Below are 70,430 nucleotides of genomic sequence, written 5' to 3' on the forward strand. Positions count from 1 at the left end.
AGAATGTAGCTGTATATCTATCCTAACCATTTTGAATACACAGATACCCTTCTCTGACAAAACTAAACAAAAAAAGGGATACAAATGAATGACCATTCTGCACATACATATTCATACAGATACACCCAGACACACACCTGTACAAACATACTCACATAAACGCCCCCACACGCAACCTGACCAAGCTCCTGGTCCCCTTCCTGGCTACCACCTCTCGGGCTTTTTCAGACCAATGTGGGGCCTGCTGCCTGAGCCTGGACCCTGCTGTCTGAGCTGGGAGGCTCCTGGGTGGCAGGGAGAGGCTGCTCTTTAAGCCCCCAGCAGGGTGGAACCACACTGCTCCAGCCCCAGGATGAAGAGGACCTTCCCTGCCTTTATGCTACCAAGGTGGCTTCCCTGGGTCTGCCCAGAGCGGCTCAGGGCCACTTACCCTAGCCCTGCTCAGCCCCACAGAGCCTGCAGGCAGCCTGGCCCCGCGGCTGCTGGTGAGGGATCCATTGATCCTCCACCTCTTCTGCACAGTGAGGAGACAGTCGGATCGGATGGCTCCCTTGAAATGGAGGAGGTAAAGAGACACATTTTCTAACTTTGAAAAGGAACTGTTTGGGCTAATTAAAAAACACATCACCAACACGAAGGGATTGTTTTATATCTGAAGACATATAATTAAGGAACGGATAGCAGGTTTGTTGTGTGTTTCTAAAGAACGCTAATTGTGCTTACCACCCTGACACATCCAAAGGTGCTCCCCAATATTTAGAAATCAAGCCAAAGTTGGCTCCAGGGTATGAGGCCTGTCCAGAGAGCAGGGAGGGTCACAGAAGCAGAAGGAGCCTCACTGGGCTTTGAACTTACTTTCTCCTGGAATGCTACACCTGCGAGCAAATGCGCTAGCAATGGCTAGACTGCGTTCACTTTTGCTTAATTACACCTTCGGATCAGCACCTAATTTGCTAAGGGTGCAACTGAGCTGCCCTGGGTGTAATTACCTGCCGGGACACTGCTTAACAATGCAGCCACAGCCACAGGAAACAGGCAGCCGGCTTTGGCTTTGCTGGGAGAGGCTGCATCCCTGTGGCTGTGTTCCAAGGCCACAGACCCCAGCATCCCCGAGCCGAGGGCAGAGCCAGCCAGCTGTTCCCAGGAAGCCACCAGTGTGTGCCAGGAACCTTCCTGAGGGGTTCAGAGAACCAGAGAAGGCTGCAGGGCTCGCCCACACTGGCCTTCGCATGGCCCCACCCCCTCTTATTCTCTCCTAACAAGGCAGCTCTTGGGCACCAGCAGCTCTGCCCCAGACACCCAGTGCTGGAGGTCCCTGGATTCCAAGCTGGGCACAGTAGGGGGCTGCAGCTAAGGCTGCCCCTGCTCAAGGGGGACAGGGGCAAAGCTTTCCTCCTGAGACCCTGAGAGCCCCCTCTGCAGGACCGGCACATCGCAAATGAGGGAAGAGGCACCTAGGCTTCCCCCAAAATATACATATATGCTACAGTGCACTGCACGTACACACACACACACACACACACACTTTTTTAGGAAGGAAATTCTTGCTGTCTCCAGAGGGCACCACATCCAAATATCCCTCTTCCCCCATGGAGCAGGAGGGCGCCAACCTGAGCCAATAGCTCCATCTGTGTGCAGGCCACCTCCTGGTCACACTTCAGGGAGCTAGTCTGGGGTGTAAAAAACTGTAGGCTCAGAATTGTCACTGTCTCCTGTGTCATCAGAAAGTCCCCTGAGCTACCATAGATATAGTTTAGGTATGCAGAGTTAGAGATGAAGAATTATGGATTGCACACACAGATGCCAGAGTTAGGAGCCATGGGTTCGAGTCCTATCCTGCCACTCTCACCTGGAGCTCCTCGAGAGCATCACGGTACCTCACGAGTCTTGGTGCCCTCATGTGTAGAATGAATTTGCTCCCAGAACCTAGGTGATGGAAAGGCCGCGAAGATTAAGGAAACAACACAGGTAAAGCCCTCGGCCCAGAGCCTGCGCTACAGGGGCACTCAAAGCATAGTTTATTTTGTTATTGTTGTTGTTTATTACTTCAAAGCATAGTTTAGGTCACACTCACCTCACATCCAGCCTGGTCCCAGCCACTTCTGCTCTGACACCTTAGGCAAAAAAAATCCTTAGTGCTCTGTTTCTGTTTGCAAAATGGGAGTAATCTCACGGCCTTTGCTTCACAGAATTGACGTCAGAATTCGCTACTGTGAATGCAAAGTAAGGGGCTCCAGGAGTCATTTAGTAGATGCAGCTCTTAAGATGTTTATTACTTGTTCTTCTTATTCATTCGATTCAGTTCTTTCCGTTATTGCATGTGTAACAGATCTTCTGTCTGCTAGCTTCTGACTAGGTCTGTTGGGCCTTTTCATGCCTTCACCTCTCCCAGCTTGCAAAAGGATTAAGCATATATTTTTAGTTCATGTATTTTGTGTTGCTTTGGGGAATGTCTCTGGAAATTTCTGAGAATACCTTATGAAATGTGACTCATGGATCCTTTGGGTGTTCTTGCTGTTCAAGTGCACTGATATGAGCTGACCAGAGGGCTCTGAGCAGAGCCAAAAAACTAGCAGACATTGGTGAATCACCAGACTTCACCGACATGAGAGGGCACAGAACTGGAGGGCTGGCTTACCTGGCCACACAAGGTCTGGTGTCCAAGGGAAGTGAAGCCACACCCTGAGAAGAGTCCAGCACCCAGCCTGGCTGGGCTGAGTCACCACGGAGCTGTCTCCCCACAATTAAGGGCATCCACCCCTGGACAATACAATTATTAAGCAATTATGGTATTGCATTAAATTTTTAAAAGAAACTGGTTACAGGTGCATAGTAAAACTTTTACTAGGGAAAAGATAAAATTCTAGAATTTGCCTCATAGCCTGGAACAGGAAAGACCAGAGAAAAATACAACACATTGGATGTTGAGTTGGTTACTTGTATTAGCTTGCTAGAGCCACTATAACAAAGCAGTACAACAGACAGGGTGATTGAAACAGCAGAAATTTATTCTCTCGCCATTTTCAAGGTCAGAAATCCAAAATCGAGATGTTGGCAGCTTGGGCCTTCTGAAGGAAGGATCTGTCCCTATCCTTGGTGTGTAAATATCAGTCCTTGCCCGTGTCTTCAGATCATCTTTTTTTCAGATCTTCTGTGCTCACTTGGGTCCAAATTTCTTATTCTTACAAAATCATTAGTTAAAATGAATTAGGGATCATACAGCCATATTTTAATTTAGTTACCTTTATAAAGATCCTATCTCCAAATGAGGTCACATTCTGCATTATTGGAAGTTAGAACTTAATACAATGTTGGAGGGAAGACACAACACTCAAACCAGAAAATATTAGAGATGAATGTGGACATATTACACTAATTGCACCACTGGTACGTACATTTGAATGCTTTTCATACTAATAGGCAGAAGCAGGCAGAAAGAAAATGCCTCAGACATGGCTGGCGAGATGGCTCAGTGGACTAAGCATCTGCTTAGGCAAGCACAGAGACCAGGGTTCGATCCCCAGCACCATGTGCCACACTGACTCCACCCCTGGGGTGCCCTGAGGTAGCCACTGAGACTGTGCATGGTGGCACACACCTGTAATCTCAGCGCTGGGGAGGCTGAAAACAAGAGGATCACTACAAGTCTGAGCTGTGTAGTGAGACCCTGTACCAAATATATTTTTTAAAGAAAGAAAGAAAAAGAAAATGCCTCAAACAACCGACATGTCATCAATGAAGCTTTATGGAAATCGTAACATTGTAAGCTTTTTCAGGAGAGGTGAGGCAACGTTGAGGGTCAGAGCTTCTCAGCACTGGAACCCTCTAAGCTCAGGCTGTGTGACCAGCAGGGGGCTCCTCCATAGGCTTCCCCCCTGGAGGGCAAGTGGAGCTGGCCACCCTCTGTGACTAAGCACAGGCCATCTTGGGCTGTATTCACCGATGTGTGCTGGCTGGCATAAGGGAGGGGAGAGACCTGATCCTCTTAGCTCTGGAAGGAACCTCCAGGATCGTGGGGCTTCATTCTGGGGATACTACAGTGAAGGGGCCATTAGCATTCAAGAGAGACAGGCTGCCTCTGAAGGGGAGCAGCCAGGTGCTGAGAAAGCTGGAAACCATGCCTTTGCACTCAGAACAGACTGCAGACACCACTTCTACCAGCTCCATTTGTATCCTCCTAAAATGATTAAAAACAAGTTCCGATACACACATGTACTTTGTATGCATTTCTATCACATGGATGATATTCCATGCATATGCTTTCGTTTTTATCAATTAACATTTACATATCTGAAAGATCCTCCCATTTTATTTTTTTTATTTTTTATTTTTTGGCGGAACCGGGGACTGAACTCAGGCCCTTGTGCTTCCCAGGGAAGCGCTTATTCCACTGAGCCATCTCCCGGGCCCCTGATCCTCCCATTTTAGAACACTAAATATATCTCATTCTTTTTCACTGGAAGAGAAGCCCTGTCTCTCTTGAATGCTGAATGCCATCCCACCGTAAGTTAAGTTATTTCACCAATTCTCTACCCATGGCCATTTAGAGTGCTTCAAAATTTTTCCCTATAGTAAGCTATACTTAACAATCTCATATATATGTCAGTTCACATATGAATAAATACATCTGTGAACTAAATTCCAGAGAGAGAGAGAGAGAGAGAGAGAGAGAGAGAGAGAGAGAGAGAGAGAAGATAATAGACATTAAGGAAGCAAAGAAGGAAGGAAGGAAGGAAAGGAAGGAGCGAGCCCTAAAGAAGGGGCACAAAGTTTGAGAGAGAAACCTTCCTGGCCTAAGCAAGCAGAGCACAGAGTTGCAGATCTGAGTGAAAACCACAATCCAATGGGCAACAGAAAGCCCCAGGATCGTAAGCTTACATTGGCTCCTTCCTGTTTGGTTTCTTTCAGCAGTAGTAGAAAGCAGGTCAGGTAACTGGGCAGGAGAACAGACCAGACCAGACCCTCTTCCTCCCCAGCCACACCCCATCACCTCTCTGGTCTGCAGCACAGAGAGCCATGGGGGCTGTGGTAGGAAGGGAGACACCTTGGCCAGTGGGGAGGAGTGGGTGAGAAGCACCACTGTTGGTAAAGTGCCAGCTTGTAGCCGGTCTTGCAGAAGTGGTGCCTATTCATAGCCCTGGGGCCAGAAGAGGAGAGTTTCTGAGCTAAGCACTAGGCTGGTGCTGGCCTCCCAGAGACTCTCAGCCTACGTGCTCCCTTCAAGGGAGCCAGAAGTTCTGGATCCTTCCAAACTGTTCTCCCACAGTGTGCACAGACTGCTGATGCACCTAGGGCATGGGCCAAGGCACGTCCGTCACACACGGCAGCACATGTCCTCTTCTTCCTCTCTCCTGAGACTGACAGGCAGAGCTAATCCACAACACTTTCTCAAAAGAATTTCCTTTGCAGTCATGAAACTCAAGATTTAGGGGAAGCAAGTTGTGGGAGGGCAGGGGCTGTAGGCAGAGAAGACAAGTTTTTGGTTTTGATTTTGGTTTTGCAGTATGGGGATTGAACCCAAAGTCTTTGCACTAAAAAATATCCCCAGCCCTTTTTTATTTCTTACACTGAGATAGGGGTCCCCCTACACTGTTAAAATGCCCAGGCTTTTGCTTGCAATCCTCCTGTCTCAGCTGCCTAGAACACTGGGATTGCAGACATACACCACTATGCCCAGCTGAGGCTTCTTAGAGGGCTCTGGCTTTCCATGAATCTCAGCACTGGACACCCTCTTCCCCCAGGTAGTACTAAGCCCCTCTCTGCTGCTCCTATACAATAATTAAGAGATGTCATCTGAATTACATGGCGTCGTTGACTTAACAAAGCAGCCGCTATCCACTTGAAAGGATCCACAGTACTAGACACCACTTCTGGCTTTTGTGGAAGGGCATAATTGCAGACATTTGAATGCAGGAAGAGGAAGCTGGGAAGGGAGGGGTAGGCCTCCCAGGGGCAGCCAGCCTTAGCTGAAGGGGCACCATGCAGCACGAGGAGGGATGAGTTGCCAGGGAAGCCAATTGTAACACCCTGCCATGCCCCTGCCCGGGATCCCACAAGCTTGTTCCATCATGCCCTACCCCATCATCATACCTGTGTACGCATGCACACACAGTCACATTCACATATGTACTTGCAGGCTCTCTCGCACACACACATGGTCATAAACACACACTCCCAAGCACTCCTATATTCATGAGTACTCCAGTGACTCGGCCCACCCACAAATGCACACACACCTGTGGTGATGACCAGCCTCTGCGTGACATTCAGAAACCCTGAGGGCCACAGGGGGCAGTGGCAGCTGCCACTCAGAGCCTCTCCACTGCTAAAGGAGCAAAGGACAGTCCTTAGCTAGGTGTGCTCCAGTCAAGGGGGACTTAGAAAAAAGCTGACTCTCAGTAAGGAAAGCACTTTCAAGACTGTCACACTTGGGCCGGGGAGATGGCTCAGTGGAATAAGCGCTTCCCTGGCAAGCACAAGGGCCTGAGTTCAATCCCTGGATCCACATGCTCAGCTACACACTGCACAACATTTGGGTACAGTCATTCATGAATACGTGGCCTCCAGTATGTAAGGTGCATGGCCAGACTCGGGCACGGAACTGCCTGCATCCCCGTGCTCATGACTGAGGGCCCAAGCCAGATTCTCCACTGGTCCTTGGCCTACACTGATGATAATCCATCTAACGACCCACAAGTTCCATGCCCACAGACAGGGAGGGCCTCGGAAGTGTCCAGGCCTTCAGATTCCTCTCAAAACAGGACTGAAGTGGCAGGCTCCCAACCACAGCAGCTGACACAGGATGAGGCTGTCACAAGGGACCTCCATGAGTGCTGGGCTGAGTACTCCAGGGCCAGCCGGGCGAGCAAGAGCACGGCCCGCCCACCTCCTGGAAAGGAGATTTTCCAGGCTTTCCTGGCTGCTGCCTCCCAGGACCTCACAGCCTCGTACAGTTGAGTGGAGGGACTGTAACACATCTGCGGCCTCCGTCCTCCTGCAGAGGCCAGCCACATGGCCCTGGTGTGGAAGGCTGTGGCAGCCCCAGAGGACACTGCATTTTAATATCTCATCACTGACTTCTGACACTATCTTATCTTCCACGAACCCTCTACAAAGAAGAGGCTTCCTGGACCTCCACTGGGTCCAGGAGTCCCTTACCTGGCCCAAGCAGGTGGTGAAGGAAGCTGCCCAGCCAGGCAGCCCCCTACCTTCCCCCCCCCCACACACACACACACAGCAGCCTTCAACCTGGGCAGGTGAGGGTCCTTTGCAGCTCCTGCTGTCCTGAGAAGGTGGCAGTCCCAGCACTAACTGCCCCTACAGCTTCTCTGTTTTAGGGGAGAGGGGGGAGGGGCATCTACATTCCCCGAGGATCAGAGCCCCGAGAAGTGACCCCGTTTCAGAATGAAATTGAGCTGCCATTTTCATCTTCTTCCCAAATGTCAGCCGTGTTAGATCAGATTAGGAACTAATCTCTTGCCAAAATTCATTTCCGAACACTAGAGGTGGTTGTGATCCGGGTGGAGGTTTGTTGTTCCGTTTCTTATCCCCACCACCATCAGCCTTTCCCTCCCTTTACTGGGGTGGGAATGGGAGTAAAAGACTGCAAGGATCGCAGTGATGTCCCTGGGGCGCCTTAGGGTCCTCGGTGGGGCAGGTGCTGCTGCCGAAGGAGACGCCCAGTCCGTGCTCCAATCGCTCCTGCGGCGGCATTGAGCCCCCTCAAGCTGAGGCTTCCATGCTGGGCTGGAGAGAAACGGGACAAGGGCCCAAGTGACCATGTGGACAGGGCCTGCGTGTCTGCACCTCCATCTTCCCTGCAAGACTGAGGTTCCTCCCCAAACGTGACCCAGCCGTGGTTCTCCAGCCCGTTAGTATCTGACCCCACGGGTCAGCGTGGTGAAAGGGCAAGGGGAAGGCAACCGACCTAAAAAGAAAAGGAAAAGGGAAAACAGAAGCCCAGATAAACTGGTCAGTACATTGCAGGAGGCCTCTTTTGACAAGTGACCAGAACAGGCTGCTGGCCTGAATGCATAATTATCCGCAGGTGAAAATTCCCCATCTAATTTGATATTTGGTTCTTTGCAGAAGCTATAGCCTTCGTAAATAATATACAAAGTAAGAAACCTAATCCCGCCTGCTAGAATGTTTAATTCATCATTATGCGAGCTAATTGGAAGGTGATTATATGGTAATTGCTCATTAGTGGTGTATATTTATCGCTGTACCTTATGTCAAGGCCATGGGAATTGTGTAGAGTCTGTTCTCTCATTTCAAGGATCAGTTTCAGAAGCAGGAGTGAAGCAGGCCAGATCAAGTTCTTCCTGACGTCAGGGTCCAGCCAGGGCTATAGAGACAGGGGCTATATATAGGGCCTAGAGCTGGCGAGGGCAGGAGCCCCCGGCCGCCGATGCTCCCAGGTCAGGAGACTGTGGGTAGGCAGCCACTAAAGCAGGTCTCCTCGCTCATTTTTCAAAAGCGACCCCATCCCATGGGAGCACCTCAGGGCTCCTCAGGTGCTTCTCGGCCTTCAGATCTACCTTAGGTCTCCTCTCTTTTTCGAGGCTCGCCCAGAGGATGTGCAGTGGGGCAGTGACAGTGCAGCTGAGAGGCAGCAAAGTGTGGCTTCGAAACCGGACACAGGATGGGAGGCAGAAAGGGAAGGGCAGATTTGACTTGAGAGGGGGGCAGCGTGGGGCGAGGTAGGAACCTGGTCTTCCCCCCTCTACCCTCCCTGCTGAGCCCCAAAGTGTTTAGGCCCCCACTCGGCGAAGCGAAGCGCCGGCTGCAGGACGCTGCATTGGGTGAGCTTAGAGGGAAGGGAGCCCAGAGGCTCTCAGGAGGAAGAAGGAAGCCTCGGCAAATGAACCGGAAGCACGAAGAAGCAGAAGATCTGCGTGCAGCCGGGCCTGCGGGGCCCGCGCCAGGCCCGGGAACTTGGGAGACACAGGCAGGCGGGTCCGGAAACTCGAGGGCGCGCAGCCGAGGAGAGGGCTGCTTTGCAGGTGGAGGTGGGGTGGGGAGGAAGGCCCGGGACAAGGCCGCGGCTGGCGGCTGCCGCGAGCGCATTTCCGCACGTGGTCGTGATCTGTAGCGCGCTCTGGCGCCCCCTCGCAGGAGTGCGACGGGCTTTTCCCCTCCAAGACTTCAGCCCCGGACTTCGGTCCCGGCAACCCCGAACACCCCGACTTACAGCCCTGCAGCCCTCCCGAGCTCCCCTGCTGTGCAACAGGCACTAATGAACAAAAGGCCAATTAGAAGCTAGCAGCGGCTGATGAATGGACCTTTCGCTTTCAAGCGTAGAGCCGCCTCGGGTTTCCCGGCGGCGCTCAGCGTCGAGCGGAGAGGCGCTGCCTCCCTGAGCGGGGTCACGGCTAGAGTCAGAGGGTTCTCAAAACTCCCACTTCCCCCTCGCTGTGGAGCTGGTTGGGGGAAATAAATCAGGGGGCTGAGCTGCCGAGGCAGCCCGCAGCTCCGCATCCGGGCTAGGGGGCGGGGAGGCCAGGGCTGAAGGCCCGCATCCCCTGCCCCGCCCGCCGCTGCTGCGAGGAGGCACCTAAATAAATCAAGCGCTTGATTGTCGGAATAATGAAGGCAGGTCTAGAAAAACGCACGGTTACAAAAAATGGCTGTTGTTTGCCGAACTCCGGAGTTGTTGATGCGCTTTGGGACCAGCCCAACCCAAGCCTCTTCACCAGATTCCGACACACACACACACACACACACACACAATCTCTCTAGATCCCCAGACATACAAATGTCGCCGTAGTGAGGGGCACGGGTGCTCATCCCAGGGGCCCTTCACCCAAACACGGAAACTCACAGAGGTCCCATCCTGAGACGCACAACTTGAGTAGAATGCAGACCTGGTGCCTTGCAGATCCGCCCCTTTATAGGAACCCCGCAGCCCCGCAGCTGTAAGTTCTTGTCCTAACTCAAAGCGCTTCGTATAGAAGGGAAGACCGACGTCTTGTCACAGCCGCACGATCTGCACAAGTAGCACTGATCTCAGGGGCTCTATCTCAATCAACACCACACGAACTGATCGAAGTCCTGGGGGAGACGCGCAATTGCCTGGCCACACAAACAGCTGTATCACAGACGAGAACGCCCATTCTGTGCAAACACAATCACAGACCTTCACCCTAACTCACCCTCGCACAAACTTGCAACTGCCCACATGTGGGAAGCCGGGCTCGCATGCTCCAGCCTGGAGCCGGCCCCGGCCAGGCCTCCGACCCGCCAGAGTCCCTCCCTAACCAGCCCTCGCGTCCAGGACTTTGTTTTCTGCGACTCAAGGCGGGGACTGGGAGGAGCCGAGATTTCCAAAGCTGCGCGCAGGCCCGAGCCCCCTTTCTGCCTGGCCCGCTTGGCGCGCCACCCGGCTGCCACAATCCGCCCCTCGCACAAAAGTGGCCCGGCAGGTTCCCGGCTGTGGCCAACGCACCCGCTCCAGCTGGGCTTGGTTGCCAAGAGCAGAGTCCGAAGAAGCTGGGAGGACCAAAAACCCCCGAGCGAGAGCTAGCAAAGGGAACTGTCGGAGGTCCTAGCCTCCTGTCACCTCAGAAGTTTCTGGCTCCTTCGCTGAGGAACAGGTTTCGAAGCGAGGAACGCTCACGGAGCCCACGTGTAAGTCGCGGGGAGCCTGGCGCGGCTCGCTCACTCGCTCGCTTTGTATATTCAGTCTGGCCCGCTGGGGCAACACAGACTCAAACCCGCGTCTCCTGAACAGCCATTTGGCACGGGGAACGCACAGACAGCCGTCAAGAAAGCGGGACGTGGATCAAATTCGTAACCTACATTCCCTTTCGAGGTCACAGGCAGGACACATGGCAACGTGCCTATAGTTGGCCGGGTACAGAGAGGGACGCAGAGCCTGGCCCGCAACGCCCACAGAACCCTGACCAGGGACACCGAAACCTGGCACCTATGTAACACGAGGGGGCACGCGACTCCCATACATCCGTGCCCAGAGGGCTCCAGCTCTGCGTGCGCTAAGGGGCCGAAACCCGAGCACGCGCGCCCCGCGAACCCTGCCCGGCGCCCCACACCCAGATAGGCATCGTGGGATGGCATCTCGCAAATATTTATATTCCTCAGCGCCACGGCAGCCGCGTCCGCATTAGACGCTCTAATCCTGCCACTTTAAATAGATGAATTAATAAAGCAAACGAGCGGCTAATAAGCTGCTGTCCTGCCTTTTCGAGGCGGGGGAAGGACTCGAAAGTGCGCCAAATTTGTTTGCAGTGGATCAAGGCTAGCCGCCTCTGCTTCACTTTCTTTATCTTAATTCCGACTTGAAAAGATATAATTATCTAGTTTGAACAGAGCTGCTATCAAATCCTTCTTTGGGCCGGGAAGGGGGGCGTTGGAGTGGATTGAGGCTCTCTGAGCCGCTCCGTGCAGCCGGAGATAGCGCGTAATGAAGATGTGGAGGCCTGAGATACAAAGGGCATTAACCTCATTAGCATGAAACCTTTTCTTCTTACCATTGTGGGACCCTTTCAGCCGCCTAATCCCCCCTATTTTCAAAGCTTGGTTTGTAATAAAGCTTTTAGTTTTTTTTCCCTCAAAGCTAATAGTATTCTCTGATGATTTTATTGCTGTTACACTTCATAGGGCATTTCCCAAAAAATCTCCACTATCACCCCCCTTTTCTTATACTTAAAAAATTAAGTATATGGTTTCTGCAGAAAATAGCCTTTTAGCAAGATGGGACTTTTCTCCTGGAAAAGCCAGTCTCAATTTTAGCAGGACTATGCTCTATGTTTTAGGTATTCACTGTTTTAGAGGACAGATGGAAAGAAAAGGTAACTTGGACTTGTTTAAGCGGATAGGATTCAGTTTGGGGACAGTAACCATCAAGTCACTGAGAGGTCTGGACAGCTAACAGTAAGAGTCCTGCGGCCCAAGCAGCTGAGAGCCCCATCCACATTTCAGGGATACCCCAGCCTGGTGGCACCTGTCCCCATATGAGGCACCCAGCAGTTCCCTCTTATGCGTACCCACAACACACACATTTTCTAAGAAGGGCCTGTGTACCAATGCACTATGAGCATCCAGATCTGTAGAGGGACAGAGGAGAAAGGAAATCAGAGACAGAGACAGAGACACAGAGAGAAGGCACAGAGAGAGACAGGCAAGGGAGATAGAAGAAGAACAATTTCTGCTTTAGAGAAGGGGAAGAAAAACAGAAAGGAAAAATTTCCATAGTGCCCTATGGTCCCCACACATGCACAGAATGTCTAATCTTAACTTTTCAAGGCAGGATGTTAACAAAGCTTGTATTTTTGCCCTGCATTGTAACTTGGCCTTATCACAGTGTAAAGGGTGGGGAGATTGTCCTAAATTATGTCCAGGCAGCCCCCCTGGATCCATGGATTAAGAGATTAAAGGAGACCACTGGGCAAGGCCTCCTCTTTCCCCTTCATATTCCTGGTATGATAATTGCTTAAACTGATTTGCACTTTCACAAAAGCTCACAGGACGCTTTGTAGCTCGAACAGAACAGACGAGGTTTCTCTATCAATGGAAATAAAACTGATTAATGCAGCCTATCAGGATAAGAAGCAAATGAAGCATGCAAAAACAACCTCATACCCCCAGAAAGGGGAAGGAAGGGGGGGGACTAAGTTTCCTCTAAGAATGGTTACAACTTTTTCTTTAATGTTAAAATTAAGAGTTGAAGCTTTCTTAGAATGCTTCCCTTATAAGGTTCCTAAGGCCTTGGGGTTCATCCCATCACCTTTGGCACATTGGGGCCAAAAAGAAAGGAAAGAAAGAAATAAGAAAGGAAGAAAGGAAGAAAGGAAGGGGGGCAGGGAGACGTGTACCTAAGGGATTTGAGGTCATAAATAAAGTTTAAAAGTCCCAGAATTCTGATAAGTGATTTCCCCTATTCTAGAAGAACATTCAATTCAAAACTATAGATCTAAATTTTTAAAAGCAGAAATAAAGAGAAGTATTTCAAACCTAAAGTTCAAACTAAACTCAAGTACAGCGTACAACCAACAGGCAAAGGTCTGCTTGGAAAATTTTTAGCCCACCCCTTCCCTTAAGGACTTTAGATCTTAATCTCACTTCCCCACTATCATCTCTCTTTAAAACACTCCCCCCAAAAAACATTATTCTGGCCCCTTTATGGTTGAGGAGCTAGGGTTTCTTGAATCTAGTTGAGGTCAAATCATAGAGATACTTTTTATCAAGACCCACTTCAATTTCCCAAGACAACTACTCTGAGGGCATATTGATAAATCTTTATTGACAAAATATTGACATTGACATACTTCTTGGAAGTATATAGGGTGTTAGAATTCTAACAAATTAACACAAAACACAAAAATATTTACATTCTGGTATAGAAGACATTAAGGAAGCATTTGTCACTCTCTTTAGTAAGTCTATGGTCTTGGAAGAGAAACTCAGTGCTTGAAAACTTGCCGCATGTTCTTGGTCACACTAACTTCGTCCCCACTAACTACAATCCTTCAGTTTTTGCAAAGGATAGATTTAAAATTTTGAATGGTCATTTCCGGGAATGGTTGAACCCAGCCAATTTCTCCAACCACTGAACACAGTTCACTTCATAGTGTTAAGCCTCAGAATGTTAGGCAAGGGAATGTTCAAGAATATGATCAATTAATTTTTTTCTAGTACAAGTCCTGATTCTTTTGGGGGGCACCCTCCCTCACCACCCTCATTCCCATCCTGCTCCCCGTTTCTCTGCAAGAGGACCACTACCGCTGAGCCTACTTCATTTCGCTTACACAATCACTTTGACATCAGAAGGTAGCAAAAAGTGTTTACAGACTGCACATTTCTCGGAAAAAAAATAAAGGAAAAAGCACACAGAACCTGTCTTGAAAAGGAAGATAAACTTACAATTCATTTTTTTGTCTTTAGACACCATTTGCCCAACAACTGCTACATGCAATTCAAGTTTTGGAAACAGGTGTGGGACAGGGCTAGTTGTGGAATTTTGTTTCGTATTACTAATTATTTTTAAAGACTGGGGGGAAACACTATGCAGTGCAAAATTAAAAGTCCTGTGCCTGGTTGAGATTTTTTTTAAAAAAAAATCAGTATTTTCACCATTTTTAAAAGTGGACTACGATAAACGCAATCTCTGCCAATCATCTCGTCTCCCTAATTTGGCTATTGACTGATAGCTCCCCTTGTCAGAGTGTGTTCAGCTTTGTCACATTCTCTCTCTCTCTCTCTCTCTCTCTCTCTCTCTCTCTCTCTCTCTCCCTCCCTCCCTCCCTCCCTCCCTCCCTCTCCTCTCATCTTTTCTCACTCTCTTCACTCATTTTCTTTCTCCTTTTCTCACCCTCCCTCTCTTCTCTTCTCTCTCTCTCTCTCTCTCTCTCTCTCTCTCTCTCTCTCTCTCTCCCCCCCCCGTCTCTCTCTCTCACTCACTCACTCACTCAGCTGCCTCTTTAGATGAGGGCTGCGAGTTGATGAAGAAGCCTCCATCCTCTGCCATCCCGGTGCCTTCTTGGATCGGGACCCAGCGCCCTTGCTGTACAAAGTCTGCGACGCGCTTTGCTCTCTCTGTCTCTGATCCCCTCTCTTTCTCGGTGAATGTGTGTGCAGTTTGTTTTTTATTTGTAGGGTTTTTCCTTCTTCCCCTCCTCTCCCTGTCTGTTTTGTTCCATGTTGTCTGCTTCTGTGGGGGTAAGTCTGTCTTTTTAATCGTCTGAGGTCACATCTATTTCCTCTGGACTCGCCTGCTTGGTGGCGATTCTCCACCGGTTGATATGGTGTGTCCCTTTTTTCTTTTGTTGTGAGTCTGAGCCTTCTTCCTCCAGCTTCTGTCTTTTGAACTTAGTCCTCCGGTTCTGAAACCATACTTTTACCTGGAGGGAGAAGTAGGTGGGGCCCTGTTAGGTCTTTCACAGCACCATCCTATGAAGTTGATCCCTTCCACCACCCAGGCCCCAGTCCGAGACCTGCAAAAACCCATGCATATCCTAAGGGTCACCACCTCTGGCCCCATCCAGGAGCAGAGTTCCTAGTCCTGAAGGTAGGAAGTCCAGATCTGGCCTTTCTAAGCCCTTGCAGAGAGACTTCCCCCAAGCTCCAGGTCCCATGGTGCTCTGAGCCCCTTCACTGCTGTCCCAGTCTAGAACACTCACATCCCAATGAGGGCATAAGCCTTGTAAAGCTTGGCAACTCTTATAAAATAATAAATAAGGAGAAATAAAGAGACCTGTCCTGAGCTCCCCTCCAGGAAACCAGCAAAAGAAAGACCTCAGTTTGGGCTGCCACAGCTCCTGCAAGACCCAATACGTTTTCTATTTTCTGCCAGTCTGGCAGTGCCTAAATATAGAGCCGCCTCTACAAGGAAGCAAGGCCTTCCGTAGACCATCCAGGTATGCTGAGCTGCTGCCTCACTACAGGGGAATGCAGGCAGGTGAGCAGAGGTGGAGCTGGAGGAAACCAGGGGACGATGGGGCACAAGCCTCAGGTGTAACCCAGCTGGACCATTCCAAGTAGGAAAGGGTGTTCAAAAGTGAAAGCTTCCAGAAGACCATGCATGGACTAGAGAGACAGACAGATAGACAGACAGACAGACAGACAGACCCATCCCTTCCCCCTACTGTCCAGCCTCAGAATAGGACAGGGTCATTCTCAGACTGAACCACATCCCTTCCCACCAAGGCAAAGCTGACAGCCTGGTCTCCTCCCCAGGGCAGCTGCTGGAAGTCCATAGAGCAAAGAAGTTGGAGCCAGCTGCGGACTGATGGGCCCTGGGGAAGCTGGGTGGTGGGTCCCCATTTAGCAACAAAAAGACCAAGACTAACACTGTCCAGGCTTTGGAGTAGAGAGCAATGGGGGAGAAAACCTGGCGGTGACTGTACCTTTCACATCCCAGCAAACCTGTCCCAATAGTAGCACCCTGGCCCAGTCCCTATCCCCGGCCCCTGAGGTCTCTCACCACTCCCCCCTTTAAGTCTTCCCATCCAACTTGCTCTCCCCTAATGCCCTAGTCCCCAAAAGTGCCCCAAGAAAAAGCTGAGTGGGAACAAGCCTGAGTTTAATTTGCTTTGAGTCTGCTAATTGAGGAGGAGGATGGTTCATTTCTCCCCCTGGCCTCGCCCAAAGCTACAGTCCATGTGCTAGGGGCTTGACATTCACACAAAGACTGAAGGCAGTGTGGGCAGCCAGGCAGACAAAGACCACCTCCGCCCGGGCTGGCCAGGGGAAACCAGCCAGCCGCGCCTTGTGCCCGCTCGGCACAAACCTGCACGGCTCTCCTTGATTTCTTTCAGAGGACGATGGGGTGGGGTGGGGATTCAAAAAAGCCTTGACCTTTTTGCACTTCTCAGAAAAAGTGCTACCACTTAATCTGCCCGAAAATGTTACTGTCTTGTGGGAACTTTGCCCTACCCCATGGGCCTAGTACAGTAGCACCTTCTGCAGCTCTAAGCCCCCTTCGCAGCAGGACAAGACAAGCCAGGCCTGCTTCAGGACTTCACTAAACAGCAGGGCCTATCCCAACTCAGGCACTCTTTGCAGCCTTCCAGCTTTATGTCTGTGGTTGCAACGGGACACACACACACACACACAGAGCAGCCTGATCTCCAGCTTCAGACTCTCCTGGCCCCGGTGGTAGCCCATTGGCTTAGAGCTGCTTAGAACTCATCCATAACCCACCCTACACTCTCAAGCTCCAACTCAAGCGATTGCAAAACCCCACCGCACTTCCCTTCCTCCTGGACCCAAGTATCCAACACAGGATCTCACCAAAATTTTCACCAACACTACAGAGGTGTGTGTGCTAGCCAGAGCTGCAAGACCTGCCCAGAGGTCAGAAGGAAGTCCGCTCCTCCACTGTAGAACTGGGGAGAATCCGCTCACCCCATGCCTCTGGAGCTCCACAAAGCTGGGCACCTGGGAAGTTACACTTCCAGAGGCCCGGAGGGGAGTTAGTTCTCTTGGAACTCCCTATGGGTGAAGGTGCTAGGTGCCCTGCCCAAACCTGGGGACCACCGCTGCAGCCAGGGGCCTGTGCTAGACTGAGTGTCTTCCCTCCTGGGCTACACTCACCTGAGTTTCCGTAAGGCTGAGGCTGTGCGCCAGCTGCTTTCTTTCTGCGCCCACGACGTAGTGATTCTTCTCGAAGGCGTGTTCCAGCCTTAGAAGCTGGGACGGGGAGAAGGCGGTTCGGATCCGCTTAGGTTTTCGGGCCAGCGCGTTGTGCAAAAGGAAACTCTCGGGGCTTGTGTCGTTCCCTGCAGAGGGCACAGTATAAGTGCCATTAGGGGCCCATTTGGCCGAAGCCTCGCTTCTCCCGAGCCGGGCGGCCGCACTGAGCTCAGGCCGGCCGCTTAACCCGAGCTGCCAAGGCTGGGTGAACTCCTCGGCCGCACGAAAGGGAAGCCGGTCCAGCTGCCAGTGTCGGACCGTCCACCTGTGCGGGACTCAACCCGCAGCTGCTCTGGAGGAGCTCAGTCCTCAGGTTAAGGACCTCTGCTGGCCTGGGCTCCGCAATCGCGTTGGCACCACGGCCCTGCCATCTTCCCCACGAGTGCCCCGGGTAGGGGAAGCGGTGGCAGAACCCGGCTGGGAGATTGGTGCTTACCACCCCAAAGAGAAGCCCTCTTCAACCTCTCCAAGGACTTTGACCTCAAGGCCGTTACCCAAGATTTTCTCGAGAATTTGTTTTTAAAAAAAAAATTTTTTTTTTATTTTTTTGGCTTCCTACCCAGTCGAGAAAGTAGAGGACAGGTGAGTTGCTGTAACCAGATCAAAACAGAAATCTTGCAGCGGGTGTGAAAGGCTTCTTCCGCTACTGCCTTGGGAGGACCCGGTTCCAGAGAAAGAGGAGACAGCCGAGAGAAAAGGGATGGAAACTCTGCAAACTCAGGGTTTACCGGGTTGTACACCCATTCCCTCTACGGGTCTGAGACCCAGGGAAGACACCAGCGGCTCCAGATGGGGGGGGGGGGCAACCAGGAACGGGACTGGCAGAAGATGCGGAAGGGAAGCCCTAAACTGAGAAAAAGCCACTGTCTCGGGTTCGTTTATTACAGTAAGAAATCGGTTCGCCATAAGCTCAAATAAAAACAAACTGACAGCTAAGCGGGACTAGAGGCAAATTCACTTCAAGGATAAGGGTTTGGAATTTTTTTTTTTTTAATTATGGGAAGAGAAATGATGACATCTTTCTGAACCTACGCTCAGGCATGAATGTAAAGAGTTAACTTACTGATCAACCGCTGGGTATTGATCGGCTGCCGAAGGTAGGTTTTGGTTTTGTTTTGCTTTTTTAAACAGACTCAGATTGGGATCCGTAAACTACTTGCCCCCGTTCCCCCTAAGTTTTTACTTTCTTGCCAGTCCTCACTCAGAGAAAAACAAATTGTAAAACTCTCTAGAATTAGAAATGAAGACACCCAAACAGGTCGTTCCTTCCCAGGCCGTCTCTCCATCTGGTTGATTTCCTTTAAAAGGAAGAAAAACAAAAACCAGACTGAACCTGTCTTCCCGCTCGGCCGCTCTGTGCACCAATTAAGCAGGTCTCGGCGAGAGCACCAAGCCCTGAAGGTTTTACCCCCTCCGGTTAGAGCCCTTTCTCCAGGCCTCCAAAAAGCAGGGGTTTGGGAATACTTTGAGGGTCCTGAGAGAAGCCCGGCTTCCGTAAAAAGGGTCGAAGACGGAGAAGTCGCCGGCCGCAGGGGCGTGGAGTGGGTGTAGAACGAGTCCAACACTGTCGGAGGGGAACCTGGCGGCCAGGCCCTGTCCGAGCCTCTCCAAGCCAATACCCAGGGCATCGCCCACGGAAGCGGGAGCCTGAGGACCCGCAGGCTCTGGGCTTCCTGGTGCTGGGCGCGCAGAGCAGCTGTTCCAGGCTGCCCGGACCGAAGCGCGCTCAGGAACAACTTGCTCCGCGCCCCTTCCCGAGAGGTCAGTCGGTCGGCAGCCCAGCACCCAAAACCAGCTGTAGCTTCTGAGTGTGCGGGTCGGCACCACGCCCGCCTGGGCTGCCCAGCTCCGAACCAGGAGCCGGGGCCCGCGCGTCCGGGGAACCTCCGCCCAGGCCTTGCCAGGCGCCCACCCGAGCAGGCCAGGCGCAGAGCACGATGCAGCGCGAGCGGCGCACGGCAGTCCCGCGACGTGACACGTACCTTGGAAGCGATGACCCAGATACCGATATCGGTGGATGAGCCAGGGGTAAAAGGTGGACGGGTCCCGCTGCTGCGAGGCGAAGAGGGGGTGTGGCGAGTGCGAGGAGGGCAGGGGGTGGGCGGCCAGGGCGTGCGGCGGCGGTACCGGGTGCACCGGCACGGCTGGGTTGGGTGGGTGCGAGACCGCCTCGGCGAACACCAAGTCCGGGTTGGAGTAGACGCCCCTGCTCGCGGCGGCGGCGGCAGCGGCGGAGTGAAAGCCGTTGAGGAACGGATTTATGGGGCTGGAGTTGGCGTAGCTAAGTGCCGCGGGACGGATGGGGTCCTCTGAGCGCGAGGCGGGCAGGGGACTGTCCTTGGCCACCAGCGACTCGATGGTGAAGCAGCGCTTGGGCGCCGGCTGGAACATGCTGCGCCGAGGAGCGGGCGCCTGGGCTCCCTGCTCCCGGCGACCGCAGCGCGCTGCCTCCGCCGCCCGCTGCCCACGGCGAGGACCGACGAAAATTGGGGACTCGTTTGTTTCGGGTGGGGGTGGGGGGAGGAAAGGAAAAAAGAAAGGAAAGGAAAAGGAAAAGGAGGGGGAGGGGGAAAGAGGCAAAGCCGAAGATCCCGAGAATCTTGCACCAAACGCGCCCAACCTGGAGAGAGGGGGGAAAAATCCTTCCAGAAGAATTTGCAGGCGTGGATTGGGGTAATTTTTTTTTCGAGATGGCGTGGGGGGGGGGTTCAGAGTTAGAGGCAGAAGGGGGGGCAAAGTTTCTCGGGGGAGGCAAAAAAAGTTTTCTCTCCTCTGCAAAAGGCGGGCAGGGCGCCCTAAGTCCAAGGACAATCCATGGAAGTGTTCGCTTCTTCACAAGTTGTGCAAACGATTTGTTAGTTCATGAGCCTAATTAGTGCGGGGATCACATAAACAGCTTCCTCCGAAGCCTGGTAAATGGCTTGATGATTGGTCGCTATTACTCGCCCTGAGGTGGAAGGGGGGAGACTCTTTAAAGTGCGTCAGAGGGAGGCGAGCGCTTGGGAACCCGGAGGCCTGGATCCTGGCCGAGAGTGGAACGGAGTCGGCGCTGCTGGCCCGGCGGAGCCTCCAGCCGCCCGCCCGCCCGCCGGCCCGGCTGCCCGACCTCTCCGCGCCTTCGCCCCGCGCTCCGAGTTCTCTCGCTCCGGCGGCGCCTGCTGTGGCTTCTCTCCTCCTCTTTCGCCTCCTCCTCTTCCTCCGGTTTCTTCTCCTCCTCCTCTTCCTCTTTCTTCTCCTCCTTCTTTTTTTCCTCCTCCTCTTTCCCCTCCTCCTCTTCCCCCTCAGCCACCGCCTCCTCCTTTCCCAGCACCACTCCCTCCGGGGCACCAGGGTCCCTGCAGATTCCCCCGCTCGTGCCGCCTCACCACGGGCCCCGGACCCCGAGCCTGCTGCACCCGAGCTGGTGGGATGCACGGACCAACAGGCGCGCACAATCCTCTCGACCTGCGCCCTGTCGCTGCGGTCCTGCGCAGCCAGCGACTGTGGAGCCGAGATCGCCCGGGAGTTCTGTGAGGGTAAGCGGGTGGGAGCGGGCTTCGGCGGCGAGGGCTAAGGCTCCGTTAGATGGACCCAGTCCTCACTCCAGCAAAGCATCCCACGCTTTGGGGGGCTCCCGTTCCACCACCGGTAGCTTAGTGGCCCCAGAGTATGCGCGCTCACAATCCTCGTCCCGGCTCGTTCGTTTGTGAATTGGCACAAGAGCTGCCAACCCTTCGAGGTGGTGGGCTTCTGACTCGCACCCGCTCTTACTCCACGACCTCCCACTTTTTCTGTTTGGAAGGGCGCTCGCCTTATTCCCCAAAACATTTCTTTATGGGATACCGGGATTATGAGTCCAAGGTCAGGCTGATGCGGTGCTATTGTTATTTCATTTTCGTTGTTGTTTGTATTAGTGCTGACATTATTACTACTATTGTTGCTCTTGCTGTTATTATTTTTACTATAATTCTGCCATCTGGTATCCCAGGACTGGGTTGCTATGCAAATCCAAGACTCGCAACTAAAGCCTGCAGATCGCGTCTTCTGTTCCAGGCCGTGTCCGCATTTTCGAGCTCGCCTTCGGTTTTGGGATGATTTTAGGGCCGAGTTCTCTCATCCCCATTGGCTCATGCTGCGGCATAATTATGATCACATCCCCCAGGCTGCTGGCGCTACTCTCTGTTTATTGGTGGTTAAAGATCTATTATCTATTCATCAGCCGCCTCTTTTTTCTCCCCCCCCCCCTTTTGCCAATTACATTCTTATAAAGTGAAGTACCAGCAGGTATTTTGCACGTTTGCAATTAATAATAAAAATGCTGGCGTCTTTTAAATCTATTACTCTCAGACCCGTGCCATTTTCTTAAAGAGGAAGAAATGCCTGTGTTTGGTGGCTAGGTTGCTGTGAGACCTGGGAGAAGTCAATCAGGAGGGAACAGAAGTGAGTCCCCCGAAAGGGAAGCTGCAGCTCCATCGGATGCAGTCACGAGTCTGCAGTGCTGGGACCTGCTCCAGGGTCCCCAGCTGTTCTGGTCCTTGCCCTCTGGACTCCTCTTCCCCTCCCCTCTTCTCATCTGCTGCTGTGTGTTTGGCTCTATCAATTTTTTGACTTTATTCTAGGTACTGTGCAGTACTGTGTTGAGGAAGGGGAGATGACCAGAGACACCCCTGAGAAATCTCCCAGGCAAAGGAGAAGTTTTCTAATGTTGTTGGGGCTCCATATAGATTAGCTGGGAGTCCACAGAGGTCCCTTGTCTTGCAGCCCTCCATCTTTTCAGGGCACATAAGCACAGGCGTACACACACATTTACTGGGGAGCCCCTGTGGGCCCCAGCTTTGGCCTCACCATGGGAGAAATTGGCTACTGCCTCCTACTTTGGATCTCTGAGTCATCAGTCTGGGCTGGGGTCCTGGCTGGGTTTTTATCTTTTGTTCCAGACAGCTGCTTTGCCCACCTGCTTTTCCCCCAAACCCCAAGATTTTGGGCATTGGGTCCAGCATCTTAGCATGGAACGGAGTTCAAAGACTACTCAACTCAGGCCTGGACCACCATCTCCCCAATTATTGTCCCCAGCTCCGTGGACTAGGCTGTGGAAACACAGGCACCATTCACCCATGCCAGCAGGGAACCTGAAAGCTCCCTTGAAAGGTGCAGGTCTTTAGGTCAGCAAGCTCCAATAGAGGTAGGAGTCAGCCCTAGAGCTTCTGCAGCTGGACAGGAACACCCAGTTTGGGCAGTCTGCGACCAGATTCCCAGGTAAGGGAGTGAGGCCTCCTTGGCTGTGTGACCCTCTGTGTGTGGGGGGGGGGGGGTGAGACAATCCCTCTGCACTCAGCCTTCAGTGCTCCAAGCCAGGGCCACTAAAAGCCCACCCAGACAATGGGGCAGGGAATGGTCCTTGCACAGTTAGTGTTAGTGATCTTGGCTGGGGGTATAAAAGTCACTGACCTTGAAGGCCAGGGGAATACAGTCATGTCTGGGAGATTGTGAGAGCCCCTGGTGGGGTCTATTGTCTAAGGGGGCTTCCCACTTTTCAAGGGTTCAGCCCTGAGTCCTTAAGGTGTGATTAGTACCCCTTTAACCCTTCATCTCCTTGACCAGGATGATAGGCAAGTGTCCTCAAAGAGTGAGCTGGTAACTGGGCCTCTTAACCTTTAGCCCTAGGGAAAATTTTTGGTGGAGCAGACACTGCTCAAGGGGAGAGGCTGGTCCTGTGGCGTCCTCCGCAAGCTGCCAGCCTCTTAGAAACTGCCCTTCGAAGGCCAGGATCTCCCCAAGTCTCAGACTGGTGGGCAGGTGGAAGAAAGCAAGGAAGACAGCCATGTTTTTGAAGAAAGCAAGGCAAGCCAGTTCCTCCACTTGAAGTTCCTGCAACCCCAAGCATTGCGTAGGCACCCCCCCTCCAAGAAGCAAAGAAATGGGATTCCTTCTGAAGCTGGGTAATCTATGCTAATTCTTGAGCCCCTGACCTGAGGCGCCGGGAAGGTTCGCACCACTAAGCGCTGCTGGGCCCCGACGTGCACAGACATTAACGAGCCGAGTAACTCATTAACCGCCCTGGCCAGAGGAGGCTGGGAGCTCAGGGCTGGACTCGGACCCTGAGCTTTCCGATCACGAAGCTGTCCCTCACTCCACTCATGGCTTCAGGTCTCACAAAATGCTACCCCTTTTTGGTCCTTAGCTACCCAGGGAGTGGATATTTGGTTAAGTTCTGTGTCTGCAATGAAGAAGTTTCTCCCCTTCTGTGGTGTGCGCGCCAACCCGCTGAGGATGGGCCCTTTAGGCTCAGCAATAGACAGTTGAACCAGCGCACAGCACGCGGCTCCAAGTCCGGGTCTTTCACTTTCTGAAGGATTTGGGCCAGCACCACAATTCCTCCGACCTCATTTTGTCTTGTGCAAAAACAGCCAATGCTGCCTGAGAAGCTGGAGGGGCAGCAGTGATGTCGTTGGGGGCGGGGACATAATAGAACTATTCTACTTTCTGATTTTGAAACTTGTAGAACTGTACACATAGCGCAAAGTGTGGATTTTGCTGTATGTAACTGCACTTCAATAAATCTGCTCTCTTTTAAAAACAACAATGACAACAACCGAGGCTTGTATTCACAGCTTTATTGTGTGATCTTGGCCAAGTTTCTTAACCTCTTCGTGCCTCTGTTTTTCTGCCCTCAAATGGGAATAAGTGATAGTATATTGGTCCTTGGAATAGTGAGAAACACTAAAGTGTTGAGACAATACCTGGCACATAATGAACTTGAGCCAACGCTCCTCTTGTGGACGTCCCTGTTTTCACCTACGCACACAGGCAAGCTGCTGGTCTTCAAAGATTGAACAATAAAGTACCAGCGAGCTAATGCTGGTCTCACGCTTACATGTCCCTCCTCCAGGCTCCAGCAGAGGCCATGAACTTCCCTTAGGAGATTCTGGGGTGAGAGGGCCAGAGTCCTAGCTCTCTAGAGGTGACAAAGGGCAGGGATTCCCAGGGAGCTCTAAGAACCATCTGCTCTGGGTTTGTCCCTCCCTTGCACTTCAGAGGAGCAACTCGCCTGTGGTTCCTCTCCCTCCCAGTCCTTTGCTAGACCTTGCCTTGTCTGCAGTGGGTGCTGACAAGAGGTATGTGGGAGTCCCCTGGGGTCAAGACCTGTGTGGTTCAATTGTTTCCAGCCATAGCTGTTGCCTCCATGGATAGAAAGTATCAATATTTTAATGAGTATTGAAAAGAATAGGTGAGCTTGGCACATGGTTAGCGTTCCTCACATTTTAGTTCCCGCATTCGCTGGCCTAGCCTTGTGAGCTGCGGCCCACATGCCGCGCCAGACCCAGGTCGTCGGGTTTGGACCCTCAAAACCAAAGCGCTGAGTCTCACTGCGCGACGGCGGTGCCTCTTGGGAAGCGCCCACGTCAGCTGCTGGCAAAAGGTGAGCCCTTCCCGGCTCCAAGATGAGCTAAAAGGTGACCAGAGACGAGAGGCAATTTAAGAAGTCCTGTGGACTCACTGTGATTCCCAGTTACTCTGCTGCTCCAACTCTGGTGCACCGGTGAGAAAAGGAAAAGAAGAATGAATAGCTTTAAAACATTGTTTTTTAATTTATTACGGCAAATCCTTTTCTGATGCACTATCTAGAGCCCTGAAGCCCGGTGGATGCGGCGGCCCTGGCCGCGATCGGTGTGCGTGCAGCGGCGCCTAGTGGCGAGGGATCCATGTGGGTGCGCTGCCCTAGGAACCCCAGAACCCGAGCGCTCGACAAGTGCTGGAGCTGCGCCCCACTTCCATGATCTCGCAGACTACAGTCCGAGTTAGAGGAGGACGCAAAGGAAGCCCCCTGACTACCAAGGAGAGAACGGCTTGGAAATGTATCTCTCCTTCCTCTGTCCCAGCTTTCCGCTCCGTGCTTCATCCTACAAAGAAATTACTGCAAATTGGGCTTCCTTCGAAGGCGGAAGAAAGGAGAGGACAGATACTACTTGAAGAAGAATTGGGTGGTCGGGGCCACCTAAGCTGGGTAGCCGGGCAGCTACCATGCAAAGGCGGCCTAACTCCATGCCCATAGTCGCGGATCCCTGGCCCAGCCACGATGTCTCAGGGAATGGACCCGCGAAGATCTGCGGACCCCTAGCCTGCTGGAATGAAAAAGCTGGGGTTGCAGCTTTCTCAGATTCCACGCCTCCTTGTACGCCCCCGAGCCAAAAGGTCTTTAATTAGTGTGAAGGTAGTAATCCACCCCTGGCCTTGAACGAAGTTTGAGGATGCTTGTGGGCTGCCTGGATGCACCCACTGTGATGTGTCCTGCCTTCTGGAGTGCGCAGATTCCATCATCCCAGAGCAGCTTGCTTCTTTCTCCTTTTAGGGAGGTGGTGGAGAGACTCATGTGAAGCAGCCTGCAGGGTGCCCTCTCCCTTACCACTCTGAATGCAGACATGGGGGTCCAAGCCCTGGCAGGCAGATCTTCATGCCGGTCCTGGCATCTGCTGCCTGAGTTGGCTGCAGGAGACAGGCGTGGTATGGTGCCTGTCATCCCAGCATGCGGGAGACTGAAGCAGGAGGATTGCTGTGAGTTCGAGACCAGCCTGAACTGCATAGTGAAACCTGGCCTCAAAAGGAAAACAAACAGCAAACAAACAAAACCACCACAGCACTGTACTTCAGAGGTCAGCAGAGAGAGCCTGTAAGCCTCTGGATCATCCATTTTCAGAGTCAAGGTTTTATGAGGAATTCAGCACAAATCCAGGAGCTGCATCGGGTTTTGCCTCCTTCATGTAGAAACTGTCAATCTTGCCACACACGCCACCCTGATTCACTGTTGAAAGCTAAGAAACAAAGTCAAAGTGGAGGAGAGGGTCACAGTTTCTTTTTGTCTCAGCTGCCTTCAAAGGGAAGCTAAGACCAAGCAAGGATAGCCAAGGGATGACAGACAGGCGCCCAGGAGCTGAGAATGCACTTGCTGGGATGGCTGCCTCCCTGGGGCAAAGACAGCCCCACCCAACCCCCTTCCTGGAGCTGTGTGCGTGCCCCAAACTGCATCTCCATCAGGCACTGTGGGCGCCTGCGGGCACCAGGAGCACCTGGTACAGAGCTAGAGTACAGGACCTTCCCACCTCTGTCAGCTCGAGGCATCTTTTTTGGAGAATGCTCCCTAACCCCAAGAGCAGTTCAGCTTTTGCCTGGCAACTAGAGGGGCTCCGGAAACTTCCATTAGAGCAGCAAACTTCTACAACTTGTGAAACATGGCAACCTTGACGTCCTCTCTGGGAACTTGCTCCTCCCTGTTATCACCTCCCCATTTTCTGAACCCCAACGGTTAAGTGAGGCTTAGAAAGAAGCCATGGCCATCGGAAGAGGAAAGCTGAGGCTTTGCTTTTGGATTTCAGAACCCTGGGGGATGGTGAAGGCCTGAAGAACGCTGACAGTTCCCTCACCTATGTGGCGTTGTCACTTACGTGCGTTTGTTCACACCCGTGCTCTCGCAGTCTTGTGTGGCATTTCATGAAGGAGCCATGATACCCATTTCCCAGCTGAGAAAACTGAAGCTCAGGGGCTGCACAGTCACAGAATACACCCCCAGCTCCTGGCCATGGCCAAATGGGAAACAGCCTGGGACAGCCCCATCTCTCATCCCCAGGAAAGTCTCCAGAGTCTGCACTCCAGCCAAGAGGAAAAAACTGAGTCCTCATGTGCACAGCCTGCACAGCGTGTCCCCCAGCCCCTGTGCCTATAGATCTGGTGCCTGCTTCCTGTGCAGCCATACACCACTGTCCTCCAAGCCTCTCTCCTTTGCCTCTGGCCTTGCCTTGTACCTGCTTGCCTTTTCCTAGGTTGTCTCTAGGAATCAAAATGGAAGGGCTTCAGGTGGCATTTCCTCAGCCTGCAAGCTGAAGAGCCAACTGGGATACATTGTGTGGCATTTGGTGAGAGACTCCGGTACACCCAGTGCCGAAGTCACTTTCGTGGGCTACTTAAAGGGCTGATGGTGGTCCCCCGGCAGAGGCAACTCCTGACTGAGGACAGGGAGAATGGAGCACCGCGGGCCCTGCCCTCTTCACCTTCTCTGAGCCGGACAAGCCAGGAGCCAGAGCAGCGGGCAGCCCCAGGGGATTTCCCTAGAGCCCCTCAGAGGGTCTTGCACGCTGGCGCTAGCACACAATAAAGCCCTCCTCCTCCCAACGCTGCTGCACCCCGACAGGAGTCCTGGAGATGTCTTGCTAGGACCCAGCCTTCTAGGCCAGCGAAAAGGAGCCCTCTGGTTCGAAGCTAGCCACACACCACGTCACGCTCGAACTCCGGGCCCCTGGAGCCTAAAGGTTGAACACGCTCGGCTCCATTTCCCCATTTGCACTTGTCTACTCGCCCTCAGTGTCTGCGCACCAGCCTCGTCCGCACCCGATTTCCTCTTCCCCCCGCCCCCCCCCCTGTGCCCCTCTGCTTAGCTGCCTGCCCCTGGCAGCTGGAGGAGAGGAGGCGAGTGGGCCAGGACCTGCAGCAGCTGCAAACGGCCTGCGCCTCCGAAACCTTCTCGCTGGGGCAGGAGGGAACCCACATCCGCTGCGGGAACCGAGGTGGCCCGACCGCCGCCGCCCTCCGCTTAGCCGGGTCGCTAGCGCTCACCAGGGGCTGCGCAACAAAGGGTGGCATCGGTGCGGCGCGGGCAGGGACCGCATTAGTTCAATATTAGCTTTTCATTCCAGTCTATTGTGCCCATCTGAGATAATATTGACTCTGAGGTGAGAGCCCGAAGACGACAGGGCTTGTCTAACTCTCCACGGCAGGGCGCTGCAAGGGAAGAGAATGAGACGCGGAGAGTTAAAGAGACGCCAAATAAAAGCTGCTTGCGCCTCAGTGCGCCCCAGAGCCAAGAACCCGGCGCTGGCCTGGGCGTGCGCCTGCACCTCAGCTTTAGGAATTGTAGGTGGTAGGAGAGGTTTCCGGGTCCTGGGGCCGCTGCAAGAAGCTGTATTGCTTAGTCCCGTTAAAACAAAACAAAATAAAACAAAACAAAAAACCTCGCGCTTAATTCACAGTCCCATCTTCCAAATGAGTTTTCTTTTCTAGGCAGCAGGAAAGAAACAATTCCCACGTTCTGCTTTCACTTGATAGTAAGACAGCTTCGGACCCGAGACCTTGTCCTTTTAAACAATGTCACCCTTTAGGGTAACATTTCTGTCAGAATGTTTCTCCGCTTTTCCCTGCCTGAGAAAGCAAAGGCTGCAGCAATTATCATTAAGTTACTTTACTTGCAAAAGCGAGGATAGTATCACATTTCTAACTGTGCATTTTACTGTTTTATATCGCGGGCTCTCAGCCGGTCTGCAGCTTTAAAGGGCCTCCTGAACCGCTAGGTCTTGCATATGAAGATCCGTTTCAATTTTCAAATTGCTTCTAAATGCCTCTGTGGAAAAATGGCATGTTGCATTGTTTTAGGTGACTGAGACAGAACCGGAGATTTCAGGGTTAGGGAGCGAAAGCCAAAACACAGGGCTTGCAGGGATGCCCGAAAGCATGCCCCTGGATCATGCCTGATGTTTGCATCCGACTCTCACTCGGAGAGTCCAACCCTGTTAGCGATAATGTCAACTCGGTGAGTCCAAGAAGGAACTCATCTTTTGGGATCTTTTCCTTCACCTCAGAGATGCCTGTCAGTTGGAGACAGGGCTGAACGGAACCAGGGCTGCGAGTGCAGCGTCGGCTTTGGGAGACCAAGGATCATGGGGTGTTTCTCTCCTTCCTTTGGGGCACCAGCTGGCATTCCAGGATTGTAACTTGGACCTTTTAAAAGAAAGGCATTCCATTTCTTATCTATAAAATGCATAATACAGTCCATTTGTATTACATGCTGTTGAAAATAAAATATATATTATATAGTTCATCATATAGTGTTTAATATGTAACATTTAGCTCATAGGAGCTATTATACTATTTTTTATTTATTTAACTTATTTTATTAAACATATGCTGTGTACAATCTCAGGATATATGTTTATCGTATGTGTATGTAAGTAGTCTTGTCCTTTCAAGTATATATTTTATCATTTCAATGCAATTTTATAAAGTCTTAATAAAAACCACTTTGTGGTTACACCTTTATAACAAATACTACAGGGTCCAATTTCAGTTCTAGAAAAAAGCAGAGCAAGGGTGACCCTGCGAGGAGGAAGAGCGGGTCCCTTCTGGAAAGCAGTGTCCCAAATGCCCTTTCCCTAGCAACAAGGAAAGGCTGTTCCTGACCCAGAAGCTGCCTCCTCGCTGGGCTCTTGTGAAAGTTTTGGTTTTCTGAGCCACCAGTTAGAAGTCTGGAAGGTCCCTAAACTGATGTCGTGACCTAGAAATTAATTTGGAGAGCAGAGAGCACAGCATGTGCTTATCTGAGGTGTCTGGGGGAGCTGCAGAGGCCTCTCGCCTGGGTTCTGGGCTTCAGACAACAAACCACCAGGCTCCTGGTGCTCATCCAGGGGAGGAACGCGCACTCCGGAGGCCCTCTAGGGCCCTAACCAGGAAAACCCAGTCCGGACTCCTGGATCAAATGGTCTCTACTAGGTCTGCTATCCATATGAATTAGGAGCTAAATCTGGCACGCAGGCAGTCCTGTGTTCTGCCGGGAGCAGGGGCCAGGTGAACAAGGAAAAAAAAAATCAGATTTCAGATATGCGAGACACCACCCCTTTAAAAGGCCAGAACCAAGCGAGGATTATAACGTAAAAAGGGAAAAGGAAGAGGGGGGAATGAAGAAATCAGTCAGGTTCAGCCAACTAAAGCATCCGAAGTGAAGAAAGTGAACCAACTTTTCCGTGTAACAGGACACTGCTAATTCAGATGCCTTGAAGTTGGGAAAGGAAATTGGGGTGGGGGGTAGCAAGGGGGAAGACCCCACTGAGGGGGGAGACTATCAAGGTATACCGTGTCCAGTTTCCCAAAAGCACCCCCTCCCATCCCTAGTGGTTCCCTTGTGAACATCTTTGTAGCCAGAAAACAGTAAAACCTGACTGACTGACTGACTGACTGACTGACTGACTGACTGACTCCTTCCCTCCCTCCCTCCCTCCCTCCCTCCCTGACCAGTCAGCTCTGCCCCCCCCCAACCCATTTCTAGCAAACCTCAGCATTCAAGGGAACCAGAGCCTGGCTCTGACCTGGTCAATGCAGGATATGCAGGAGCGCAGGCCGTGGCACTCCTGCTCTGTCCCTGAAAGTGCTCCCAGATATGAGACAGATGCGACAGAGGTAAAAAGATGGATGAAGCCTTCTTGTTTCTAAAAACAAGCTAAAGTGTCTGGGCCTAGCTTTGTGGGGAGAAATCTGTGCACGCACATGGGGCAAAGCCTTCCAGATGAGGGTGGACAACAGTGCCAGCCATGTCACTGCCAGCTGGGCTCGGCACGTGTGACCCATCTATAGCATCTTCTCTGCCCAGGTGATCCATCTTGTCCATGTCCACTGTGGTGGAAAACTTTATTCTAACGGTGAGGCAGCAGAGTTCCCTGTTTCTGCCCCTCGCTTTGTGCCCCCAGACTGCATGTAAAAGGCAGCTGCTCAGGTGTGCTGGGAAGAAGACAGGGCTTGCTTCATTTCTCAGCTGCTGCCAGCGCATCTCACATGAGCTATAATCCATTTGCATCGCAGATGGCTCCTGTCCCAGGTACGGTGCTAAGCACCTATTACAAGGATTTATCCCATCCAGTCCTCCTGGCAATCCATTGAAGTAATCCACTGAATCCGTTAGAGGCTATTTCCATTTTCCACAGGAGACATCTGAGATGTTAAGGAATTCACTCCGGGTCACACACACAGCTAAGAAACGTGAAAGCAGGATTCCAACTCAGGTGTGTAAGACTCTAGAGGCGTTTCCTTTCCCCCTCACCTCTGTCTGTCTGTCTGTCTGTCTGTCCGTCCATCTGTCCATCCCTACCTCCCGCCCTCCCTCCCCCCACAATGAGGAAATAAAGGCCCACAGGATGAAGACAGTTAACACTTTGCTTTTTTAATCTCCCACACACAAAAAGAAAGTAATGATCGTAGCATACACAGACCCTGGATCTCACATCCTCTTAGAAACAGTGATCCTAGATCCAGAAGAGCGAGCTAGCAGTCAGCAAATAGACAGCTCTGGCATTTACGAAGCACCTGCTCCCACCACCCTTCAGCCACCTCTCCCACCATCTCTAGGATGTAGATGCTGCTATTCCGATCCCATTTTAAAGCATTGGGAATGGGCTAGGCGAGTTTGCACAGTTGCCCACTGCCCAGCCTGTCCACACAGAGCCCTGGCACCACCCGGCCAGCCCATTTCAGGCCTCCTAGCTTTTTGATTACCACATATGGGACCACTTAGCCCATGGAGCTAGGTCTTGGGTTCTGTTGTGAAACTGCTGAGTTGTTTTCTCTTTTTCATGCTGTGTTCCTGCGAATATTATTTTAGGATTTTAAACTTCCTCTGCATGCATGCCCCTCTGGTCTTCATCCCTTCCCCGTGCATGTGCCCCTGCCTACCACGGGGCCATCAGGGAAACACATACACGCTCCTTATCTGTAGTCAGCCGGTATTCAGAAGCCACAGAACATAGCCTTTACCTGCAGCTGCTTATGTTCTCCTGGAACTCTATGCCTCACACATTCCACTAAAACTCAAATGTGTCATCCGGGGTTTAAAATCATATGTATATGTTTGTGTGCATTCTTTAGTGATATTCATATTTCTTAAAATCAGTTTAGTGTTTTCCCTTTGTTATAATCTCAAAAGAATAATCTATTAGTCAAATGGTTCCCTGTTCAAAGAGTTACTCAATAATCCAAACAGGAAATGGCTAGAGAGGTCTTGATCTTGAGGTCATACCCAGTCCTGTTACCATCCCTCCACCATCACCAAGAGCTTCCAAGCAAGATGTTCTGAGCCCTCAGAAGGCTCTGCACCCCTCGCGGGGCCACTCTGAACCCCACTCAACTACTCTTGCACATTTCTGGGTCTTTCCTTCCTGTAAAAACCTGCCCCTTCACTATTTAAAAATTAAATACATATATTTTTAATGTTATTCTAGAATGAGTAAAGAAGTCAGTAACAATCACCCAATATCCCTCTAACTCAAAAGGTACTATGAAGCATTTTGGAATGATAACCTTTAACATCTTGGTAAAGTAAAAAAATTAAGATTTTTATCTCTCTATATTTTTTTGTTATGGTTGTTCCAGGTAATAAAAGTAAAGAAAGGAACCGACTATAAAATTCTCCTTATACGAAGTTCATTCCAGGAAAAACTAATGTATGGATATGAAATTCGGGGTGGGGGGCTTGACCTGGAAAGGGTCTCAAAGGAACTTTCTGGAGGGCTAAAAATATTCTTAATTTTGATTTGAGTGGCAATAACACAGATGTATGCAGTCAGCAGAAATTGTTGATCTATGGACTTTTTATTTTACTGTATATTTTTAAACCTTCATAAAGAGTGAAAGAAGAGCTGGCCAGATAGCTCAGTGGACTAAAGCACCTGCTTAGGTAGAGTGCAACAGCCGGGTTCGATGCCAGCCCCACCCCCAGGGCACGCTGAGATGGTGATTGAGACTGGGCGTGGTGGCATGCACCTGTAATCCCAGCACTTGGGAGGCTGAAAACAGGGGAATCACTATGAGTCCAGTCTATGTAGTGAAAACCCATAGACCCTGTAGACCCTGTACCAAATACATTAAAAAAAAAAAAGAATGAAAGAATCTTGAACTAATATTGCAGCAAAACACCAAACAAGAAAAGCCAGTAAGAAGCAAAAGACTGGGCTAACAGCATAAGCTATTGAGCCTATCCAAGTCCACAATACCTAGGGTGTTGTGGGCTGTCCTAGAAAGGGTTGCTAGCTGGGCCCCTCCAGCCCAGCCCAGTTACATCCAATAGAGCAGTGGCATCTTAGGGTGCTGTGGACTCACCATTTGTCACACGTTCTCCTCCTCTGTTGTTCTCCTGGTGTATGCAGAGTGAGGGACTGCAGTGTGCTGGGCTGGGGTGGCAGGAGTGGGGGCAAGCATCCCTCCCCACCCAACCAGGGTCCGTGGAAGGAAGGCTGGAAACCTGAACTCTCACACAGATTCCTAAAGTTTTCCTCAGGTCACTATGTAGTATTCAGAATGCTGTTCCTCATAAAAACAATGTTATAAAGGCTACATTAAAAAATAAATACATAAAAATAAAGGACACCTAAGAGCCTGCCTAAAATACCTATTAAATGCTTACTCATAAAATATAAAATGTTAAGCTTGTAGGAACTTAAGTATATTGAGTTATAGTTATTGCATTCCATGAAAAATGGAAAATCACATCCACACACGCACACCACACATACGCGCGCGCGCACGCACACACACACACACACACACACACACACACCTGTTTCTTCAAGGCATTCTTAAAATTTGGGATTCAACACTGGAAAATCCCACAGTATCATCCTGCAGGCAGCTCACTCTCTGGGAGAGCAAGGCCATCCCATGCTAATGTAAGTGCAATAAAGTCTTATGGAAAATAAAATAAAATAAAATAAAGTCTTACAGGTGGGCATTGGGAAAGAGGCTGCCTTTCTTCCCCTGCTACAAGACCAAACAGTTTGATTCTTCCGCTGCTATGGGGGTGGGCTCATGATTTTTGCCTTCCCATTGTTTGAGGGACTAGAGGTGGGTAAGACTTGTAGTTCCAAAGGAGAAGGGAAAGAAGACTTATGAGACACATAAGCCTCACAGAAAGACTGCCAGAGCTAGGGTTGACTGAGCAGCAGGGAAGGCAAATCATAGCCCCAATATCAGGAAGAAAGAAAAGGCCACCTCCTCCCTCCAGCTGACTTTGACCAGTGGGGCTGGCTCAACATGGCTGGGTGCAGTCCAAAAGCAGGATGGGGCAGGAGGTTTGTACCTTCAGAAATTTGTAGGTATTTAAAATCAGATATTTGGGGGTCAGGGATATAGCTCAGCCCCATAAACACCTGCCTGGGAAGCACAAGGTCATGAGTTCAATCCCGGGTACTGAAAAAAAAAAATTAAAATCAGATATTTGTAGTATTCTGGGTCACTGATTCACTCTGCTCATATTCAGCATTCCATTTATGTATAAGGGCATTTGAAAGTGACCTGCAGTTTACAAGTGTAATCAGTCATGGTCCTTGCCTCAAAAACTAGTTTGGGAACTAGACAATGAACAGTTATTTAATGTAATGTGTTTAAACAAAATCCACAGGAAAAAACTGCTGCTCTTCTATTGAAAGGACTCAAGGCAAGCAGGAATTATCTGTTTCTTCACAAGAAACCCCCATAGGTGGAGGAGCACAAGCCTGCCAGAAGAGGTTTTAGGAAAAACGATTAGATGTTCCAGTAACTGGTGGGCAGTAAGACCCGGAGGTGGGAAAGGGATGGCTGGCCCTGGGAAAGCTGAAAGGGGACACGGGGAAAAGGACAATGGGGGAGCAACGAAGTTATGAGCACTTCTGCAGATCAGGTATTTAATTATCATGAACCCCTTCAGAAGGAAGGACACATATCTATGTTTTACAGGTTTAAAAGTGGAATTCATGCAGCGGCCGGGGTTCGTTCCTGGCATGCTATGCCGGCCCCGCCCCGGGGCACACTGAGATGTTGACTGAGACTGGGTGTGGTGGTGAGACCCTGTAATTCCAGCGCTTGGGAGGTTGAAAACAGGACAATCACCATGAGTCCGATCTACGTAGTGAGACCCTGTAGACCCTGTACCAGATAGAAAAGTAATAAAATTGGGATTCAGAGAGGTTAGGTGAGTTCTCTGAAGATGCACAAAGAATCACTGTTGCAAGCAGCTGTGAGGATGAAATGTGATCAGGGAGTCAAAATGCCTTTGTTAAATCAGACGAGCATCAGTTGCTAAAATGATTTGTGGCTATGTTTTCGTTTGCTGATCAGTTAGTCATTCAACAAGTCTTTCTTGTGCACACACTGGCGGAGGCCCAGTTGTGGACACTGTGGGTACAGAAGGGAAAAAATACAAAATTTCTTTTTCATAGAGCTAACATTTCTCCATAAGGCTGGCATAAGCTGACACAGCCAAAATAAAAGATTTGAGCAGCTAGAAAGAGAGAGAACAAGCTTATGGCTGAACAACTCTACATAGTCACTGTTTAGAATCCTGAAAAGTTGTTAACAACATAAATCTCCATTTCATGGCTACTGTTGAAAAAAAAATAGAATGTTTCTATGCTTTAGAAAATGGTGTACCTGTTTACAAAGACAGAAGCAGCTCTCTGTAGTACCATGGAAAGATCTCTAAGACTTATTAAGGGAGAAAAATAAGCAGGGTGTAGAACAATACATAATGTGATCCTGTTAATATTTAAAATAAACACTATTCCTTTGGGTGTCTGCATATTGACACGCTAGTACGTAGTTACACAGTTCACTTAAATATAAACTCAGAGAAAATTTCTGGAAAGATACACAGTTGGCTGACTACTGCATTACTGCAGGAAAGAAGAGAATGGGGGGGGATTTGGACTGGACTGGGTCCTTTCACAAGCAACCGTGTATAATTCTTGATTGTTTAATTGCTGGCAATGACAATGCATTCACACACTGCTTGTGTAATCAGACAAGGACATCCACGCATGCTAGCACAACTTAGTTGTAGCAATACGATCGCGGCTGACGATCGTTAGTCTTCTAATCTCCTTTAATGTTGTTTTAATATGTCTATAGAGTTATATAGACACAGAGATGGGAGGATGCCAGAACATAAAAGGGAGAATTAAAACATGGGATCCTGGCTTGGAAATCTTGCCTGTCCCCACCCCACCAGCAGTTTATAGTGAAACCTTTTTTTAAGAGCATCAAGGGACCTTGGAGAGAAACCCTTGCTCTCCCAGTTCTGAGACACATGTAATTATTTTGCAGCTAAGTTGCCTCGAGGGTCTTTGTGATAGATATGACTTCATTACAAGAGCATCGGGCCTCACCCATCAGCGACTGAGTTTCTGGGAGAATTGTTGTGGGGCTTCCAGGGTGTGGGCAGCTTCCACCAGGGTCCCCCTAGTGGGGGACCAAGCCATGCTAGCTTCCCTTGGCTTTGGATGGCCTCGCCTCTGCCAGCCAGTGTGCGCTTCCTGCCACTGCTGTCTGTTTCTGGGGCTCCACGGGAGGAAGGACTCTGCTATGGCCTACTACATCCTTTCCAGCCCTTAGTGTCTGATTCTGCGATGGTGCATTGTGACAGGAAATCGCCATTCCATTCATTCATCCACATACACCTGGTATATGCTGGGGACAGGAACAAAAAAACCCCAAGAAACCTGGCTTTAAGGAGCTCCTCATAACAGAGCTCCTCATATTGTCCCCAATTATTATTGGGGTACCCCATCCACAGTCCGTTACAATTATCATTGGGGATGATAAAGCTGGCAAAATCAATAGAAAGACTCAGAATAGACACACGACAACCTCCTCCACTTTCCCACAGTCTCTGCTTCTGCTTCTCTTGGATAGTCCTGGCCTTTTGTCCTCCAGCCCCTTGGTTGTGAAAATAAAGTCAGCAGAGGCCGTCATCATGTGGGTTGGGGAGAACGCACCAGGTCCTTAGAGACTACCTCACATCCCATTTCAGCAGGAAAGAGGTCTTGGCCTGGGAGAGCAGCTTAAGAAGGGTTGGAGCTAGGACTCAGGCTCCCTCCGGTCGGCGCTCTGATCCTGCAAGCTTACCCTGAGCACTTACTGTATACCAGGCACTTGGATCTCCGAGCACAGGTGTGACTCTCCACAGCAACAGGCTCACCGACCAGGATGCTTACAGGCACCCATGGGCACTTGCAAATACAAGCCATTGTGTGCTTCGAAGAGCTCTGTCTTGCTTCTTTCTCTCCTATCCATTCCCCACTCGTGCCGAGTCCCCGTCGCCGTACACATGCGTGCCGGCAGGAGTAATCAGAGAGATGCAGCAGATGCCTGGCCTGTTCACCATTCATGGGCCAGAGCCAGCAGATGCCCTGCCAAGGTGAGTGAAAGCCCCTGCCTGCCTGCCCCAAGTGCTCCCTCACTCCTGAGGGCACAGATGCCACCTGCAAGCCCACAAAACCAATGACATGATCTGCGGCTGACAGGTAGCTGTCTCGGCGGTGGTGCCAGGGTGCTCGTGGGCTACTCTGGCCAAGAAGCTATACCCTCTGGGCTCCTCAGAGCAAGCAGGGACGTACTGAGCACACCTGGAACCTGTGCTTTGGAACACCCCGCTCGTTCTCACTGGTGCCACCCTTGGGCAAGTCATCCCACCTCTCAGAGCAAATTTGTTCAAAGTGGGTTTTTTTTTCTTTTGTTACTATGAAAGTGATTCATGATTCCAGAGAGAGAGAGAGAGAGAGAGAGAGAGAGAGAGAGAGAGAGAGAGAGATGACAGAAGAGGAAAAAAGTTACAAGGAAGGGGTATCTTATCCACAGTCTGTTACAAACACTGTCCTAAGTGTACATATAGCTACAGATGGTCCTTATACAGATATTTGGAGTCACAAGATGTGGTGTTCTTGGCTGTACTTGTCAGTACACTTCTGGCTCCCCCTCTCTAAGCATACAGGTCCCTCCCATCCCTGCCAGCCCTCTGGCTCCCCGGCATCCTCACAACCATGGTGGGAGTCTTTGTACTGGGTACATTCCTTGAGTTGAAATCTCCACACTAAGAGTTTCTCCCCGCAGGCACAATGTGTTGAATATTATCATTCCTTTGCAAATCTTGGACACTGGTGAATAAAAAAATAAGATTTTTGTCCCAATTATGCTCTATTTCTCTGGTAAAAAGTTTGCCTGTATCTTTTTTATTTTTCTGTTTAACTGATGGTCTTTTTCAGCATGATTTGTTTTGTTTTTGTGGTGCTGAAGATGGAGCCGATGGCCTCATTCATATGATGGTCTTTTTCCCCCTATCTTAAAGCAGTGCCTTATATACTAGAGCTCTTCATCGACTGCTTGTCCTACAGGCTGCATTTCCCCCACTTTGTCCTTTGCTCACAGTGTATATTTCCATAGCAAGGAAACATTTTTTTTATTTGCTATGGATTCTGGGATTTAGGTTTTTGGGTTGTTTTTTTTTTATGTATTCTAGGAAGGCTCTACAGGGAAATATTCAGGGTCTTACTACTAGATTAGACTCATAGTGATTATCCTGTTTACAGCCTCCCAAGTGCTGGGATTATAGGTGTGTGCCACCTCACCATCTCAGTGCACCCTGGGGGTAGGGCTGGCACATCAGGCCCAGGGATTGAACTCCCAGCCCCTGTGCCTGCTTGCAGTCACTTTAATCCACTGAACTATTTGGCCAGCCCTTACTTATTTCAAGAAAGCCTTTCATTCTCAGGATTACGAAATTATTTTTTTAATAATTCTTTTTTTTAAAATTTTATTTGTGTGGGGGGGGGTGGCCAGCTCAGCCCACCAGGGGGTGGGGTGGGCTGGCATGTGGTGCTGGGGGATTGAACCGCAGTCCCTGTGCTTTGCTAAGCTTGTTCTAAGTAGGTGCTTTAGACCACTGAGCCATCTCACCAGCCCTGAAATTATTATTCTTTAGCCTTTTAGATCTTAAAATTTTTTAACAATATGTATATCTTTAATATATTTGGAATTTTATTCTGTGAATGTGACATGAAATAAAAATACCTATTTTATTCTATTCCATTAACTTATTTTATTCTATTCTGCATTCTATCTTACTTAACGATATATTTTGTATTTCTATATTACTACTGCTTAACTACCCTCACTTTGTAATATCTTTTAAAATCCAGTAGTAAAGCCTCCTCTCATTTTCTTCTTTTCAAAAGTTATCCATTGCCATCTATCCCAAAACAATATTTAGCATCAACTTGCAAGTTATTTTAATTAGAAATTTTATTGGAACTATGTAAAATTTACACAGCCAACTGGGAGAGAATTGCAGTCTTCACAATATTAGTTATCACAACCCAAAACACAGTAACTTACTTAGCATTTCTTTGACATACTTTCTTATTTGATTCTAAAATAGAACTTAGATATTTCTTTCATGGATGATTCTCTGTGTCCTCAGTTTGGTAGGTGACTTATGCTTTTTCATATGAATTGCGATATTTTTTCATTTTATATTTCTATGTTATTGTTGGTGTTATGTAGAAAAACTAGCTTGTGTCTAGGAATCCTTATGAACCTACTTATTGTTTCTATTAAGTAATTAGTTGCATCTCCTGGATTTTCCATTTAATAATTGCATTACTTATTACCAACGTACAGCATGTTGTGTAGAAAAATGAAAGCATACGGAAGAAAAGAAAGAAAAAGTGTGTAGAAAGCCTGCCCTTCAGAAATCACTCCTAACATTTAGATGAATGTCTTTCAAATATATGTGTATATAGTTAAAAAAATATATTGTGTGTCCATTATACATGTCTACTGTGGTAGATATGTGTATATATTGTTTTTCAAAGAGTATCATAAAATGCATAAGATTTTATAGCCCACTTTCTCTGCTTAATGCAATAATATAAACCTTTTCTACATTCTTCTACATTATCATTTTAATAGCTACATTAAACATGTGGATTTATTTAAGCAATCCCCTAACTTCAGATATTTAGATTTAGTCCATCTTATAATCTTGTAAATAATTCTGAAGTGAACATCTTAGTAGCTAAATCTTTGTGAGTGTTCATGATGATTTCTTTACAAGAAATTTCTAGAAGCACAATTTCTAGGACCAATGCAATCAGCAATCTAAAGCTTTTGTAACAAATTGCCCGATATAAACCTGGTGCCTATCCTCTCACTTTCACTTTTTGATACTCATCTTTCCTTTACCCTCTACTCTCTTCAGTCAACAATATCTCACAGGCATTTCTTAGCTTCTTAAGCTCACTAGCAACATTTTCTTGATGGGAACAGAATATTTTGGTCAGACACTGCCCATCTCTGGGGAGGGATGAGGAGTCACCCCTTTTGCTGACTGCAGTGAGCCCAAGAGCTCCTGACTTCTAGGCCAAGGAATCCATTTGATGATGGCGTTGTCCAATGTTAGGCTCTATCATCTAAGGGCTAGAATCATTAACTGGGCATCGATCTTTTGCTGCCTTCACCAGGAAAGTTGGAGCGGCTCCAGAGATGTCCATCATTCTGAAAGATTGAGCTCACTACTTGCAAATAGCAGATGATCCATTTGTGCTTTAAATAAAAAAAGCCGTCTTTGTCATTTTTTTTAATCAGGGAAAAAGGAGTCATATTTCTCCCATCAGGTGTTTACTTGGCAAGAAATGTGCTTCATTGAGAAAGCCTTCTACCAGGGGAATAAGTTTTCCTAAGCAGCAGATGACTACCAACACATCTGCATTGACAAGTCAAAACTTATATCCTTCTATGGTGTTTTTGCTCTTTGAAAATGTTAATAAAAACTTAATGTGGAAAAAAACAACTTTTTCCAAATATGTGTACCAATAGGCCCGAGGCAACTCATACTTTCTTATAAAATAAAGTAGGTCACTCACATCAATCATGTCGTCTTAGCACATTTTTTCCAAATTAGGAATTCTCCATCCATCATACCACGTTGTGGCATTCCCTTTCCAAACATTTCCTTTTAATATGCTCTTTAACATGATAAGCAAATCTAATAGAATACATTAGTGTCATTTTCCAGTGATGGAGTGCTTCCTCCTGTCGCAATCCTCGCATGCAGAGAAAGCATTTTGACGGGCTCTCTCCCTAACAACAATCGATCACATGTTGAAAATATGACAATTGTCTCACTGCTTCCAAGATCCCTCATGGGTGTTAGCCTGAGAAAGATTGCCAGGGGTTCCTGTCTCACCTCTCCATGTGTCGCATCTGTAGAAGCTCAAAAGATATGTGTGTCTAAAACCAAAGTAATAAATCCGGATTCATACATGAGGAGAGCATTTAAATTTAGCCTGTCGGCTCAGTAGCATTGCACATGAGAACATACTATTCTGTAGAGATCAAAAGCTTACCCTGGGCTTCATTTAAAAACCACATTGCTTGCAGAACACTTCTAAATCTCCTAGATCATGCAGAAGGGCAAGATCCTTGGCTTTGCAAGTGTGCAACTCTGCAACCTGTCACAGTCTTCTGAGAGCAGCCTTGGAGCCCAGGAGAGCAGCAGCCCTGTTAATGGCCCCTTGAGGTAAACTTACTTGCATGCTCACAACTCCACAACTTTTACCTTGTAAAAACCAGGGTATTTGTTTCTCCTTGGATCTCTGGCTCTCCGGTGCATGTGTTCAGTGTTAGCACTTGAGATTCTGGAGGGATTTTTTTTCTGTTTGTTTGAATGGAGCATTGGAAGAAAACATTTGGGAAAGTTGGGAATGGCAGAGGTTTGTGGAGTGCCTAGCAATTGAGCTGTCTCGGGCTTTTGGCCACCCAACAGGAAAATATCTGAGTGGAGCAGGCAAAGTCCAGGCTTATTTCTGGATGTTTGGTCTGCTGGACCTTTCATCTGGTCTCTCGGAGTCTTGTAGACCCTGGGTTAGATGGGCTGCTCTGTATGCCATGTCATTCCATGTCTCAGGTCAGGGAAGGAGAAGGTATGGCCTCTGATGTGCCACAGCCCCTGACACTGCAGCAATAGTACCCAACTAATAACTCTAGGCTGTGTGTCCCAGGTGGCATCATAAATTCATTCACCAACCAGAATGATCATGGTGGGGCAGCGTGGGACACAGAAATAAGACCTTGGTCCTGGCCATAAGAAGCATGTAGACAGACAAGCTTGAACTTGGGTGGAGGAAGGATGGGAAATGAAAGAATGTATAGAGAGTTCAGAGGATGGAGAGGAGGCTGCCCTGCAGGTGGGGATGTGATGGACAACTGGGGAGAGGGTGAATTTGTTGAGGAGGACTTGGCCAAGCACAGGGAAAGACACTCACCCTGCAAGAGGAAGGGGTGGCTGTGGCTCATGACAGACCATACAGGACCAGTAGCAGGTAGGTGGCATGAAGAGGTGGAATCAGAAGGGAACAGAGTGAGTGGAGGAGCATCCAACGCCAAGTGAAGGAGCCAAGCGTTACACGGTGTTCTCTCCCTCCACCAAACCTGTCCCAGCTCTGTTGCCTGGAACACAAGGATGACTAGGGCAATGCATTCAAACCCCTGGGGTCTTCTGTTTTTATATCTTCACTCCTACATGTGAGAAAACGTTATAGTAACTGCATGCTTTCCTTTGCTATAATTTGGCTTGAGGTCCTGAAAATTCCTGCTGGACTCAAGCTGTCCCTCATAGAGGCTCATGATCCTCCCAGATTTGTTTTCCATGAGTTGGTTAAAACTGTCCTTCTGGTTCCTGACCCCAGAGGGACCCAGGCAAGGCAAGACCGCAAGTACTTTGATGGATTCATCTGTTCATCCAACAAATGTTTCCTGCACAACTAGTATGCACCTGGCATCGCTATAATTGTCAAGGGCAATGTGGGTGAGTGAAGGGCTGGAGAGATAGCTCAGCAGCATAAGTGCCTGCCTGGCAAGCACAAGGTCCCAAGTTCAATCCCAGTACTGGAAAGAAAAAAAAAAGAACAAAAGAAAAGAAAAGAAAAAGAAAAAACACAATGTGCATGAATGAAATGCATGGGTTCCACCTTCATGGGATTTGCTTGCTGGTGGAAAAGGTAGCACATGAACAAAATATCTCAGAGTTATATAAGAACAAAGGGAAGTGGACAGACTGCAGGTGGACCCAGGAGGAGGACACCTGGCCAGAGGATGAAGGGCACCAGTGGAACAGGGCAGAAGCTTGAGCAGAGCACAGCGCACAGCAAGCACCAGGGAGGAGGCTGGTGGCAGAAGCCGGTAAGCTGGTGGCAGTGGGGGCGGCAGGGCTGGGGGAAGTCAAGGTTGCTTTGGGATTTGAGGGGCCACGGGAAACCCCTCAATTCTCAGCAGGGCAGTGACTGAGCCATGGATGTTGGGGCTCCCACATGAGTGCCACCGTTAGTCACCATCTGCTGTGGCCTCACCATGGCCCAGTTCCCCACAAAGTCACAAGTGAGTGCTCAGAGCGCATCAGCTTTTATTTTTACAGCAATCTTTGTACCCAAACCACCGTAGCATTTTTAATAACAAACTGGCAAAGAGTCAGACATCTGTACTTGAAAAAAAAAAAAAAAAGCCCAGGCCAAGTATTTCTAAATGTTTTATATTTACTTGTAACATTAGAATAACCATGAGGTTGCTTTTTGCATAATCAGAACCATTCTCATTAGGGTCCCACAGATCTCACCCTTCGTGGGCTCGGGTGGTGGTTTTCATTATGGCAGTGACATTGATCTGACGAGAGTGGATCTCTCCTTGAACATTTGTGGAAAAGGGGGGAAGAAGTTGAGAGAAGCCGAGGCCAGCTAGAAAAACGAGAACTGGAGAGATAGCCATCAGCTTACCACAGGGGCTCCCTGGAAGAAGTCCAGGCTTTGAAGTCCAACAGAGCTGTGCTTTGAGTCCAGCTGGGCACCTTCGGGCAAATCACTTAACCTCTCTGAGCTTCAGTTCACTCCTAGGTAAATGAAGATGATGACAGAGCCTACATCATGGAGTTGCGGTGAAGTCTAAGTGAAGTTACGTAAGCTACGGGGTCTGGTCCAAGACTGCTTTCTCGTTGCCTTACCCCCCACCACCACTCCACCAAATTAGTATTGAACACAACACTGAATCATCACTGCCATCGATTTGTATTATTAAAGCCAAGTTGCAAGATTTAACTAATACAAATACAAGGCATACCATTGAATTTGAGCCTTAAATAAATAACAAATACTTATTTAATAGAATTATGTCCTATTGAATATTTGGAATATACACTGAGACTGAAAAGGAATGATGGTGCATGCCCAGCCAGGCTGAGGTAGGAGCATTCCAAGTTCAAGGCCCATCTGGGCAATGTAGTGAAACCCTGCTTCAAAATAAAACCAAACATAAGAGGGCTGTAGGATGTAGCTCAGCGGTCCCTGGGTTTGGTTCCCCAGCACTGTTTTAAAAAAATGAAGAAAAGAAGTAGAAAGAGGAGGAAAAGGAGGAAGAGAGGGGGGAGAAGAAGAAGAAAGAAAAAAAGGAGGAAAAGATGGTGTTCATCTGAAACTTCAGTTTGACTTGGCCCCCTGTGGCTTGCAGGAGACCTTATGGAGAAGGTTACATTGTCACCTTGTCCCAAGAATATTAGAATAGCTTTTCTAGGCCCAACCCAGCCCAGTCTTTGCATGCGCTAGGTACCTGTGTTCAAGGCAGTCTCCTGTCCTTGTGCAGACCGCGTGGAACAGATCTAGCGTACAGCAAGTGCTCAGTAAAAGTGTGGTGAATGGGGGCCAGCCTGATAGCTCAGCAGACTAAAAGGCCTGCTTAGACACAGCACAGCAGCCTGGCTTCAATCCCTGGTGGGCTGTGCTGGCCCCGCCTCCGGGACGCACTAAGACAGGGACTGAGACTGCACGTGGTGGCGCACACCTGTAATCCCAGCACTTGGGAGGCTGAAAACAGGAGAATCACTACAAGTCCGATCTACATAATGAGACCCTGTAGGGTCTGCCCTAAAAAAATACAAAAAAAAAAAAAAATAAATTGTGGTGAATGAAGAGCTGAGAGGCTGTATGACCTCACTGGAAGGCACTGGGATTTGGTGAGTGTGTGCATGTTAGCCTTGCCTCACGGATCACGCATCCGTTCTACCTGAGTCAGACAGAAAACAATCTCCAGCCCTGATTCCTACCCCTGGCATAGGCCTGGAACCAGCAAAGGGGACCCTTCCTTGCTGTCATCTTACCCCCAGCTGCCACGGCCACAATGGGTCAGGCCTAAGCAATTCTTCTCTCAGCTCCTGCTAGAAGCTCCCACCAGGTCTGTTCCGAAATAATACAAGCTAGGGGAATATTTCTCACCCACTCATTCCATACCTGATTGTGTTCAAATCCTTCCTCGGTGGGAAGAGGTAAGCCAGCTGAGAGAACAGAGATGGTGGGATTCAGGCTGGACAGGTAAAGCGAGCTGTGACCCTTGCTCAGCTTACAAGGCCCAAGGCAGAGGCCAGTCCAGAGGACTTCTCCGGGTACCCAGGCTGGGCCTGTAAAGAAAGGACCCTGACATCAAGAAAAACAACAGGCCTGTAAATTCCTACTTAGTTCATTTTCTAAGACTTCTGAATGTGTTTTGAATTTTCTCTAAATTAAGATAATCATAAAAGGTTAAGATATTTAAACAGAGTGCCACCTGATCCCAAGGTTTGATTTGTATGCTTAATTAGGTCCTGAACATATGGTTTGGAGCTTCTTATAAAAACAGGGTAATGACTCGAGGTATATTTGGGTATTAGATGGAAGGATGTTAAAGGGACATTCAGACCCATCTCAAAGCCCTTAACCTGCCCTTGATCTGCACTGGGAGCTTTTGCTGACATCTGTTTCAAAGAGATACCAAAAAAAAACTTTCCAGTGGCCTTATGATAAAGCAAAACTCCATGGGGAGATAGATATCAGGCATTAAAATACTTGGGATTTGGCATTGCCTGAGGAATGTATGGCCCTAGAATACAAGTGGGGGAGGGGAGGAGGGACTCACGCCAAGAGAAAGTGACTCCCAAGAACTGCTGGGGGTGACAGGCCTTGCCCAGGCATGTGGGGAGGGCCAGCTGGGGCACAGCATCCCCAAGGCCTTTTATGCTTTCCTGGGTTTCCATCCCTGATAACACATCAGGTGCTTCTGTGTGTGGAATGTAATTCGGGTCACTCGGGGTCACTCCCAGCACCGGTCTCCACAGAAAGCACATCCACAGACTCCCCTGGGGTGGGATGCACTCCACTCTTGCCCCTGTGTCCCAGGGAAGCTGTACATGGCATATACATTTTGCGCAGTTTCATTTCATTATTTAAAAATCCAGCATGTTTTTCTCCAGGGAAAATGGTCATTTGGAGGTGTATCAGAGAATAGTTTTAATTACTACAATTCTTAAAAATTCCTCTTTTGCCATGATTTATATTTTCTGGGCTGAGGAGATAGCTCAGAGATAGCTCAGCAGCACAAGGAGAAGGACCTAGTTCCATCTGCAGTACTGCATGTCTTACTGGCCCATGCAGAGCCGGCCACCAAAACCAAATGTGGTTGGAGCATGCCTATAATCCCAGCACTGGGGAGGCTGAAACAGGAGGATCACTAAGAGTCCGAGCTGCATAGCAAGACCCTGTGCCAAATAAATACATTTTCCTTTTTAAATTAGTATATAGGGTGAATGAGATAGCTCAGCAGACTAAGCACCTGCTTAGGCAAGTGCAGGGACTGGGTTTGATCCCCAGCACCACATGCCACACCAGCCCCACCCCAGGCATGCTGAGCTGACCACTGAGTCCGGACATGGTGGTGCACGCCTGTAATCCCAGCACTGAGGAGGCTGAAAACAAGAGGATCACTATGAATCCAAGCTGCATAGTAAGACCCTGTACCAAATACATAATAAAAAAGATAGTATATGTTTGCAGTACATAGTAATTATACTCATCATGGGGAACTGGCACATCCTATATATAGTGTCCATTATTTTTACTGTCTCTCTTTCCCTAGATTCCCTCCCATCTCCATATACATATACATTTTTTAAAACTTGTGCTTGGAGGTTCAAGGATGTAGCTTGGCAGCATAAGTGCCTTCCTGGCAAATGCAAGGTCCTCAGTTTGATCCCTATTACAAAAAAAAAAAAAAAAAATCAAAAAAACACCTGTGTTTGGTCTGTGTATCACATGGTCCAGATAAAACCCTCCTTGGGCTCCAAATTTCTCCCTCCAAAACTCTGATATAGACAATGTGGTCCCATTTGTTGGTGAAAATTGAGGCCACACACTGGAAATGGCTGCCTATGACAGTCACTTAGGGCCATTAACTGGGCAGAGAGGTGGCGGCCCGCCCCGCCCTCCCCCGGCCTCCAGGCACCGGCGTTCTCTCCAGTTCATCATCCACCCACATCCTCACTTTCCTCCAAGCAAGGGCTCCTCTAGAACCTGTTGTATGGGGTGCAAGGTGCTACCTCAAAGGAAGCCATGGGGCAGACATCAGACGCCATGCCTGAGAGTGGGGTGAGCAGCACGAACCCAGAAACACCAGAGGGAAAGTCACTTCCAGGGGACCAAACAAGGCAGCTTCTCAGAAGACAGCACATATCCAGATCTGAATGACATGTTCACTTGTGCAGTAGCACCTGAGGTGACAAGAAGACCATGAATGGGACAGCATGGGCTAAAGCCCAGAGAGCAGAAGCCACTGTGTGATCCCAAACCAGTGAGTTTCTTCCCTGGTTACATAGAACATATGCACCCCACTCATGAGATCCTCAAGCATCCTTGTGCGGTCAACAAGGCAGAAGCAACCCTGACCCTTTTAGAAATGAGAACACCAGGATACACAGGGGGGCCTGCATGTCCCAAGGGCTCACAGTTCCCTCAGAAAGCACATCCTTACTTAAGACTTAAATTCGGGCTTGGACTTCTGAGGCCCACAGAAGCCTGAGGAGTTAAGATGAGGGTCAGTTTGCAGAGGAAATAAGGTCCTATTTAAGATCTTAAATAAGGTCTAAGCAGGTTAACTATTTCCTCTGTAGACCTGGAGGTTCACAGAGGGTTTTGAGCTGGGCTGTAAGATCCACTGGGCAGCTGTAAACAGGAGAACGTGGAGCAGAAGGAGGCAGGAAAATGAAGGCAGCACCTCCAGAAGACCTTCTGAGGTCAACAGAGCTCTGAAGGGCTAGGAGCTAGGGAGGAAGGAAACATGGGTGTGAGGGAAGGAGGGCAGAGAACCACGCTGCAGGTCCAGTCCTCTCAAGCCAACTGAGGCATCAGCCTCAAAGACAGCTGTGGCATTGAGAGACTGCAGGGAGCCAGCGGTTGAACACGTACAACCTCTGCGTCCTCCTAACAACCCAGTGAGCTGGCTGCTCTATTGGCTCCACTGCAAAGATGAACAAGCTGAGGCAGTGTCACTATGAACTTGACCATGGTTTCCCAGGCAGGAAATGATTGCAACTGGAATGTAACTAGGTCTTCCCACCCCAAGCCTGACCTGGTTGATACTAAGGTCACCCTCATTGGGTCTCATCTGCCACTCACATGGCCTGGTAAGCATGGCTCCCCACTGCCCCTCAAGCACTGCATCTGCCTACCTGCCCCAGCCTGCAAACACCACCCCAGCCTGGCTCAAGGTTACTTCTTCTTTTCTCCCCCCCCCCCGCCTCCAGGTCCCAGAGGTGCCCTGCCACCACTATGCAGCAAGCGGGAGGCCAGATCTGGGCTGTGATACAGAGAGAGAGTGAGCCCTGTGAGCTGGAGACCTATCCTGGGGCATCACAGCAGGAGACCTCCAAGCTGGGCCAAGCCGAATGGGACTGAGATCAAAGCCAGCAGGGGTGGCAAGGCAACAAGGAACATAAGTGCACAGGGCGAAGCTGCTCATATCATGCCTGTGGCTTCGCTGACAGGCTTGGGCCTCTTTGAAGGTCTAGGACATTCTAGCCCAGACTGCAAGGTACAGGCCTGGGATCCTAGGCCTGCCAAGACCTCCTCCTACCCCGGGTCCCATGCCAGGGGCTGGAAGCCCAGGAAATGGGGTGGAAGAGCTGCCTGGGAGTACATGCTGTCAACTGCCCAGCCCAGTTGCTAGGCCTGCCCTAGGAATCCCTGTGCCCAGCTGTCCCTCCATAGAATCGTAGGACATGGTATCCACATTTGTGCTCTCTGGTGTGCTTTATGTCCAGTTAATAACTACCATTTATTAGGTGCCTAATAAGGTCACTTTAGTGTCCCTATTAATTGTGTGTGCAGTGAATGCACCAGCTCCACAGTCGCAGGGACCTTCTCTAGTTTATGTGTCATTGTTCCCAGCAACACAGGGCTCAGCAGGATGTTCTACCCAAGACACTTAGTAAATCAAGAAAAGGGCTTTTCTTTCTCCAAGAATGCCTTCAGATAGTTTGCCCCTTCCTCCACACACACACACACACACACACACACACACACACTCCATGGTCCTACATTTGGAAGGCTATTTGTACAGCAAAGGCACTTACTGTGTACTGACTGCTTTCCTACCGCAAAAGGTTCAAGGTTCGGTCCAGCTAAGGTGCGGGCATTTGGGCGGCTCTCACTACCTCAGGAGAATTTGCATCACCACATCCAGCTGATATCATTTTAGATCACCACAAAGAAATGTGACACATCATGCAGCCCATGTGATCTTGCTGGGAGTAGCTACATTATCTACTCTAGACTATTAGCAATCACAAAAATGCTCAAAACTCCACAGAGCAATCTCAGCCAACCCCGCAAGCCAGGGATCCCGGGGGTGGTATGTACTGGCTAGGTCTCAGAGCAAGGCTCCTTCCCTCCGAAGACCCTGAAGGAGACTTTCAGCCTTTCTCTCTTAGCTACTGATAATCACTGGCACTCCTCGGTGTGCTGTGACTCATAGGACCATGGTTCCAAGCTGTCTCCATTTTCAAATGGCTTTCTCCTCCCTGTGTCTCTGTTCATCTTTATTTCCAAGTTTCCCTCTTCCTAGGATCCATGGCATTGGACCTGGAAGCACCATAATGATCTCATCCTAGCTGTGTCACACCTAGTTCCAAGTCAGGTCACATCCACAGGTTCTGGTAGACATGGGTTTGGAGGACACTAGTCACCCCAAGATGTCTAGCCCCAAAGAGGAAAGGACCATATTGACCTTTGAGTCTCGTAGAGTCCAATGGAGATAACAGCTCCCTACTGGTTCTTCCCTAGCCAGCGTTGCTAGGAATTTCCTTTTGAGTTTCTTAGAATCCAAAACCATTGAGGAGAAAAGGTAAAATCTCAATTTCTAAGAAGCCTTTAAAACAGGCTAGTCTGACTCACATGGCCAACAGGATGGATGCCGTTATTGGATACTCTGATGTGCTTTGCTTCTCATTTTATTGTGGAAAACACTGAGGTCTATAGAAATCCTTTTCCTTACTTTGAACAGTAGGTGAGTGAAGAAGTCAGGTCCAAAGCAAGCCCTTGAGCACCTCATGCCCTTTACACCATGGCCCTTTGTCTCAAATACTTCATTCTAATAGTAGTGCTTAGAGAACCTCTGGCTACCCTGCAGGAATCAAGAAGACTTTTTTCCACCATAATTTGCCTCAGCCTCCATCAGAGATCCCTCTAATAATGCTATTTTTGATATAGATGTGTTCACAAGCTTATTTTTAAAAGGTATCTTTTAAAAATTTCATTTTTTATTATAACCTAGGACCTAAGATATTGTAGACAGATATTGTAGACTCAGTGTACAAATGTTACAGCATCTGAACTCTGCCCCTTTGCAACTCCCTCTCTTGCCAACCAGACTGTCCCCCGAACCCTGCAGCACGGGGTCGCGGCACTGTCATGACAATGTCCACCACTGTCTCCAGCATGCCCAGCATATGTCAGACTCTGTGCCATGTGGTGCAGCTGAATTAGCTCATTTGGTTCCTCCCAACAGTGCTTTGAGCGAAGAATTCCCTTCTCTCTCAGCAGACAGGGAAAGTGAGGATACGTTTGGCCCATGGGTATGCTTAGTGTGCATGGTTTAAATATGAATATAGATAGTAGTTAAAGTTTCCACCATCCTGTTATTGTAGTTACACTTACTTCAAAAACAAGTCAATGCTTTCTTCCAATGGCTTTATTAAGACAGTCACAGGCTACTCTATTTGTCTTTTTAAAGGATATAAGTCAGTGAATTTTAGCATACAGAAATGTGGGCAATGGTTTCCACAGTCAATGTGAGAATATTTTCAAGCCCTCTGCTTTTTAGCTGTCTGTCCCCTCCCTTCCCTCTCCTTCCTCTGCCAGCCATAAACAACCATCGTTCCACTTGTCTCCATGGAGCTGTTTATTCGCTACACTTCACATAAGCAGAGCCACACAACATGTGACTGTGTGCATCTTGCTGCTTTCACTTAATACTTTCCAGGTTTGTCCATTTTGTGGGTTGTATCAGTACTTTACTGGGTGAATAATAGTTCACTGTATGGATATACCACATTCAACTTTTATCCACATGTGGGTTGATGGGCATTTAGGAAGTTGTATTTTCTCCATGCTATGTGTAAGTCTCTATCATGAGCGCTTTATCTAATTTAATTCTCGCAAACTTGTGCAGTGGGTGCTATGATTACCTTATTTCACTACGACCCTTTCCTCTCACATGGAAGCACCAGACACACTATCTAATGTGCCCAAGGTCAAGCAGCTCAGTTTGTTTGTGACTTCAGTGATGCATGATCCTTCTTTTTCATTAGGGTCTTTGGGGACAGCTCATGCACCCCTCAGCCCACTCATTATCCACAAAAGAAGTTCTAAATGGAATAAGAACCTTCTTTCCTTACCCAGCCCCCCACACCAGCTCCTCCTGAGGGCTGTCCAATCCCTTCTCACTCAGAAACATCCTAGAAACCCATTTCTTTTTTTTTTAATTTGTTTTTATTACTCATTTATTCTTAAATATTTTATAATTAATTTAAATTTTGATTAAAAATACTTATCATGTACAACACAATATTTGGAATTACATATAAATTCTAGAATAGCTAAGTCAAGGCTAGAAACCCATTTCTGCAAGACAGACAAATGTCTTTATGCAATAAATGATGCTTGACCAACAAAACCCTTTAAGGGGTATCACTTGAGCCTTGTAAAAATCCTCATTCTTTAGGATTTTGCTAATTCAATATTTGAATATGTTCAAGAGGCTGAGCTGGGCTAGAGCAGCACTCAGTGAGCAAACTTTTCTTCACAGAAAGTGAAACTGCAGAGGATAAACAGGACTGAAGACAGCATGCTTAAACTAAGTATCTTCAACCACAGAAACAGCCAGGAGCAATGCAGGCAACGCAGATGCTGATAGGTAAGTTCCACACATTCTTACTTATTCTGGAAGCAAGTGCCCGGAGGCCCCACATGGCACCTTGCTGCCACTATAAGATGACAGCTGACCTTCAAAATATACTAGTTTTTAGACTAAGGCTCTGGGTCCCAGAGCTAAATACCTGGTTGAAGTTTTCCCTTTCCCTAGAAAGGGCTTTTTGACCAGTCAGATTTTCAGCAAAACTAGGAGTCAAGGCTCTAATTCCCCAAAGCAATTACCCTCAGGTCCTAGAAGGGGAAAAGATGCTGGGGGGGCAGGAATTCTGGGCTGGGGGCTCCCTCTTCCCTACACACCCCTATTTTCTTTCCATGGAGTCTCTCCGGGAGTTCCCTGGGTCTCCAGAGAGCAACCTTCCACTTCTAGTATGTTAGACCCTGGGCTGTAACATTTGGGCTCAGCCCCCACCACCCTGTCCTGATTGGGTGATTAAATTATTTTAAAATGACAAAGAGACTTCAGTGTTCTGTGGTCTTTCAGAGGATGCCTTTTATCCTGTCTTCCAGCAGCTTGAGTGACATTCTGTTTGGGGAGAGGAGCAAGACCTAGCAATTCCACAGGCTTGTGATCCACTGCACTGGCTTGGATCAGCCTCACTGATGTAGGTGTGAAAGACACTGGTCAGGAGAGCCAGAGCACTAACTTCAAGGCATGGGGCTGACCTCTTAACTGCTTTTATAGCTGATGTTCCCTTGTAGGCTCCTGTTTCACCCTCTAGAAAATGTAATACGAAATGGAAGGAAGTGCACCAAGCTTCCAAATCATGCCAGTACAGATCTATTGGTAGAGGCTGCCTGGAGGGCTTTGCTGAGAGGCCTTTAGGAGCAAGCAGCCACTAAATCTGAGATCTATTAGTAATGTCTGCTCTGAGCAAAGGAGATAGAGCAGGAGCACATTTGCTTGCAGTATATTGATCACTTCTGATAGTGATATGTGCAAAGCCTTCAGGGGCATGAAATATCTTGTAAGATTTTGATTCCTCTTGTTTTTGTTTTCTTGGCCTTCTCCCAGGACCAATTCAAGGACTGTTCCTGTCTACCAGCAGGTGACAGCAGCCTATAAATAATTGCTTTTAATTTCAGGCCACGCACACTACAGAAAACCAGACTAGAAAGACTAAAAGACTGTCTTTCACTGGTCAAGCTAGAACTGAGAGCCCCTGTAATGCCTTCCCTGGTGACTCACTATAGAAGAAAGGCAAACACCAGCCTTCATTCACCCGCTTTAGTCATGAGAGACTGAGAAAGCAAAACACCATCTGCAAAAGTGCAGAGAACTTTGAGCAGAGATGCACTGGAAACGGAGTAGCCTCTCTGTCTGTAAAGTGAGGACAATAACAGTCCCTCCCCGGAGGAATTCCTTGTGACAGGCAATGAGATAATCATACAAAGAGCTCAGCACAGTGTCTGACACCCAGCAATCATGCCTAATCAAAGTGATCCAGGGCTCCTGTGTTATTCTCTAGCTCATTCTTTGGGACAGAGGATATTAAATCCATGCTGAAACTGGCCCTCCCATTGGCAGGGTGGGAGCTCTCTATCTCACCACCAAGGCCCTACATTTGCCAGTTCCAATAACACGATTAGTCATTTTTCATTCCTGAGATAGCTACCCATGGGTGGGGGCACGTGGGCCTGTGCAAGTGCGTATGTGCCGTTCTGAGAAGAGGAAAAATCCATATTCTCTCTCTTCTGACCGAATTAATCAAATAAATCTTCTGTAAGGAGCTGCTAAATGAATCACAGATGGCTCTGCCTTTTTTACAGGTTGCAGAAAGCACCCGTTACAGTTCTTTTAATTTATCAGAGGAAAAAAGATGCCCTCGTGTGCCCCTTCCCTCTTGCAATAATAATCAGAACCAGTCTATTTTCCAAGGGTCCGAGACTCATTTTCAAAAAATGTGTATCAATAGATGTAACAGCAGGAAGATTATTTTGCCAAGTTCCAGCCTCCAGCACGGAGAAGGTGCCCTGGCTGGGGAGAGCGTTTATAAAACCACATTTAATAAAAGAGAGTGTTATATTAAGTATGTTTGCTAGTGTATTTAAGCATATGGTTTCCATATCAGGCCCAAAGATGGCAAACACATGGTTTACCTTCTTTCTAACCTTTCCTAGAGACATCCTTCCTAACGGGTGGTGGGATAAGAAGATTTTTTTTTTTTTTTATGTAAGTGTGTTGTTTTGTTTTGCTTTTTACAACTAGGGCTCACGTGGAAAAACACAGCGGAATGTTCACAAAACATGTGGAGACTGCTTCTTCTACTTCTGCAATCAGACCATGAGAGCTGCTTTGCCTCCCTTTCGCAGCTACCCTAACACTCTCCAGCACCCCTGGCCTTCTCCAAGGCATGAGGAGACGGCCAGCTCGAAAGTGTGAATCAATTTCAGCTGCAAAGAACTTGAGCTCCAAGCGTGAGCGCTGCAGTGGAATCAAGATCTCTAGGATGCCTGCCTGGCCTCGCGTCCTCGAAAGTCCCTGTCTACCAGGCCAGCCATCCAACCATTTGGCCACCCAGAGATGCCCTTCTGACCCTTGGGCTGAGGACTGGGGATTTTATCTCTTTCTTGTAGGTCAGCAGTCACTGCCTGTGGCCCTGCACTCATAGGTCCCTGGAAAGGAAGCTAGGAGAAACCTCCGTGGTCCACCATCATGAAGCAACCAAAGCAATCCCCCAATTCTGAGACAATCCCAGAAGTTCAAAGGCCAAACTAGGAAAGGATCGGGGCGGGCGGGGGGCCTCTGCAGGGAGGCTGCCCGGCCCACCCCCCACACCAGCCTGAGCAGATTTGCCTGAGCGAGTTATAAATCTACTAGTACCATTTCTTTTTCGTCACTTGCCTAATCCTGTGCCCTTCGTTTCATGTGCTGTAATTATTAACATCTGCTTTCTGCGCCTGGCCCGAGTGGAGTTTGCAAAAGCAGTTCTTGGTCCGAACAATGGTGACAGCTGTTTCATTTAGCCTAGGGCCAGCACTTCCTGTTCAGTCTACATCTGCCCTTCTGTGTCCAATTTCTGTTTCGGAGTTTTGTGTTTTGTTTTCTATTTTTTTCCCTTCATCTGACCTTGCTATATGTTTAAGAAGAATTTCTGACTTAGCACTAGAGCTAGTATTTCTAGCACGTATGCTTATTAGATTGACAACAGCCAGGGGGAGATGGTAGAAAGCTCAGACTGCCCTCAGGAGCCAACACAGGGAGAGCAGGAGTGGAGAACAGGGCTGCCCAGGAACTCAGGTGCCAGGCGCGGAGGCTTAAGGCTGGGACCTTCCGTGACCTCCTGGGAACCTAGACATAGGAAATCTGGGCTCAGCTCCTCTGTCCCCCAGCCTGGGGTCATCTGCATGGTTTATTTGGTAAGGAGTCACCCAGACATCTGACAAGGGAGCCAGGTGTCCATGGTGGCCACCAGCACACAGAGGCCTTTCTTCTTTGCATGCCGAGCAAGATGGTCAGGTGCAAGGTTCAGATCATTTTCCTACGGAGTCACCAGCGATGTAATAAAAATCCCTTCTACCGCTCAGAGGGAGGTCAACAGGATGCAAAACGGAAAGCAGAATAAAGGTATCTGGCTTTGGATGCTTCAGTGTACATGCTTGTCTGTGACCAGAGGGGACAGTGACTATACCCCCTGGCTCCTCCAATCCAGCCCTCCTGGCCTAGTTGTAGCTAGTACAAGCTTGGGTGCCCCAGTTCAGCTGGTATACGGATGCGAAGTTATTTTCTAAGGGACTCCTCCCTCCCCCCATGAAGAGCAGGTTAGAGACCTCAACATTTGTGTAAGGTGCTATCAGGGATCACTGGACATTTATCACCGAAGAGGATACAAACTAGTCTTTGGATGTAATCGAATTTGCTGAAGGCATACATGTCCTGGGGATGTGTGAGGCGGTGGCGGGGGGAGGAGGGGAGGGGAGAGTCTGCAAACAGAGGTGAGATGATTCAAATAGGGACATGCACAGGTGGTGTCTGTGCCCCTCGCTGGATGGAGGGTACTGGGATTGGCAAAGGCTACACAGTCTGCCGCATGCCCTTTATTTGTCTTCACAGATGAGACATTCCACCCCAGAGAAAGGAAGCCACTAGTCCACATTTATGGGTTGGTTAAGCTTGACCCTGGCAGTGCAAGGCACACTAAGGTTATTCTGGGCTGGTTCCAAGAGCTCAAGGGTAGTTCCCCACTCTGGTGTGAAACAGCCCTTCAGTTTGAGCCTCTCTAGTCTCTCTACATCCCTTGCATGAAAACAATGCAAGAGCCCACACCTAGATTGGAAGAGTGAGGCAGGACAAGGGGATCCCAGCCTTGGCACTTGTACTTGTACCTGAGACCTATTTCAAGACTCTGGCTCTTGGCTGGGCCACAGGGTGTGGCTGAACCCCAGCAGCTCCTAAGGTAAGAGATGGCACTGACCTGGCACAGGGGTGGAGGTCACAGAGGCTCCTGGTAGGTGTTGGAGAGCCCGTGTCTTCTGCAGAGGAGCAGGCAAAAGCAAAGAGGCAGCTGAGAGGAAGGTGTATGGTGGGATAAAGCCTCAAGGCCAGAAACCCTCCACCCTTGATGAGATTTGGGTCCAAGGCACACAGAGAGAGGCCTGACCCAGACACATAGTCCACAGAGCAGGAGGGACAGCCTCCAAGGGCTGATGGCGCCAGTGTGGCCACGCTGGCACTCCACCTGCAGGAAGCCTCTTCCATCCCTGGCTCTCCTGGCCTCCAAGAGCAAGCCCCTGTCCCCACCCCTCCCCGAAGGCCCTGCCACCCCCTCCACACTTCCTTCTCTTTCTCATTCACTCCTTTTCTTCTTAAAGTTAATTGCAACTTTTTTCTCAGTGCCCTGATCTGGATAAGCCACATCTCATTAGAAAAAGATTTAGCCGGAGCCAAAGCAGGCTGGAGAAGGAATCCCTAATCAACAGAGAAAAGATTTGGGTGTAATTGCTCTCTCCCACCATTCCAGCCCCCCCTCCCTGCCTCAAATCTTTTTCTGCTCATTAATCTGAAAAGAAAGTCGCAGTCTAATGTCTTGGTGTTCAAGTATCTGCTGCTGCAGAAAAGCAAATCCGAGTGCTTCAGGGGTTTGCAGGGGAAGCACTGCACGGAGAGCTTTAATGGTTGGGGTGTAGGAAAAAATGTTGTGGTTGTTGGGGGCTGTACACAAAGCACTCTGGTTGGGAGTGCGTATATGTATGTGTGAAGTGCTCTGGTCGCTGGGGAATGTGTGTGCATGTCTGGTTAGTGGTGTGAGTGCAGGAAGTGGTTTGAGCATTGAGTGGGTTGTGGAACCATGTGATTGTTCCCATTGTGTGTGTGTGTGTGTGTAAAGCTTTTTGATTATTACTGTGCATACATGAAGTGCTTTGATTATTGGGTGTGTAAGTAAAGCCCTTTGGATGTGTGCATGTGCTTGTGTGTGTGTGTGTGTGTGTGTTGTCTCTCTAGTGATTGATGTACATGTGTACAAATTGTTTAGATTATTAGATGGATGTATGAAACTCCTTTGATTATTGGGTGTTCATGTGTATGTGAAATATTTTGATTCTTGGGGCATACAAAAGGTTTGGTTGTTGGGGAAGTGTTTGTAGATCGAGAAGGCTTTGGGACTGGGACCTTGCAGAGGACCCTTCCTTCACTGTATGTGGGTGAGGAGGCTATTGAGGGGCACTTGTGTCACCCTTGGGTTGCACTGTGTGCATGTGTGTGAAAAGTTGGTTTGTGGAATGAATGTGTGCTCGCGTGCAATTGCTCCCTCGCTATTTCCCTCTTGCCTGAATTCTACCCTGGCAAAATGCCTGAATGGAAAGTGAATGTTTGAAAGAGCCATCTTCTCAGGTAGGGACCCGGCTCCTCGAGCGCCTACCAAAGGAACAGCGCTGTACTTCTACGCTCTTCCTTCTGAATGTGGACTTTTTCCACCCTGGGTAATTGCTGAGAGGACAGAAGGGTATTTTTAGTGTTTAAGTTGAAAAGTCATGCATGCTCAAAGAGAAAAAAATGGTAATGCACACATGGGAAAACTGAACTAGGAACTGGACCTTGGAAGGCGACCTCTCTGGCACCCCCTAGTGCCCCTCCCTGTACCTTCAAGTACCGCTATGACCTGAAATATAGGACACACGTATCCACTCCGCATTGGCTTCTACGACATACAAACCTGCAAGTGCTTTTGATATGTAAATATATCAAGAGATTGCCTTCTACCAATACAGGTGCACATTGATGTTGTATTGTCACCCCTAAAATGAGTTAACTGAGAAAAATAATAAAGAATCTCTGCTGTGTCCTGGACAGACGAGGAGTATGGTGGATAGCTTTCTCCCCAGGAAAGGAGGATGATACTGGCCTACCGTGGTGCTAAACCTCTCCTTGATCACTTCAGAGATACCCAGGGAGAAGTCGGCACACTATGCACAGATGAAGGGGCCCATGCTGAGAGGCACTGGCCAAACGCACACAGTAGGTGGCTGAGCCAGAATTCTAACCCAGGCCATCTGAATGCAGAGCTCTGGCCTCAGCTCCTGCCTTCCAGAGACAAGGAAGTACCAACTGGGAGCTGGGGGTGAAGGGCAAGTGATGGGTTCTGCCATCCCCAGATCCACCAATGAGCCCAGGAGCCCTGTGTCTGAGCTGGTCACGTGTGCTTCCCACCTGGCTCCTGGCCAGGCTTCCAGGAGCCCCTTACTGTCCTAGGCCACCCCCCATCCCTCCCACTCTGCCAGCCTTATCCTGCCCTCTGCAGGAGCCCTGGGCACTGCTGTTGTCAGGAGATGCCAGGAAGATGCCGGCTTCCACCTGCCATCCCAGCCCCTAGAGGGGAAAGCCTGACTCGAGCATTTTATGGTTCTCCAAGCACAGCCCAGACACAGCTGTGGTCCTGCCACCTAATAAGTATCAAATGGATGCTCCGGCCACCAAGGTGGGGCTCTCTCCTAATGAGGGTTCTGTTCAGGCCACAGAGGTGAGCCCAGTGCAACAACAGGAGCGTCGGAGTTGCAAATCAGGAGTCTCGTCTCTGAGGATCAAGAACCTCAGCTCCGGCACCCACCAAGACCAAGACCTTGCCCTGCGCAGGAAGAACATGGTTCCTCCCACTGTTTATCTTCCCACCCACACCCCACCCCCTCTGCCTCAGTTCACCTCAGTCCACCATGCATGTTGCAAGCACTCCCACCACAGTAGGACAAAGGACAAAGTGAGCATTTTCACAGAATGTAAAAATCCTGTGTGGAACACTGGAAAAAAGGATAATAACCTGGACAGGGAAGGTTTTTAAGGATAGCACATTACCTCTGAGATCAGAAAAAGGCTCAGAACAGGACCACCCAATACGCCAGCCTCCGGCCACACATCACTGAAACACGGCTAGTGAGATGTCCTGTAGTGGAAAATGTACGACTGGTTGTGAAAACCTACTGTGAAATTAAACCAGGAAACATCTCACTAGCAACTCTGTACCACCTAGGAACTAACAAGAGGGTATTCTCCAGGTTACTGGAAACAAATTATGAAAATTAATATTGGTGTATTCCCTTTACCTCTTTCAATGTGGCTCCTAGAAACTTTCAAGTTACATAGGTAGCTTACCCTGAAGGCTCCCATTGGCACTAGACAGCAGTGGCCCGGTATACAGTATCCTCCTGTGAATACCATCTTCCCCACCCTACCAGTACATGAACCAGCTTGATGAAGAGCACCAGCCAATAGCAATAAAAGCCAGAGTTTGCATCATGAGAAGCTAGTGATTCAGGCTACACAGTCTCCTAGTTTGTATAATTCCTGAAGCAAGAGATGAACTCTGTTCCCAAAAGGTTTTACTGGTAACATGGACTGATGCAAATTTGGAATCTGGGGAAGGCAAAATACAAGCCTGCAATTTGATCTCCCAATTAGTGGGGACATTAAGGCACAGGATACTTCTTCACGAGTAGACTCTGATGTTGTCTGTGGAATCCACACTACTATTTCCTTCCTTGGGCCTCAGCTTCCCCATCTGTGACACAGGGCTTGCGAATGGATATTCTCTGACAGTGCTAGGATTCATGGTATAACTACCAATCAGATCCCTCCCAACACAAGGTTGAGGATGAGCTGCACCCAACTTGCCTGGGCCCTGGGAAAGTGACCCCTTTTCTTGTGTCACCTGTAAGGTAAGAATAAGAAGAGTCTGAAGTTGAGATGGCCGCTATGAGAATTAATGAGATAATGCAAGGGACCGTGTGCCCACACATGCCCAAGGTGCTCAATGCGTGCTGGCTCCTGGAGTCACCTAGCAGTAATTATGACAGTCAGTGGTTGATTGTTCTGAGTGGAGACTCAGCTTCTCAGGCACTTGCTGGGACCTCACCCTAACCTGACACACTCAAATGCTGAATTTGATAAGGCAATCTCACCTTGAAGGGTTCCTTACCACTGCAACTCAATTCCCTGGTTGGATGAGTTACACAAGTTCCTACAGAGACGTCCAGCTTGGACAGGGGCCCAGAGGGAAACTCGAGGCTCCAGCAACCGTCTTCAGGTATGTTTTAGTAAGACTAGAAACTTCTGCCCTCCGGTGATGAGGTAGGGGCTAGCTTCTCTCCCTCGGAAGTAGTGGGCACACAGGTGGCATTTTCTGTCCTTTGGAGGAAGGATACAGACCCGCAGCCACAGGACTTCTCGCCTCGCTTTCTCCAGCATGGGAAGACTGGTCTTGTTTCTCCTCAGAGTGAATATTTTCTTTACTTCTGAATTTTGGGTAAACAGCCTCCTGTGCTAGCTAAATGCTTTATCAGCTCCTCAGCCAGCCGCCTATAGACTACCATTCTGGCACGCGGAAAAGCCTTCATGAGGATGAAATCCAAGCCTGCCCTCTTGCCCTTCTTAAGCTTCCTGGGCAGGCGCCGCCCCCGCTTCATCTTGCGTTCAGCGCCTGCCATCTGCTGGGCGGTGCCGGTATGGCGTGGTGTGCCGGCCGCCGGGGTCTCGGGGCGGGGCGACAGCCAGGAAACAGCGCACTCACTGAGAAGGAACTGTGGGTCACGACCCTGACAGCTTGGGGTTCAGCACCGAACGAAGCAGACAAATACCCTTGCTCTTCTACCTTGTTCCTAAGTGATAAATGCAGGGAGGAAATTGTAAAGTAGAAGAGGAAGGGGACTGAGAGGTGGAGAGGTAGAGAGGTAAGCTGCAATTTTAGTTTTCAGGGTGAGAGAGCGTCCCCAAGGTGCCTGGTGGGTTAGTGAATAGGCAACCTGGAGCGCCTGGCTGCACTGAGTCAGCGCGATTCCGGGCGGGCGGGCGTGGAAGGCCACCTGAGGACTCTTGCCAAAGGCGTAGAAGGAGAACGGGAGGAGAAGAGCGCACGCTCTTGATTTTCCTGGAGAAGCTTGCCGAGGCTCGCTTTCCTGGTATGAACTCGGTTGCTCTCTGGTGGAAGAGCTCTGGCGCTTGCTCTCACTGAGGACAGCTGCGGTTCTCTTTAGGAGAGCTCTGGTTCTCACCTCCCGTGAGCACTTCCTGGCCCCAGTGCAGATCCCTCAGCCGGCTGGCACGGGTCCTCGTCCCCCAGATGCAGACTTTCCAGCTTCCACCCCTGGCCCTTGGGCCCCCCAGGTGCAGAGCCTTGACACACACGCATGAGACGTTGCCATGAGCTCTAGGCCTTTGGCCGGACTTGCGGGGCAACCCAGGCCCTCAGCTGGATTCTTCTAGTCTCTCTCACACAAGCAGACTCCTGCGCTTTTGCATTTGACTTTTTGGGTGAATATTATAAAATAATCCTATAAATTGTATGTTCTGTATTAAATCTGTTCCCTACAACAGTGACTTTTGAGCAAAGGTGTGCAGGAAGCGAGGGGCTTTGCCCTGGAAGACCATAGCTGGAAATGCAAGTGCAAAGGCCCTGGGGTGGGAATGGGCTCTGGGCACTGGGGAGAAGCAAGGGTGCTGGTGGGTGGAGTCATGCCGGGGGAGGGCAATTGGAATGCAGGGCAGGCTGTGAAGGGCTCTTTCAGGCCGTGCGAAACAACCTGGCTATATTAAGCTGCTCTGGCTGTCATAATAAATCCCACCCGTGGGACTGATCACACCACAGAATTTATTTCCTCATAGTTCTAGTGGCTGGAGGTTCAGAATCAAAGTGGCAGCCAAGTGGGCTTCTGCAGAGGGCTCACCCCCATGGGTTGGGACCTGGGCCCCCTCCTGTGGCTTCAAGTGGCCTCTCTTTGGTGCATACATTGGGCACGGGTTTCCACGTGGCAACTTGGGACATGACCATCCAATCCATAACCCACCTTTTACTTCTGAGTTGCTGTGTGGGTGGGGACAGGGGAACATGACTGCAGGACATGTGAAGCAAGCTGTCAGAAACGGGCCCCTCTGGGGAGTCACTTCACTCATCCAGTGAGCACACAAAGAATGTGGGGAGGTCACTGGGAGCGTGTGTGCTGGAGGTGGTGTCAGCATGTGCGTATTGCGTGGGGGTGTGTCCGCGGGGTGCGTCCAGGCGGCTGTGTGAATCAACACACAGGTATGAGTGTGTTGATGTCTGCTTGTGAGCAAGGATGGGTGTAAGTGCAAGGTGTGAACAGTGGGGTGTGTGCAGCACTGAGCCCTCACAGTGGTCAGCTGCTTCACCACGTGGCTAACTGCATTGCGACCACAAAACCACACTGCCACAGCATGGGACTTTGCCTCTGCTCTGCCTCTACACCAGGAGGGACTGGTGAGCTTCACCGCAGCCCGTCATGGGGCCCTTCCTGGCCCCTTGGCACTTACACCCAACAATGCCCCACTTCCAAGAACCTGCGCCTCTGCCTGGGCCCTGCCAGGCTCCTGCAACTTAGCCTCAGCTCCAGCTGTCCAAGCTGGCTGCACTGGCTGTGGTGCGGAGGAGAGTAGCTCTCGCCCACCCTTGCCCCGGCCCAGATTCTGCTCCACGGGGAAGGTAGACTCCCGTCTCCCAGATCTGCTGTGGGGGCAGCAGTGATCTCAGCCTTATCTCTGGTATTTGCGTTCCAGGTGCTCCTGTGTGTGCCAGGGGCACCGGATGCATATTCTAGCTGGTCCTCAGGTGGGCTGGCCACACTGACAAGTTTTCAAAAGCAGGTGCTGTGGTTCCTAAAAGCTGATGCTTGATATGGTCCAGTGGTTAAGATCATAGTAGTGCGTAAGGCTGCATAGCTATATACCCATTAAGAGTGGCATTTGCTAAGAGATACATACAGAGATGTTGTATCATGTCCCTTTAAATGCTACGCATGATGATACATGAGGAACATGAAGATAAGCATCCTATTGACATAGGAAGTAGGGGGAAGTTCAAATAATTCTCCAAATTATTCCTTTGTTTCAAATATATTTAGTGGCTATGCTAACTGCTTTCATTTATACTGCTGGTTCGTCTTAGTTCATTAAGAAGAAAGTTCTGTGCTTTTATCTGTTTCTTCTGCGTAAGAGACGGTCTCTTTTTTGTTCATAACTTGTACTCAGAATAACATGTTGGCCCTTCTTGTGAGCCATTGTTATTCTTTTATTATTTTGTCATGTTTTTTAATTTTTTAATAGAAAAGTACTTTTTGTATGTGCTTTATTAATATCTACTTGTATGCTAAACTGGAAAATAAAAAAGATAAGGCTTTTTTAAAATAAAAAGATATACACTAATAAAAGATATACATTAGTGGCTTCAGAATAATGCTTGCTCTGGAGAGAGAGAAAAGAGTGGGGTTTGGAAATTAGAAAAACGCAAAGGCAAAATTATAACTTCCATTGACTTCTCAGATATACTGTTTCATTTATTAAGTATTCGTCTTACTCCTAGAATGTGTTACCCCGTACTACAGGGAATTCACCTGAGGTTCAGGGCGCCATCACATTTCATGGACGGCCTGTAACTGAAACAAAGTCTGTCTAAACCTGAAGTCCTAGCTAACCTCTTTGCCTCCCTAACTTAGGTTTGTTTGTTACTGGATTCAACTTACCAATACTTCGCTGAGGATTTTCCCCCTGTTTATGAGATACAGTGTGGTTTTGCTCTATCTTTAGCTAGTCTAGAAATCAGGTGAAACTAATTGTATCAGAAATGAGTTGGGAAATGCTCCCGCTTTCTATTTTCTCAAATGCCTCATGTAAAATTGATATTAACTCTTCTGTAAGTGCCTGGGAGAATTCTCTAATAAAGTCACTTTGGAAGTTTTTAAAAGGACAAACTGTCAATATTTTTTTAATGTATTCAGTATAGGGTCTCACTGCACAACTCGGACTCACTCATAGTGATTCTCCTGTTTTCAGCCTCCCCAGCACTGGGATTACAGGCATGGTGCACACCACCACGCCTGGTCTTGGTGGCCGGCTCAGTGCACCCAGTGGGGGCAGGGTCAGCATAGTGTATGGTGCTGGGGATTGAACCCTGGTCCCTGCGCTTGCCTAAACAGGCATTTAGTCTGCTGAGCTATCTTAACAGCCCTGTCTCCATAATTGTGACAGGGCTTTCTCAGTGGTTTATTCCAACTTGGTTGGGCTTTGGTAGCTTGTGGTATTAAGGAATTGGCCCATTTCTTTTAAGGTGCTGAATTTATGATCTTACAGTTGTACAGAATTTCTGCTTGTTGTCTTATTTTTTTTTAATTTTTATTTATTTTTTGAGGCAGTGTCACAGCATAGCTCAACTGGCCTCCCACAAGCTCCTGCCTTGGTCCTTGGTCTTTTTTTTTTAATTAATTAATTTATTTATTTATTTATTTATTTATTCATTTGTGTATGTGGCCAGCTCAGCCCACCAGGGGGCAGGGCTGGTTGGCATGTGGTGCTGGGGGATTGAACTGCAGTCCCTGTGCTTTGCTTAGCTTGTTCTAAATAGGTGCTTTTGACCACTGAGCCATCTCACCAGCCCCTTGTTGTCTTATTAATAACAGCAGACCTGTGTTGATATCCTTTGTCTACTTTCTGCTATTGGTAGTGTTTCTTTTTTATTATTCTTGTCAGTGTTTCCAGAGATTTATCAGTTGTATTGAATTTTTGAAGAACCGTTTTTCTGTTTCATTGGTTTTTCTCCGTTGTTTTCCATTCCACTGGTTTCTGCTTTTGCTTTTATTTCTTTTCTTCTGCTTGTTTGCTCTGGGTACAATTTTTTCCCTAGTTTCCTGAAGTAAGAACTTTGATTAATTGATTTTTTGTTGTTGTTGTTGTTTTCTAATATTAGTATTTGGTTCCGGAAGCTTTCCTCCTGGCCCTGTATTCGCTGCACCTCCAAGTATTGGGTATTCTTTTATCACCCTTGAGAGTCCCACTTTGACCTATAAATTATTTATTGGCATGCTGTTACCTTCCAACTATCCGGAGATTTCCCTGTCATCTCCCTGTTGTCACTAAATTTTATTATTTTAATTTTATTTTAAAGAGGAAATAAAAAAACAAATAACCAGAACAAAGACAAAAACAAAGCAACATAAAACAATAAAATGGCACTGAATTAATTTCAAAACAAGAATAGGAAGTTAACAATGGTTGTTATATTACAGGTTGTTATCACCAAATTTGTTGCTCAGATTTGTCTCTGAATTTTAATAACTCTCTTTGATATATACCACCATGACAGTAAGAGTTTAATTGATTCTACTGCTATTTTACTAATACTGAGAACAGGAAATGGTAGGTGATTGGTAAATAAAGATAAATGATTAAAATTTTAAACTTAGAAATCAAGAGAAGGGGCCAGAGAGATGGCTCAGTAGAATAAGTGCTTCCCTAGCAAGCGCAAGGATCTGAGTTCAATACCCAGTTCTGCCAAAAAAAAAAAAAAAAGAAAAAGAAAGAAAGAAAGAAAGAAAGAAAGAAAGAAAGAAAGAAAGAAAAGAAAGAAAAGAAATCAAGAGAAGATGGTAGGTTTAAAAAAGGTTGGGAGGCTGGCATGATAGCACACACCTGTAATCCCAGCACTCAGGAGGCTGAGGCCCGAGGAGCTCAAAAGACAAAAAATAAAATAAAAATATGGTTGCCTCTTAGTTTATTCTTTCTGAAGACACTGTGGTTTTATTGTTTGCTTTATTCTTTCTTTCTTTCTTTCTTTCTTTGTGGTACTAAGGATTGAACCCAGGGGGTACTATAACAAGCTACGTCTCTAGCCCCCCTCCCTTTTTCTTAATTTTGGGACAGGGTCTCAGTAAGTTGCCAGCGCTGGCCTTAAATTTACAATTCTCCTGCCTCAGCCTTCCAAATAGCTGGGATAACAGGCGTGAGTAACCACACCTGACAAGAAACTGTGCTTTACAGTTTCCACATTCCTTGCAATGAGTATCCACTACTTTTACCACCCAGTAAAGAAATTTTAAAATGAGAGCTGCTATGCTGACTACTTTCACTCCTCCATTGACAGGTTGTGTTAGAATTCAAATTGCTGAAAAAAGCCACAGATGAGAGGCAGAACCACAAAATGACCCTCAGTGAGGTCCCGGGGCTCCGAGGCAGGGACAGATCCTGCTGCCTACCTCCAACTTTTATAGACTTCCAAAAGCACTGGGGCCCTACCTTGAGTTCATGTGAGTCCCTGTTCCTCTCCCCTATGGGGTGCTGCAGGAGGAGGCCCTCACCAGAAGCCAAGACAACACCAGCACCACGGGCTTGGGCTTCCAGCCTCCAGAACAACACAGCAAAATGAACTGCTTTCACTTATAAATCATCAGCCTTTGGTATTCTGTTACAGAAACAGAAAACTAAGACAGATGGATGACAGGAATGAGAGAAGACATGGACTGTGTAAAGCCACTAAGATTAGGTGGTCACCACTGCACGATTTCCTGACCTGCGCTCACAGAATCACACGCCCCCACACACACACGTGCACGCATGCACATTTGACTTGCATGGCGGTATGCAAAGGCAGACCTGAGGCCATGGAGGAACGAGGAAATGATGTCATCTGTGTCTCTGAAAATCTCACAATCTGGCTTGGCAGACGCGCCATCTTGGTAATGTGTAAGGATAACAATAATAAAAGAATGGGCAGCTCAAGATGACAATGCTGAGAGGTTCACAGAGCTGAAGCTGAAAGGAGGAAGCAATCAGGCAGAGTCCAGGATGGAGGAAGAGTAGCTTGGGCCAGGGAGCTCCTTGTGTCCTCCCCCTCCTCTCCAGTTCCTCCTCTGTGCTCTCTCTATCCTGTGAGACCACCCTGTGACACCATGTTACAAGTTCCTTCCCTCTGGCACCTGGAGGCTCAGTCAGTGGGAGCTTTGGCAGAAGACTGGAGGAAGGTGAGGCAGAATATTTTTCCCCAGCTCTCTCCTCACAGGGTACCTGCAGGCTGGTCGCACCTTGGCTGAAGCTCCAGGCTTCTATTCTTCCAGAGTCTGGTAACACTTGGCTCCACATGCCTCAGTCTCAGGGTGGCAAGAGTCCCTGGATGCTGCAGCATTCTCCCCTCTTCCCTATACTTTCCCCACACCTTTGTAAAAGGTCTTTTTTTGAAGAAAAAAAAAAAAAAAAGCAACAACTCTGGGAAGGGCCCTAGTTTGAGTGTGCTGTTTCCTGATAAAGCTTCACTGATGGATCTTTGGGAAGTTGACAGTAGAAAGGAAACAATCATGCTCTAATTACAGAGCCAGCTGGTAAAAGAGGCAGAGAGCTTTTAAATAGTAATTCATTCTTCATTATGAATGAGTGATCAAATAGCTTTGTACCTCTCCAGCTAAATTGGGAGATTCTTTCCTAAAATTAAAAAGCACTGGAGGCCAAGCACTGGCCTCTGCATCTGCGACAGTGAATGGGCCATCAGCAGAGCCTTGGTGTCACAAAGCCATTTGCCAATCCTGGTGGCACAGAGCCAGTCGCCGCCAAGCCCAGGAGCTTGCCTACTGTCCCCTTCTTTGACAAAGTTGACTGCAGAATTCCTACCACTCTGTTCACCTTGATCCTGAGGACAAGGATTTAATTTGTAGGTGCTCAAGGAAAATGCTAGCCAAGTTTCTTGTGGGCACCCACACAGTTGCCTGGGAAGGAGGTGACTTCTTTCGTCACCATGTCACCAAATGGGAAGTTCCCTTTAGTCCTGCCTTGGGATGCTGTGACAAATTCACTGGAGTCCTTCACTTACTGGCAGGAATTTCATGTGGAAAGCCAGAGGAGTCTTGGAAGAGCTGAACTTGGGAGCATTCTAGGCCCTACACTCTGTCTTCCTGTCCTACAGGTCCTTACTCCTTAGCTGCAGCCTGCTCAGGGCAGGTGTGTGGGGAAGAGTCTGGGATGGATGCGCAAGCCCTGGCCAGCACAGAAGGAAGAGCAGACACCTGATTGCTGCTCGGAGACTAGACCGAGGACCAGCCGGTTCATGCGCATCAGGGTGTCCTGTTGAAGAGTGTTCTGGCATCAACTTGGAAGTTGTCAGAGGATTTTACTGTGTTGCCATCAACATGTATTTCTTCCAGAGCAGACAAGATATGAGAAGGACAAAGGTGGGGCATGTCCACGTGCCAGCCCTGCACAACTGGAAGGAAGAGGCAAAGTACAGAGAAGAGGGGCGGGATGTTCCAGAAGACCAAGGATACCAGAAGATGCTAGCTAGGCCCTGGGCTGGTACCCACCGTGCAAGAGCAGAGGATGATAAAACTCTTGGCAGTATAACTTGCCTTAACACTAACTTCCAGGAAAGTAGAAACATGTTTTTGCAGAAAACAAATACCAGTTCAGAGAACAAGGAGGAGAGAAGTTTCTTCTTACCATTGTGATAATAATCAGGATGCAATATGCATGCGTACTGACTCCCCAAGATGCGTGGAATTATTATGCATTATAAACACATGCTAATACAAATGATGAATAAAAAGTGGATTAAGAGTGAGAAAGAATTTTAGAAAATTCTTCAGAGGGAACCAAGAAGGCAAGAAGCATCAGGGGCCTGTTCCTGTTCCCCACAACCCTGTCTGAGTGGCCAGTCGCTGGGACACATGGTCTGGGGTCAGAGTAAAGCATTAGCTCCTCAACAGCGATGTTCCTTTAGTGATATCAAGTTATGGTGGCACTCACCCCAGAGCGGCATTGGTCACACTCATTGAATCATTCTTTTCTTCACCGAACATTCCATGAGCATCAGTTCATCAGGCCCTGTGTGCGTGCTCAGGGGACACTGATGTACAATGAGACTGTGCCTGCCTGGAGCCTGATCTCGGGAATGGATGTGTTTCTCACGGGAAAGTATAAAAGTAATGCAGACAGTTTACTCGGTCCTGCTGTGTCCCAGCCACTGTCCCAGCACTGGCACACATGGGTCATCTCCTTCATCCTCACAATGGCCAGTGTGGCAGGAACCATTTATTATTCAAGGCTGAGAAAATGGAAGCTCGGAGAATGTTATCAGCTGCCTGGTGAGGGAGGAACGGGCCTGGAGGGGCAGGCAGGCTGACTGCCAGTCCAGTCTCTTAGGCTCTGGCTGCATATGTTGGATCTCAGCGCCTGCTCCTGGTCACCACATCATTCTCTCCCCAAGGGAGAGCTCCAAGGAAGCCAGTGACAACAGTGCTTGGAACATGAGAAGCAGCAGATGGGATAGGGGTTATAGCTTGGTGGCACAAGCAGCTGCCTGGCCAGAGCAAGTTCCCAAGTTCAATTCCCAGTACCAAAAAAAGAGAGAAGTAGGTGATGTTAACTGTGGAGGAAACACCTTGCAGTACCTCAAGGAACACAGTGGTGGCTCAGGGGAGGCACTCTAGTTCCTGCCCAGTTCCCCTTTGCCTTAGGCACAGCCAAGGACAGGTTGCTTGCTTCTGCTTCATCTTGCTAAGAGATGAGAAGAGTCCTCACTCTTTCCTGGACCCCTCTCTCTGGTTGTTTCTCTCTCTGTCTCTCTGTCTCTCTGTCTCTCTGTCTCTCTGTCTGTCTGTCTGTCTCTCTCTCTCTCTCTCTCTCTCTCTCTCTCTCTCTCTCTCTGTCTCATGCTTATAATCATATACAGTCACATAAGCTCACATCCACACCCACATATGTGCTTCTACTCACATACTTACATAACACACCACCATGCATGACACATATGTGTACACAAGTGCACACACATTACTTAGAGGATGTTGACACCTTGAATCAAGAGAGACAACATCTTTACTACTTTCCACTTTGGATCTGAGATGGTCTTTTGATAGTTTAAATGAAGACAATCTTACTTCCCCAAATCCTGCTTCTATAGGGGCCTCTCACATTGGCCCGGAATCCCTATTCACATATAAAGCCCCAAATGGCTCAGTATGGCCACTTCACTTGACATCCAAAGCAGATAGGAGAGTCTAACATAGCCCTGAGTATTGATGTCCTTTAAAAAAAAAAAAAAAGGGATGGACTTTCCTCAAAAGGCTAAGTCTGTTTCGCCCAGGTCTCACTCACCGTGAGGCCAGGGCAGCTTGCTCTGTGTGCAGGAGAGACTCACCTCGCCAGCCTCTCCTCCGCCATGT

The 70,430-nt window shown here is 48.9% G+C and overlaps 1 protein-coding gene and 3 long non-coding RNA genes across 6 annotated transcripts; 1 reads left to right on the forward strand and 3 right to left on the reverse strand.

The window, feature by feature from the left end:
- Positions 1 to 2,001: 2,001 nt before the first annotated feature.
- Positions 2,002 to 3,519, reverse strand: LOC111815006. Its single transcript, XR_002819838.1, has 3 exons — positions 2,639 to 3,519; positions 2,476 to 2,551; positions 2,002 to 2,392 (listed from the first exon to the last, which is right to left on the reverse strand). It is a non-coding gene; the product is annotated as an uncharacterized LOC111815006 (long non-coding RNA).
- A 4,142-nt stretch (positions 3,520 to 7,661) lies between these two features.
- Positions 7,662 to 10,225, reverse strand: LOC111815005. 2 transcript variants are annotated; one of them, XR_002819837.1, is made up of 3 exons: positions 9,824 to 10,225; positions 8,229 to 8,347; positions 7,662 to 7,746 (listed from the first exon to the last, which is right to left on the reverse strand). It is a non-coding gene; the product is annotated as an uncharacterized LOC111815005 (long non-coding RNA). The 2 variants fall into 2 exon arrangements; XR_002819836.1 differs by having other exon boundaries at positions 7,700 to 7,927.
- Positions 10,226 to 14,364: 4,139 nt separating this feature from the next.
- On the reverse strand, positions 14,365 to 20,363 carry Emx2 (empty spiracles homeobox 2). Its single transcript, XM_004625642.2, has 3 exons — positions 19,134 to 20,363; positions 17,053 to 17,237; positions 14,365 to 14,858 (listed from the first exon to the last, which is right to left on the reverse strand). The coding sequence occupies exons 1-3, from the start codon at positions 19,540 to 19,542 to the stop codon at positions 14,691 to 14,693; spliced, it is 762 nt and encodes a 253-aa protein (XP_004625699.1). The 5' UTR covers positions 19,543 to 20,363; the 3' UTR covers positions 14,365 to 14,690.
- Positions 20,364 to 20,404: 41 nt separating this feature from the next.
- On the forward strand, positions 20,405 to 55,890 carry LOC111815008. Of its 2 annotated transcripts, XR_002819840.1 has the most exons (6): positions 20,405 to 20,666; positions 30,867 to 30,944; positions 48,332 to 48,618; positions 51,892 to 51,999; positions 52,524 to 52,618; positions 54,223 to 55,890. It is a non-coding gene; the product is annotated as an uncharacterized LOC111815008 (long non-coding RNA). The 2 variants fall into 2 exon arrangements; XR_002819841.1 differs by lacking the exon at positions 30,867 to 30,944.
- Positions 55,891 to 70,430: the final 14,540 nt, after the last annotated feature.

The sequence above is a fragment of the Octodon degus genome, unplaced genomic scaffold (assembly GCF_000260255.1).
Source record: "Octodon degus isolate 3935 unplaced genomic scaffold, OctDeg1.0 scaffold00010, whole genome shotgun sequence".
NCBI lineage: Eukaryota > Metazoa > Chordata > Mammalia > Rodentia > Octodontidae > Octodon > Octodon degus.

Bases quoted from the DNA above. Each gene is read 5' to 3' on its own strand.
- Emx2 (XM_004625642.2), bottom strand. From the start codon at position 19,542: ATGTTCCAGCCGGCGCCCAAGCGCTGCTTCACCATCGAGTCGCTGGTG. The intron at 17,238-19,133 runs GTACGTGTCACG...TGCCCTCTGCAG, and splicing joins TCTGGGTCATCGCTTCCAAG to GGAACGACACAAGCCCCGAG. The intron at 14,859-17,052 runs GTGAGTGTAGCC...TTCTCCCTCCAG, and splicing joins TCAGCCTTACGGAAACTCAG to GTAAAAGTATGGTTTCAGAA.